Source organism: Octopus sinensis, linkage group LG28 (assembly GCF_006345805.1).
Source record: "Octopus sinensis linkage group LG28, ASM634580v1, whole genome shotgun sequence".
Classification (NCBI taxonomy): domain Eukaryota; kingdom Metazoa; phylum Mollusca; class Cephalopoda; order Octopoda; family Octopodidae; genus Octopus; species Octopus sinensis.
The window spans coordinates 9,051,812-9,123,900 of NC_043024.1; the positions used below are offsets into that span (position 1 = coordinate 9,051,812).

Consider the following 72,089-nt stretch of genomic DNA (forward strand, 5'->3'; position numbering starts at 1 on the left):
ACTGCATATGCTTTATACACACTTTCTGAGAAGTTGTAGTGCACCTGAGCACTATATACAATAACTTCATTATTATTATTAAAATAATTAAATTTTCTTTCAGAAACATTTTTTCACGCTAAGAGTTGCTGAAGTATGGAACAGACTGCCGGCATCAGTTGTTAGTTGTTGGAGCACTGCATCCTTCAAAACTTCCATGCTTCCTGACACTCGCCAACACTACGCCTGATTTTCTCCCCTCCATACACACGCAAGCATGTATCTGACTCATACACTGTTCACTTCCCAGACATTTGTACATTACTGCATATGCTTTATACACACTTTCTGAGAAGTTGTAGTGCACCTGAGCACTATATACAATAACTTCATTATTATTATTAAAATAATTAAATTTTCTTTCAGAAACATTTTTTCACGCTGAGAGTTGCTGAAGTATGGAACAGACTGCCGGCATCAGTTGTTAGTTGTGGAGCACTGCATCCTTCAAAACTTCCATGCTTCCTGACACTCGCCAACACTACGCCTGATTTTCTCCCCTCCAGACACACGCAAGCATGTATCTGACTCATACACTGTTCACTTCCCAGACATTTGTACATTACTGCATATGCTTTATACACACTTTCTGAGAAGTTGTAGTGCACCTGAGCACTATATACAATAACTTCATTATTATTATTAAAATAATTAAATTTTCTTTCAGAAACATTTTTTCACGCTAAGAGTTGCTGAAGTATGGAACAGACTGCCGGCATCAGTTGTTAGTTGTTGGAGCACTGCATCCTTCAAAACTTCCATGCTTCCTGACACTCGCCAACACTACGCCTGATTTTCTCCCCTCCATACACACGCAAGCATGTATCTGACTCATACACTGTTCACTTCCCAGACATTTGTACATTACTGCATATGCTTTATACACACTTTCTGAGAAGTTGTAGTGCACCTGAGCACTATATACAATAACTTCATTATTATTATTAAAATAATTAAATTTTCTTTCAGAAACATTTTTTCACGCTAAGAGTTGCTGAAGTATGGAACAGACTGCCGGCATCAGTTGTTAGTTGTTGGAGCACTGCATCCTTCAAAACTTCCATGCTTCCTGACACTCGCCAACACTACGCCTGATTTTCTCCCCTCCAGACACACGCAAGCATGTATCTGACTCATACACTGTTCACTTCCCAGACATTTGTACATTACTGCATATGCTTTATATGCACTTTCTGACAAGTTGTGGTGCACCTGAGCACTGTATACAATAATTTCATTATTATTATTATTATTAAAATAATTAAATTTTCTTTCGGAAACATTTTTTCACGCTAAGAGTTGCTGAAGTATGGAACAGACTGCCGGCATCAGTTGTTAGTTGTTGGAGCACTGCATCCTTCAAAACTTCCATGCTTCCTGAGATTCACCAACACTACACCTGATTTTCTCCCCACCATACACACATAAGCATGTATCTGACTCATACACTGTTCACTTCCCAGACATTTGTACATTACTGCATATGCTTTATACACACTTTCTGACAAGTTGTAGTGCACCTGAGCACTGTATACAATAATTTCATTATTATTATTATTATTATTATTATTATTATATGGCTATGGAAAACTTATTAAACAAAAGAGACATTGAAACTATTGAAAACCCAAGATTCCTGACAGGCAGGGCTGGATTTATGGGGTTTCGAAGGGGGCAAAATGCCTCAGGCCCCAATCGATATCAAGGGCACTGTTATGAAGGGTATGGAGCTCTCAATACAGGGAGGCCACACAACCCAACAATCTTTATGCAGATGCTCTCGTTTGATATACAAACACATCGTTAAAATGTCATGGATCCTCATTTTATTTAAATAACCAGTTTTAATTTCATTAGTGGCACCAATTTATTCAATTGAAAAACAGTTGCTACCCACTCCCAAAGCAGCAACATTTTCCTGTGGGAATTAATTTTTGCTACTTTTGGGAAAATGATAGAAAAATGGGAAGAAAAAAAACACTCCAAAACATGTATAAATGTTTGTATATTTGCATGTGTATGTGTGTACGAGCCTTTCCTTTATCTCCGTTTACATATACACGTCTTTTGTATACCAAACCCAGACTGTTAAATTTGTTTATCTGCATATTTACTTTTATGTACGTATGTATTAACATATGTATGTATCTATGTATCTACGTATGTACAGTCACAGCCAGGATGGACGGCTCAAAAGCATTGAGCTGGCAGAAACATGAGCATGCTCAGTTCAAATTCCACCGAGGTCGACTTTGCCTTTCATCCTTTCAGGGTCGATTAAATTAGTACCAGTTATGCACTGGGGTCGATATAATCGACTTATTCCGTTTGTCTGTCCTCTCTGTATTTAGCCCCTTGTGGGTAGTAAAGAAATAGGTATTTCGTCTGCCGTTACGTTCTGAGTTCAAATTCCACCGAGGTCAACTTTGCCTTTCATCCTTTCGGAGTCGATCAAATAAGTACCAGTTATGCACTGGGGTTGATATAATCGACTTAATCCGTTTGTCTGTCCTCTCTGTATTTAGCCCCTTGTGGGTAGTAAAGAAATAGGTATTTCGTCTGCCGTTAGGTTCTGAGTTCAAATTCCACCGAGGTCAACTTTGCCTTTCATCCTTTCGGAGTCGATTAAATTAGTACCAGTTATGCACTGGGGTCGATATAATCGACTTATTCCGTTTGTCTGTCCTCTCTGTGTTTAGCCCCTTGTGGGTAGTAAAGAAATAGGTATTTCGTCTGCCGTTACGTTCTGAGTTCAAATTCCGCCGAGGTCGACTTTGCCTTTCATCCTTTCGGGGGTCGATTAAATAAGTACCAGTTACGCACTGCAGTCGATGTAATCGACTTAATCCGTTTGTCTGTCCTTGCTTGTTCCCTCTGTGTTTAGCCCCTTGTGGGTAGTAAAGAAATAGGTATTTCGTCTGCCGTTACGTTCTGAGTTCAAATTCCGCCGAGGTCGACTTTGCCTTTCATCCTTTCGGAGTCGATCAAATAAGTACCAGTTATGCACTGGGGTTGATATAATCGACTTAATCCCTTTGTTTGTCCTCTCTGTGTTTAGCCCCTTGTGGGTAGTAAAGAAGTAGGTATTTCGTCTGCCGTTACGTTCTGAGTTCAAATTCCACCGAGGTCAACTTTGCCTTTCATCCTTTCGGAGTCGATCAAATAAGTACCAGTTATGCACTGGGGTTGATATAATCGACTTAATCCCTTTGTTTGTCCTCTCTGTGTTTAGTAAAGAAATAGGTATTTCGTCTGCCGTTACGTTCTGAGTTCAAATTCCGCCGAGGTCGACTTTGCCTTTCATCCTTTCGGGGGTCGATTAAATAAGTACCAGTTACGCACTGCAGTCGATGTAATCGACTTAATCCGTTTGTCTGTCCTTGCTTGTTCCCTCTGTGTTTAGCCCCTTGTGGGTAGTAAAGAAATAGGTATTTCGTCTGCCGTTACGTTCTGAGTTCAAATTCCACCGAGGTCAACTTTGCCTTTCATCCTTTCGGAGTCGATCAAATAAGTACCAGTTACGCACTGGGGTCGATATAACCGACTTAATCCCTTTGTTTGTCCCCTCTGTGTTTAGCCCCTTGTGGGTAGTAAAGAAATAGGTATTTCGTCTGCCGTTACGTTCTGAGTTCAAATTCCACCGAGGTCAACTTTGCCTTTCATCCTTTCGGAGTCGATCAAATAAGTACCAGTTATGCACTGGGGTTGATATAATCGACTTAATCCCTTTGTTTGTCCTCTCTGTGTTTAGCCCCTTGTGGGTAGTAAAGAAATAGGTATTTCGTCTGCCGTTACGTTCTGAGTTCAAATTCCGCCGAGGTCGACTTTGCCTTTCGGGGGTCGATTAAATAAGTACCAGTTACGCACTGCAGTCGATGTAATCGACTTAATCCGTTTGTCTGTCCTTGCTTGTTCCCTCTGTGTTTAGCCCCTTGTGGGTAGTAAAGAAATAGGTATTTCGTCTGCCGTTAGGTTCTGAGTTCAAATTCCACCGAGGTCAACTTTGCCTTTCATCCTTTCGGAGTCGATCAAATAAGTACCAGTTACGCACTGGGGTCGATATAACCGACTTAATCCCTTTGTTTGTCCTCTCTGTGTTTAGCCCCTTGTGGGTAGTAAAGAAATAGGTATTTCGTCTGCCGTTACGTTCTGAGTTCAAATTCCACCGAGGTCAACTTTGCCTTTCATCCTTTCGGAGTCGATCAAATAAGTACCAGTTATGCACTGGGGTTGATATAATCGACTTAATCCCTTTGTTTGTCCTCTCTGTGTTTAGCCCCTTGTGGGTAGTAAAGAAATAGGTATTTCGTCTGCCGTTACGTTCTGAGTTCAAATTCCGCCGAGGTCGACTTTGCCTTTCATCCTTTCGGAGTTGATCAAATAAGTACCAGTTACGCAATGGGGTCGATATAATCGACTTAATCCCTTTATCTGTCCTCTCTGTGTTTAGCCCCTTATGGGTAGTAAAGAAATAGGTATTTCGTCTGCCGTTAGGTTCTGAGTTCAAATTCCACCGAGGTCGACTTTGCCTTTCGTTCTTTCGGGGTCGATTAAATAAGTACCAGTTACCCACTGGGGTTGATATAATCGACTTAATCCCTTTATCTGTCCTCTCTGTGTTTAGCCCCTTGTGGGTAGTAAAGAAATAGGTATTTCGTCTGCCGTTACGTTCTGAGTTCAAATTCCGCGGAGATCGACTTTGCCTTTCATCCTTTTGGGGTCGATTAAATAAGTACCAGTTACGCACTGGGGTCGATATAAATGCATAAAATTGTGGCACCAGAGTTTCATCCAAAAACATAATTCGTTTCCACAAACCAATTTTTATATTTTTGGCAAAATTCCAAACGATTAGCAATGTTTTATAAGGTTAACCTTGGTTTCTTTGAAAGTTTGTGACTTAATGCCAGCATCAAATTATATTCTATGAATTGTTCTTTGGTTAGGAATTTTATCTTCTTGCGATAGACCAGCTTGAATATCTTCGGAAGACCTTCTGGCGGCTCGAATAGTGTCGTCCATTCATTTAGTAGTGGTTTTAGACAAACTGTAGTCTTGTCAAACCCATATTTTCCAGTAGACTTCAAGTCGTTTATTGACCTTAAAACAGTTCTCTGGGTTAATTTCAATCTTGTTACCACTTTTACCCCTCCGCAAAAAATCCAAAATTTTATTTAATTTGCTTTGCGGGAAGGACTGTTTCAATGAAGTCGCGTCTTGCCCTTACCTTCTTTCAAAACGTTGCTTGCTTTTTACTCAGCCTGATATACATACATGAGTGAGTGTACAAATGAAAGGGCACTCAACACATTTATTGGGAGTTCTCTTTTACTTGTTTCAGTCATTTGACTGCGGCCATGCTGGAGCACCGCCTTTAGTCGAGCAAATCGACCCCGGGACTTATTCTTTGTAAGCCCAGTACTTATTCTATCGGTCTCTTTTTGCCGAACCGCTAAGTTACGGGGACGTAAACACACCAGCATCGGTTGTCAAGCAATGCTAGGGGGACAAACATAGACACACAAACACACATACATATATACGACAGGCTTCTTTCAGTTTCCGTCTACCAAATCCACTCACAAGGCATTGGTCGACCCGGGGCTATAGCAGAAGACACTTGCCCAAGATGCCACGCAGTGGGACTGAACCCAGAACCATGAGGTTGGTTAGCAAGCTACTTACCACACAGCCACTCCTGCGCCTATATATATGGATCAAAACAGTTTGATATTCCTTGGTACTCCGAATTTCAAGAGCGGCTAACCGGCTTCCGTGCCAGTGGCACATAAAAGGGCACCATTCGAGTATGATCGTTACCAGCGTCACCTTACTGGCACTTGTGCATGTGCTAGTAGGGTGCTCATCCGAGCCTGATCATTGCCAGAGCAGCCAACTGGCTTCCGTACCCGTGGCACATAAAGGGAACCATTCAAGTGTGATCGTTACCAACGTCGCTTCACTGGCACGTGTAAGAAGATTCGAGTGAGGTCGTTGCCAGTACCGCCTGACTGGCGCCCATGCCAGTGGCACATAAAAAGCACCCACTACACTCTCGAAGTGGTTGGCATTAGGAAGGACATCCAGCTGTAGAAACTCAGATCAGATTGGAGCCTGGCGCAGCTATCTGGTTCGCCAGCCCTCAGTCAAAATCGTCCAACCCATGCTAGCATGGAAAGCAGACGTTAAATGATGATGATGATGGAAATTTGAAATTTTCAGTAGCTGAGGATTAGCATCACCAAGAAATTTGAACCAAGCTGTTTTGATCCATATATATATCTGTTGATTTATCAGCAATAAATTACAGGACACAATACAAAGTTAGAACATTTTTTAATACATTATAACAGAAAGATTCCAATTGTCAGTACTCTGAGTTATTCATTTCCGATCATCAGCTGATAAAACTATTAAAACCAAGCCTGGTTTCCTTTTGAAATTTTCACTGTTTGAATATTTTTTTTGAAATATGAAATGAAAGTTTGAAGAAAAGTTTCCTTAAAGGAAAGCTGAAAATGACACCTTCAACACTTGGGGCTCTGGGGTTCCAACAATCCAAGAAAAAGGAGTCTGCTATCATACTCTTAAGGATATTGGCAATGCTGAAGACACCAAAACCCAACTAGACAACCAGCGAATGGCAGTTGATAAAAGCCAGTTGTTTGGAAGGTTCAAAGTATGGTGTTTCCAGTATGACATCACACCTAGACTGCAGGGGCCGTTTTCATTCCATAACTTTTAAAAGACTTGGGACATAGGCAATGGAAAAGCTGTCTAGTAAGCTCATATGAAGATGGCTAGGCATTGCCCCAAATTTCAGCTCTGTTTGTTCAGTAAGACCTCTCTAAACTCCACAAATTAATTTCCTCAGTAGCAGAGGAATTCAAAACCGCAAAAACAAGAGCAATCACCATATTGCTTATGGCTGAGAATGAGAAAGTCAGACACACCCGCAAGACCATAAAGGTGTGAAAGCAAATGGAAATTTCAGGAGATTGCCGGAGTAGTCTGTCAAGGAAAAGCACCAATACCAGAGGTAAGAGAGGGGCCCATAGTGCAAAGGATCTATGATTAAACTGAGGATTGCCAGGTGAAGGCAGGTTCAATGGGTGCAAAAGGACCAGGTACTTGAACAGCTACTGTTCTGGAAGGAACTCTGGAGTACTGAACAGGGATTAGTTGGTTGTTTGGTATGTGTTTTGAGTTTTAGTTAAGTTCTTCTTGAGAGAGTTGAAGCTGGTCGCTAACAAAGCGACAAGACTTTTTCGAGTTAAGAAAGTTCCCGGTGTTTGTAAATATGTGGTTCAGTTAGTGTGTTGGTTGAGCTGTCAATGCACACACCAAAGCTAATCCTCCTGGAGGGCATTATTGCCTAAATTGATAACGATGGCTTTACACAGAAGGAAGTACTAGCAAAGAATGACACTGGATGGTAGAACCCTAATGGTCACCTCCTGGAAAATTGCAGAGAGTTAAAACTAACAATTACTAGTATAGTTTTCCAACAAGACAGGCAACTTGGAGGCACCACAGATCATCTGATAGACCAGGCGATTGTTTGGCAGCGAGACAAAAATGACATTTGGTTAGTCCACATTACTCTGTAAGGAACACAGGAGCAGTTTCCTGGTTTCTCTGGCATATGTACTCTTCCTCAGACAGGATGCTGGTCTGTTGGAGGATTATTCATTTTTACCAGCTGAGTGATCTGGAGCAACATGAAATGAAGTGTGTTGCTCAAGAATGCAAGGATCACTCAGTCCAGGAATTGAAACCGCAATATTACTATCATGAGTCCAACACCCTGACCGCTAAGCCATGACCCATAAAATGACGTTTACATTTCCGGAATGAAGCTTTATCGTTCGGGTTCTGGCTCTGAGGCGGTGTAGATTCAAAATGTTTCCATCTGTCCTAAACTGGATAAGCACACCTTTGTTTAACATCTCTGAATGCAGCAGGGCTGAGAAGTAAACTGCAAACAAGACAGAGGCCATTACACAACCCTGCTTGGTTCCAGTCTTCATAAGGAATGTATAAGAAGCTGAACCACCTTCCACCATGGAGGCCATCATACCATCTCATTACTCTGACCGTCTTTTTGGGGCACCACCCAGATTTGTTGAGGGCTTCCCAGAGAGTATCACAGTTTGCCATACCAAAGTACCTGCACCAGGATAATACACCTGTTCGCAATTTCATCCTGGTAACCAACTACTTTACAGAGATGGCCATCAAAAATATTCCTCACTCATCCTAAAATCCAGACCTTGCTCCCTGTGACTCTTGGTTGCTCCCCAAGTTGAAAGAATGTGACACGTGTCCTGGACACCTCCACTTTGGAGGGCTTTCATGGAAGCCTTCACAAAGTGGCTGGAGCACTACAGCAAATGCATTGAAGTCGGTGGAGCCTACTTTGAAAGAGATAAAGAGTTTTGGACGTTTTTGAAATCAACAAATGCCTTTCCTGTAAACATCTCAAAACTCACAGAATGCACCTTATATTTACTATTTGCTGCAGTGCTAAGTGAAATTATTAACGATCAAGTTTTGCAGAGTATATACAATACTCTCAACTCTTTACAGACGTTGCGTAACTTCGGTAATCAGCAAAATAACATGGAATTAATTTGTGAAATTATTAACGATCAAGTTTTGCAGAGTATATACAAAACTCTCAACTCATATAAGACATTGCGTAACTTCGGTAATCAGCAAAATAACATGGAATTAACTTGTAAAATTATTAACGATCAAGTTTTTCAGAGCATATACAATGTTCTCAACTCATAACAGACGTTGCGTAACTTCGGTAATCAGCAAAATAACATGGAATTAATTTGTGAAATTATTAACGATCAAGTTTTTCAGAGCATATACAATGCTATCAACTCATATAAGACGTTGCATAACTTGGGAAATCAGCAAAATAACATGGAATTAATTTGTGAAATTATTAACGATCAAGTTTTTCAGAGCATATACAATGCTATCAACTCATATAAGACGTTGCGTAACTTGGGAAATCAGCAAAATAACATGGAATTAATTTGTGAAATTATTAACGATCAAGTTTTTCAGAGCATATACAATACTCTCAACTCATAAGACATTGCGTAACTTAGGAAATCAGATGGAATTAACTTGTAAAATCAACAAGTGGAATTAACTGATGTAAGTAGTCAGTAAAATTTTCGATTATTTTGACAGTGTCACATCCTCTGACACCCTGGAAGAGATAAAGAGTTTTGGACATTTTTGAAAGCAACAAATGCCTTTCCTGTAAAAATCACAGAACTTACAGAATGCACCTTATATTTACTATTTGCTGCAGTCTAAATGAAATTATTAACGATCAAGTTTTTCAGAGCATATACAATACTCTCAACTCATAACAGACGTTGCGTAACTTGTGAATTCAGCAAAATAACATGGAATTAATTTGTGAAATTATTAATGATCAAGTTTTTCAGAGCATATACAATGCTCTCAACTCATATAAGACGTTGCGTAACTTAGGAATTCAGCAAAACAACATGAAATTAATTGATGGAAGCAGTCAGTAAAATTTTCAATTATTTTGACAATGTCACATTCTCCGTCACCCTGGAAGAGATAAAGAGTTTTGGACATTTTTGAAATCAACAAATGCCTTTCCTGTAAAAATCACAGAACTTACAGAACGCACCTTGAATTTACTATTTGCTGCAGTGCTAAGTGAAATTATTAACGATCAAGTTTTTCAGAGTATATACAGTACTCTCAACTCATATAAGACGTTGCGTAACTTGTGAATTCAGCAAAATAACATGGAATTAATTTGTGAAATTATTAATGATCAAGTTTTTCAGAGCATATACAATGCTCTCAACTCATATAAGACATTGCGTAACTTAGGAAATCCGCAAAGCAACTTGAAATTAACTGATGGAAGTAGTCAGTAAAATTTTCAATTATTTTGACAATGTCACATCCTCCGTCACCCTGGAAGAGATAAAGAGTTTTGGACATTTTTGAAATCAACAAATGCCTTTCCTGTAAAAATCACAGAACTTACAGAATGCACCTTGAATTTACTATTTGCTGCAGTCCTAAGTGAAATTATTAACGATCAAGTTTTGCAGAGCATATACAATACTATCAACTCATATAAGACATTGCGTAACTTGGGAAATCAACTAAGTAACATGGAATTAACTTGTAAAATCAACAAGTGGAATTAACTGATGGAAATAGCCAGTAAAATTTTCGATTATTTTGACAGTGTCACATTCTCTGTCAGCCTGGGACAAAACCTCCGTAAGCACTACTCTTTTCTTGAGATTCTATTTGCTGGAATTAAGCCTACTCCAACTGACTGCAGTCTCACTACAGCTTCTGTACCACCCATTTCTCTGTTTGGTTATTTCACAATTTTGGCGTTAGGAAGGGCATCCAGCTGTAGAAACTCTGCCAGATCAGACTGGAGCCTGGTGCAGCCATCTGGTTCGCCAGCCCTCAGTCAAAATCGTCCAACCCATGCTAGCATGGGAAGCAGGCGCTAAACGATGATGATGATGATGATGGCAACCCATAGCTTCAAAATCCAAACAATATTCTCTGGATGGCCAGAAATTTTAAAATTCTGAGGAGCTGTTAGTTAAAGGAGACTATTACCAAGCCAAGAGCAGTATGGTTTTTCTCCAGTCTGAATACATCTGTGAGCAGTTAAGTCACAATTTCGAGATAAGGATTTACTACATATATGATAGCAGTAAGGCTTTTCTCCTGTATGAATGAGTACATGAGAAGATAAAGTACCAATTCAAGAGAAGGATCTATCGTGCATATGACAGCAATAAGGCTTGGCTTACTAGCACTTGTGCTGGTGGCACGTGAAAAAAACATTCGAGCGAGGTCGTTGCCAGTGCCACTGGACTGGCTCCTGTGCAGGTGGCACATAAAAAGCACCATTTGAGCGTGGCCATTGCCAGTACCATCTAACTGGACCATGTGCCGGTGGCAAATAAAAGCACCCACTACACTCTCGGAGTGGTTGGTGTAAGGAAGGGCATCCAGCTGTAGAAACTCTGCCAGATCAAGATTGGAGCCTGGTGCAGCCATCTGGTTCGCCAGACCTCAGTCAAATCATCCAACCCATGCTGGCATGGAAAGCGGACGTTAAATGATGATGATGATCACCATAATATGGTCTCTCACCTGCATGAATAGATCAGTGTCTAAAGAGCTTATCTCTTTGAAAGAGAATGATTTACAACAGATATCACATAATATGGTTTCTCTCCTGTACAATGGTGGGCTGAATAGTTCATATGCTGACTATGAAGGAATGCTGCTAGAGCTGTGAAATCGTTTGTGCATTAATTTCAACTCCTCTAATCAATAATGGCAATGCTTCCTTCTAGATAAACTAACAACTCACTGTACAAAGAAGACTTCAAAAGTAACTAGTCGCGGCTTCTCTTAAAAACGGACAAAATTCGACGTCGTGGTATTATCAAGTACCTACTGACAAGAGCTCGGATTTGTGGGGTGTCACCCCTGATGGAGCCAAAGTGAATCAGGACATTATCTGCCGGGGTCTGGGTGGCAGAGGACCCATGCTATTAAATGTGAAGTTGTTGCTGACGGCTGATTAAGTTGGGTCAAAAACGGTTTTGACCCTGTGGACCCAATCACCCGCAAAAGATCTGGTGTTCCCAGATTTTTTAAGGATGGCCAGAAACAGGTATACGGTGATACTTGAGGAACGTCCCCCTCAAGTGTCACCTGTGCTTGGAATCGGGCCATATTAAAAAAAAACTGTCCCCAGTACCAGAGCAAGGTCCTGGAACAGTTGGTGACAAAGGAATCTACACCTCCACAGTCAGCGGGGGAGATATAAATGGTCGAGGAATTGGAGACCGCTTCAAAAAGAAAAAAAGGGCCATAAGAGGAAGGTGCACAACAATGGGGACCCACCAAAGGTTGTGGGAGGGAGGGAAGACCTTCTGGATAAAATGGAAGAACTCCACCCTCCCATAGCACAAGAAAAGAAAAAGAAAAAAAAAAACAATGGGACTTTGCTGGCAGTTAGGGGTACACTGCCATCATGTCTTGAAACCCCGTCGGAGGAAACTATGACCACCCCCATGGAGTTGGAGTATGTGGTCTTCTTTTACAAGGGAGGGGCTGTAAGAACTTCATTAAGAAGTTGGAAAGAAAATGCCGAAGGGGTTCTGGACTGCATGGAGGACCCCGGTTGGCCTACGCAGGTAACTGCGGAGGTCATATGGGAAAATGATCTATGCAGAATTTTCGACTCTTTCCCCAAGGACACAAATAGATTTGCCCTAAAGTGCAACATAACACCATTAAGGTGGGTGCTTCAAGGAGGCACATAGCCCAGTCGGGAGGAGGAGGAGTAGGCGCCTTAGTGCCTCGAGTTGGAACTTAATTGGACAAAAGGTAAGAGGCTTAGCGCCTCATTTTTGTGAGGATGTTGTGTCCATGGTTGAATAATTGTAAGAGGTTCAATATCTCATTTTGTGTCTATTTGTATAAAAATAAAAAAAGGGAACAATGTTTTCAGGAAGCTGCAATCGGCGGGTGCTGTCTGCCCTCCCCCAAAAATCATCTTTTCATTTTTTTTCAAGCCAATTTTTAGGAAATAAAGTACCTGCATCAAAAAGGGTTTAGCCCCCAAGGGCATTCGTGGTTAAGAAATGGTCGCTATATTAGGAGACGACACTCCAGCTTTATCAACAGTGCAAAAATGGGCAGCTGAATCTAGGAAGAGAAGGGAGAGTTTTGAAGATGACCCCCAAGGTCAGGACGTCCTGCAACTGCCACTATCAAGGAAAATACTGAACTAATTCACTACATGGTGATGGATAAGAGGTGAATGATTAAAAAATCAGATAGCCAGTGAAAATTTGCATATCCCAAAAGTTCTGTGAAAATGGAAGAACTCCACCCTCCCGTATCACAAAGGAAGAAAAAGAAAAAAAAGAATGGGACTTTGCCGGCGGTTAATGGTACACTACTGGCATGTCCTGAAACCCTGTCGGAAAAAACTATGACCACTCCCATGGAGTTGGAGTTGGAATATGTGGTCTTCTTAACACAAGGAGGAGCTGTAAGAATTTCATTAAGAAGTTGGAAAGAAAATGCCGATGGAAAGGGGTTCAGGACTGCGTTATGCAAAGTTCTGCAAAAATGAACTTGGCATAATGACAGTTTTGCACAGTGGGTGCCACATCTGGAACCTTATCGCATCATGGGAAAATCTGATATTTGTTTAAAGTAGATCCAGGTGGTTTTTTTCTTGAACATTTCTTAATCCAGGATGAGTGTTAGCTTCAGAGCCAAAAACAAAGGGACAGTCCATGCAGTGTAAATATCCTTCTTCATCTGCTCCAATGAAGGCCTTGGTCGTTTCATCTGCAGGGAAGGCGACAGCTGCAGTTTTTTGGGATGCAAAAAGCATTGTGTTTATTGACTGTCCTCAAAAGGGCCACACCGTCAATGGAGAGAACTATGCCAACTTGGTGAGGCAGTTATGGAAGGGTCTCAGGACCAAACACAAAAGAAAACTGATAGGTGTCTTGTTTCATCAGGACAATGCTTCAGTGCACAAGTCCTTGGTTTCAGTGGCTGCTGTGCCTGACTGTGGCTTTGAACTGGTTGATCCCACTCCGTATTCTCCCGGTTTCACTCCATCTGTTACCCAATATGGAAAAACACTTGGCTGGGAAGAAACATTGCAATAATGATGATGTCACATCTGCTGTCAATGAGTTTTTTTTTTACCAACAACTTCTCCACCAACGGGATCCAAACACAGCGACACTGATAGAAGAAATGTGTGACAAATAAGCCTCATTTGAAAATACTGAAAAATATAGTAACCCGGACATTACTATGGGATGACCTGATACATTATATTTTTAAATACTGCTGTATTTCCTTCAACTGTTTAGTTGATTGCTGAATGCACACTGCATCATACATTTGTCCAAGTTTTAGTTGAAGATAAAATATTGTAGATTTCTACTCTTACCAGAGGGTGCACACTCTCTTACCCTCATGTAATCTCCAGGGATACAGGCATCCAGCAACAGGACCTCTGTAATGCCATGATGGACAGTGAAGTCTGGCGTAGCATGGTAAATTCCATTGTCTCAACCACGGTTGAACAATGATGATGATCGTGTATATATATATATATATATATATATATATATATACATACACACACAGTCGAACCAATTCTACTATATGGCTCAGAAATCTGGACATTATCAAAGAAGCTTGAGAGGCGGTTGGATGGAACTTACACTCACCTCCTTATGAGAGCTCTAAATCTCTCGTGGAGGCGTCATCCAACCAAAGTACAAATATATGGGAAACTACCACCTGTGTCATCTCTTGTGAAATGTAGAAGTGTTCAGTTTGCTGGACATTGTTGTAGAGCTGAAAACGAGGTAATTTCTACTCTTCTCCTCTGGAAGCCATCTACTCGCAATACCAGAGGGCGCACACTCTCCTACCCTGATGTAATCTCCAGGGATACAGGCATCCAGCAACAGGACCTCTGTAATGCCATGATGGACCGTGAAGTCTGGCGTAGCATGGTAAATTCCATTGTCTTGACCACGGTTGAACAATGATGATGATGATGAGATGTTTCACTGAAGTGGTGAATTTTGCTATTAATTTTACAGTTCAGAGTAAATAGTTCACAGTAATTCTGCTGTAAGTTTATATCAGCAAAGTTACTTCTTAGGAAATGCATCTTGATGATTCGGTTGATGAGGAAAACTCCTTCACACGAATGTCATTTGAAGGTCTGAAACAATAGGAAAAAAAAAACAGTAAATAAAAAGTAGGCACTTCAGAAATAGATTCAATGGTAGACATGCAATATTTTTATATTGTTAAATTATACATTTAATCCTTTAGCATTTAAACTGGTCATATCAGGCCAAAAGTATTCGGCCTGTTCTATGTTCAAACTGGCCAGATCTGGTCTCTCACACCAACCCTACAATATCGTTTTAAAAATTAACAGTGACCTCATCAAAATCTCATAGCTACGAGATAATGCATGATTAGTTCAAGGCAACGTGGATAAAAAAGGATTAATTTTGGCAGAATAATGTGAACACTAAAGGGTTAAATATTTACCTAAACAATTGAATTTTACCTTTTAATTTATTAAAATTACATCATTTTACAAAATGTTTGTTCCTTCTCGAGCCATGCCTGGCTCATAAGGGCCAGTTTCCCCGGTTTCCTTGGCATATAGGTTCCCCACCTGGAAGGGACGCTGGTCCATCGCAGGTGAGCTGCAAGATGCAGGAGGAAAGAGTGAGAGAAAGTTGTGGCGAAAGAGTCAGCAGAAGTTCGCCATTATCTTCTGCCGGAGCCGCTTGGAGCTTAGGTGTTTCGCTCATAAACACACACATCACCCGGTCTGAGATTCGAACCCGCAATCCCTCGACCACGAGTTCGCTGCTCTAACCACTAGGCCATGTGCCTCCACATATATATATGTTTGTTCCTTCTTGAGCCATCCCTGGCTCATAAGGGCCAGTTTCCCGGTTTCCTTGGCGCATAGGTTCCCCACGGGACGGGATGCAGGTGAGCTGCAAGATCCAGGCAGTTTTTAAAATAACTTCTAGGTAACTAAAAAAATTAAACTTCGTATACTGGTAGAATGTGTTTATAAAACATCTTTTTCTCTTGGCTTTATTGAGAAACTTCTATAGTTTGTAAGATATTTTTTGTTTTTTTCCTTCAATTTCTGCAATTTCAACCAGTCTACTGAGGTAAAAAACATTCTGTGCCGTATGAATATGTCCCTCGTTTAAGAAACAGATTGGGTTTATTTACATTTGTGAAGAAAAAAAGATGCCCTTCCCCCTAACCCTTACCCGAAAACAGACTGAAATGCAATAGATCGATACTAGGGTCATAATTATGGGTGACAATTTCATATGACACCGCTAGAAAAAAACTGCCGTTCAAACCGAAAAGATCCGTATAATCTAATATGATAATGGGCGTTGTCTTTTTATATAGTTGTGTGTATATATACATATATATATAATATTAGGGAGTTCACAGGGAAAAATTAGATTTAGGATTAAATCTAATTTTATAGTATAAATATATATATATTACATTATATTAGAGATAAAACCACTATTAGGCAAATCAAACAGTGAAAATCATAAACCAATACATAGAAATAGAATTAATTAATAAAATATATAAAAAATATAAAATTCGAAATTAAATATTTAAATTAAAGTTAAGATTTAAAAAATTATTTAAGTTAATAATTTAAACTTATAAATTTTAAATATATGTATATATATATATATATTTTATTATTATTTTATTTATTTATTTTTTTAATTATATAACTATCAAAAAGTATTCAAAGTTTAATTAATATAAGATAAAAAGTAATATATATATATATATTAAAGGTGTAGCGTTTGTAATAGTCTGGATAAAACTGACATATCGGTTCCATTCTAGCAAAAATTGTCCGATGAACGGCAATGGGAAACTCGGAGTAACAGGTTTTGTTGAATTTTCTGCTGCTTTGAATAAAGTATATATATATATATTATATATAGAGATATATATATTGGTAAAAACGGTAAGATAACAAAAGAAAGAAAGAGACCTCAATATTATGTAAATAGAGAAATTTATCTGTAAATTAATATGTTACCATTATTCAATAGTCAAGATAAAACTCTGAGTTTACATGTTTACTATGAACTTTTAACCTTAATTTATATAAGTAGCAGAATTATAGCACAGTAATTTCCCTTTATATAACGGTATTTTTTCATAGCGTTTTTCAGATGGCCAGATAACTGAGGAGGATTTCCACCTCGGCATCCGAAACTCAGAGTTTTATCTTGACTATTGAATAATTGTAACATATTATTTTATATATATATATATATATCTTTATATATTAAAGTGAAGTTGTGTGTCTGTCTCCTACGATTTAGATTCCTAACTACTCCCACATTTTGCGGTGCAGTTTAACCAAAACCGGGTATCTTATAGTAGTGATTCATATCGAGCCCTTCTGGGTATTAGCGCGCATCTACGATGAGGCTACGATTTAAAAAAAAATTTACCATAATTTTTTTCCATTTTAATGCATTTTTTCGCTATTATATAAGGGAAGTAACCCTCTAAAAATGTCTACGATGAGTCAACGATTTAAAAAAAAAATTTACCATAATTTTTTTCCATTTTAATGCATTTTTTTCGCTATTATATAAGGGAAGTAACCCTCTAAAAATGTCTACGATGAGTCTACAATTTAAAAAAAAATTTACCATAATTTTTTTCCATTTTAATGCATTCTTTTCGCTATTATATAAGGGAAGTAACTCTCTAAAAATGTCTACGATTTAAAAAAAAAAATTACCATAATTTTTTTCCCATTTTTAATGCATTTTTTTGCAATTTTTTGGCTATAACTCTCTAAAAATGCTTATATAGTTATTTCCCTTACAAACCCGAGCAACGCCGGGCGATACTGCTAGTATTATAATAAAGGGTTAATTGCAACAAGTTGCTCAAAACCACTGGGATTTCGTTATTTTCTTTCTCTTTACTATATACAGCAGTGCTTTTCAAACTTTTTGCTGGAGCGGAACCCCAGGGAAACATTCCACTGGCTCGAGGAACCCCTGCGTAATAATTTAATAGTCTTATGCACACATATCTGCACAGGAGAATTAAAAATTACTGCTGATTTTAGCAGTTTTGTAACTTCTTGCGGAATCCCTGAACTGTACTGGCGGAACCCTAAGGTTCCGCGGAACCCTGGTTGAAAACCACTGATATACGGGTTGCAAATTCTGTTTGTTTGTGGAGACTATTTTACTAGTAGTAGAAATAGTGATCTATTTGGCTGCTATTTCTAATATTTTCGGTATGTGGTTTTGAGCAACTTGTTGCAATTAACCCTTAATTATAATTAATATAATTCTTACCAAATATGGTATTTTCCATACCGAAAAAACTACTAGGTGAAATTTATTAATTTTATTAAATTAATTATATTTCAGCCTTTTTGCATATATATATATATAGGTCGTAGGAGTGGTTGTGTGGTAAGTAGCTTGTTTACCAACCACATGGTTCCGGGTTCAGTCCCACTGCGTGGCATCTTGGGAAAGTGTCTTCTGCTATAGCCCCCCGGGCCGACCAAAGCCTTGTGAGTGGATTTGGTAGACGGAAACTGAAAGAAGCCCGTTGTATATATGTATGTGTGTGTATGTTTGTGTGTCTGTGTTTGTCCCCCTAGCATTGCATGACAACCGATGCTGGTGTGTTTATGTCCCCGTCACCTAGCGGTTTGGCAAAAGAGAACCGATAGAATAAGTACTGGGCTTACAAAAGAATAAGTCCCGGGGTCGAGTTGCTCGATTAAAGGCGGTGCTCCAGCATGGCCGCAGTCAAATGACTGAAACAAGTAAAAGAGTTTTGTATATATATATATATATATATATATTTCGGTGAGAATGGTTTTTTATACGGAGTCGTATTTTACAATCCTGTAAATAATAATAATGGTATTTGTATATAAGCTTAAGGCTTATGGAGATTGTCGTGCAAAGGACTAAGGGAAATAGTCTAATAGTCTAATAAAGAGGGCCTATAAGCCCTCGAGAGAAAATCGAAGGGTTTCCTATCCGGAGTGAGAGGTGAAGGTAGAGGAGTTAAATAGCAAAGAGTGCATCGTACGAATGAGGAAGGAAGGGGGTGATAGAAGAATAACGAAGGGAGGAGTTAAAAATCAGATAAGTGGCGTTTGGAGTGTGAGTGGTAGGTTAGCGGATAAGTGGCGGTTGGAGTGTGAGTGGTAGGTTAGTGGATAAGTGGCAATTGGAGTGTAGTGTATGAGTTTGAGTGAGCAATGGAAAATGGGATGGGACTGTTAAACGCTGAAAATGGGTGTGTAGGAATCGGAAACAGATCCGGCTTTTGGTTAATGTTTACATCTTGACCCAGAAATGAAAATCCAAAATGGAAAAAAAAAAAAACACTGGAATGGGTGTGAAACAATGTGTAGGAAACGAATATGGAAAAAGAATGGGATGGTGTGTGTGAGTGTATGTGTGTGTGTATATATATATATGTGTGTGTGTGTGTGTGCATATATATATATATATGTGTGTGTGTGTGTGTGTGCATATATATATATATGTGTGTGTGTGTGCATATATATGTGTATTTATATATATATATGTGTGTGTGCATATATATATATATATATATATATGTATATATGTGTGTGCATATAATATGTGTGTGTGTGTGTGCATATATATATATATATTGTGTGTGTGTGTGTGTGTGTGTGTTGCATATATATATGTGTGTATTTATATATATATGTGTGTGTGTGTGCATATATATGTGTGTGCATATATATTATATATGTGTGTGTGGTGTGCATATATATATATATATATGTATATATGTGTGTGCATATATATATGTGTGTGGTGTGTGTGTGCATATATATGTGTGTATTTATATATATGTGTGTGCATATATATATAATATATATATGTGTGTGTGTGCATATAATATGTGTGTGTGCATATATATATATATATGTGTGTGCATATATATATGTGTGTGGCATATATATATATATATATATATATGTATATATGTGTGTGCATATATATATGTGTGTGTGGTGTGCATATATATATATATATATGTGTGTGTGTGTGTGTGTGTGTGTGTGCATATATATATGTGTGTATTTATATATATGTGTGTGTGTGCATATATATGTGTATTTATATATATATATGTGTGTGTGCATATATATATATATATATATGTATATATGTGTGTGCATATATATATGTGTGTGTGTGTGTGTGTGCATATATATGTGTGTATTTATATATATATGTGTGTGCATATATATATATATATATGTGTGTGTGTGCATATATATATGTGTGTGTGCATATATATATATATATGTGTGTGCATATATATATGTGTGTGTGCATATATATATATATATGTGTGTGCATATATATATATGTGTGTGTGCATATATATATGTGTGTGCATATATATATATGTGTGTGCATAGATATATATATGTGTGTGCGTGTGTGTGTGTGTGTGCGCATATATATGGCTGTATGTATATAATTTATGGGTGATCTTTCGATATGATAACTCATATCGAAAGATCACCTGTCGGATATTACGAATATGCAAAATTTCTTTTTTTTTAATTCAACCCCACCACCAATTAAAACATTTTTTTCTTGCATATTCGTAATCTCCGACATCTAAAACGTATTCATTTTCTACACATTTTTTTTACACCCATTGCACTATTTTTTTCCCTGATTTTCGTTTGTTGGCAATCTTTCGTCTCTAGTAGATCTTTCCGTCGATTTCCGTAAAAATATTTTTTTTTTTTTCACATATGGGCTTGCGGGAACTTTTGAAGTAATGAGAGCGAAAGAGACTAAGAGAAAGCGATTGTATGACGAGGGAAGTTCTTTTGAAGTTACCGTGCATGGGCAATCTTTCGTCTCTAGTAGACCTTTCCGTCAATTTCCGTAAAAAACTTCTTTTTTTTTTTACATATGGGCTTGCGGGAACTTTTGAAGTAATGAGAGCGAAAGAGACTAAGAGAAAGCGATTGTATGACGAGGGAAGTTCTTTTGAAGTTACCGTCCAAGGGAAGCATTGATGTACATGTGTGTATGTGTGTGTGTGTGTTTGATGGGGTGTGGGAGACAGACAGTATGTTGTGTAAGTGAAGTGCTTCTGTTAGTGTGTGTGAAGAGACAGAGTAATGTGTGAAAGAGAGAGATAACTGAAATTTTTTACTCGGTGTATGTGTATATATATTACTTCAAAAGTTCCCGCAAGCCCATATGTAAAAAAAAAAAAATTTTTTTACGGAAATCGACGGAAAGGTCTACTAGAGACGAACGATCGCTTTTTTTGCATATTCGTAATCTCCGACATCTAAAACGTATTCATTTTCTACACATTTTTTTTTACACCCATTGCACTATTTTTTTTCCTGATTTTCGTTCGTCTCCCAGTCAAGTTGTAAAACATTAACTAAAAGTTAAAAAAAAAAAAATCCATTTTTGAATCAGAGGTGCGAAACTGCATTAGGTCCTTTTTTTCACTAATGTTGTTACGTGTCTTCATTTTGTTACAATTTACAACTGTATTCACTAAGTTAAATATCACTGTTTGCACACATCAGTCATAATATCTCCAAGACGATGAGAATATTCGGTCCCAAATGGAAAAGGAAGCAATCAAGACTGGAAAGGATTAAGAATTTAGTTAAGAGGCAAAACTTAGAGCGGATCTTTTCCGTTTGACCGGCAGTTTTTTCTAGCTGTGTCATATGAAATTGTCACCCATAATTATAACCTTAGAATCGATCTATTGCATTTCAGTCTGTTTTAGGGTTAGGTTAGGGGTGGGGGAAGGGTATCTTTTTTCTTCAGAAATGTAAATAAACCCAATCTGTTTCTTAAACGAGGGACATATTCATACGGCACAGAATGTTTTCACCTCAAATAGACGTCATTGATTGGTTGAAATTGCAGAAATTGGCAATCTTTCGTCTCTAGTAGACCTTTCCGTCGATTTCCGTAAAAAAATTGTTTTTTTTTACGTATGAGCTTGCGGGAACTTTTGAAGTAATGAGAGCGAAAGAGACTAAGAGAAAGCGATTGTATGACGAGGGAAGTTCTTTTGAAGTTACCGTGCATGGGACGCATTGATGTACATGTGTGTGTGTGTGTTTGATGGGGTGTGGGAGACAGACAGTATGTTGTGTAATCGACGGAAAGGTCTACTAGAGACGAAAGATCGCCCAGAAATTGAAGGAAAAAAAGCAACAAATATCTTACAAACTATAGAATTTTCTCAATAAAGCCAAGAGAAAAAGATGTTTTATAAACACATTCTACCAGTATACGAAGTTTAAAAGTGTTTAGTTGCGTGGAAATTATTTTTAAAAACTGCCGTTCAAACCGAAAAAATCCCAAATTTATCCACTAAGGTAAATATAACTATAACTATTTGCCCACATCGGTCATAATATCTCCAAAACGATGAGAAGAATATTCGGTCCCAAATGGAAAAGGATTAAGAATTTTTAGTTAAGAGGCAAAATTTAGAGCCATTCTTTATCAACTTAGCACTCTCGGGTATAAATCGTGAATTAGTGCGTTGATCTTCATTACGAAATGATGGGTGGGGGGAAGGGTATCTTTTTTTTCTTTACAAATGTAAATAAACCCAATCTGTTTCTTAAACGAGGGACATATTCATACGGCACAGAATATATATATTTTTTACCTCAATAGACGTCATTGATTGGTTGAAATTGCAGAGAAAAAACAACAAATATCTTACAAAGTATAGAATTTTCTTAATAAAGCCAAGAGAAAAAGATGTTTTATAAACACATTCTACCAGTATACGAAGTTTAAAAGTTTTTAGTTACCTAGAAATTATGTTAAAAATGCTTTTTTTTTACCTCAATAGACGTCAGTGATTGGTTGAAATTGCAGAAATTGAAGAGAAAAAACAACAAATATCTTACAAACTATAGAATCTTCTTAATAAATCCAAGAGAAAATGATGTTTTATAAACACATTCTACCAGTAAACGAATTTTAAAAGTGTTTAGTTACGTGGAAATTATTTTAAAAACTGGAAAGGACTAAGAATTCTTAGTTAAGAGGCAAAATTTAGAGCTGTTCTTTATCAACTTACCCCTCTCGGATATAAATCGGGAATTAGTGCGTTGATCTTCATTACGAAATGATGAAAGTAATCATCTCGTTGTAAGGTTTTCGGTTTGAGACGGATTTTGAAGCGATTCTAAGCCACGTCATGAATTCTGTGATTGCAATTAAGGAAGAGAGGAAACTGATTTTCTGTGTTCAGCCGCTGTTTCGATACGGAATCTCTTTACTATTTGACCAATAAAGTCTAAATAAGAGAAATATATATATATATATAGGATCTTTTCCTTTTGAACGGCACTTTGTAATAAAATTTTAGGTAACTAAAAAAAGGCAAACTTAACATCGCCCAAAAAAATTTTTTTAAACCGTAACATCGCCCTAAAAAGTTTTAAACTTCGTAGAAGTTACATAGAAATTATGTTACAAAGTGCTGTTCAAAAGGAAAAGATCCTATATAAACTTAGTTACAAGAGAAATATATATAGGATCTTTTCCTTTTGAACGGCACTTTGTAACTTTCTAACATAATTTCTAGGTAACTAAAAAGGGGCAAATTTAACATCCCCCCCCCTAAAAAAAACTCGTAACATCGCCCTAAAAAGTTTTAAACTTAGTAGTTTAGTTACCTAGAAATTATGTTACAAAGTGATGTTCAAAAGGAAAAGATCCTATATAAACTTAGTTACAAGAGAAATATATATATATATAGGATCTTTTCCTTTTGAACGCACTTTGTAACATAATTTCTACTTAAATAAAAAGGGCAAACTTAACATCGCCCTAAAAAGTTTTAAACTTCGCAGAAGTTACCTAGAAATTATGTTACAAAGTGCCGTTCAAAAGGAAAAGGTCCTATATAAACTTAGTTACAAGATTGTAAAAACGGCGCCGTATAAAAAAATTTTTTTCAACAAAAATAGGCTTTCTTAAGATTTTCTCAATTTTAGATTTAAAAAACCGTTGAAGAAGGAATACGAAACAATCAGCGCTCGATTCAAATTTGAAACTTTTCCGAGTCGATGTATTTGTGTGTATAAAATATTGGGCGTAACTTCGGTATAGGTACCAGAAAGTACAGGATACATTTCAAGAAAGGCTTTTTTTTTATATATATATATATATATGGGGGATTAGGGTTTGTGTTAGGGTTATGGGTGGGAGAAAAGGGTTTCTGTTATCGGTACTACTAGCGAACAGTGGTCCCGGTGCGCGCACTCGCGCTAGCTAGTCGTAAGTAGTCGATCCTACAACGACTTGCGCCTATGTTTGTATTTCAAGGCTGAATACATATCAAAGAAAATTAAATAATAATATTTTTCGAACAAAGTAAATAAAACGCAAAGTAAATAATTTTTTAAACTAAGTAAATAAATTATTTGGCAATCTTTCGTCTCTAGTAGACCTTTCCGTCGATTTCCGTAAAAAAATTAATTTCTTTTTACATATGGGCTTGCGGGAACTTTTGAAGTAATGAGAGCGAAAGAGACTAAGAGAAAGCGATTGTATGACGAGGGAAGTTCTTTTGAAGTTACCGTCCAAGGGAAGCATTGATGTACATGTGTGTATGTGTGTGTGTGTGTTTGATGGGGTGTGGGAGACAGACAGTATGTTGTGTAAGTGAAGTGCTTCTGTTAGTGTGTGTGAAGAGACAGAGTAATGTGTGAAAGAGAGAGATAACTGAAATTTTTTACTCGGTGTATGTGTATATGTATGTATATTACTTCAAAAGTTCCCGCAAGCCCATATGTAAAAAATAAAAAAAATTTTTTACGGAAATCGACGGAAAGGTCTACTAGAGACGAAAGATCGCCAAAGTGCCGTTCAAAAGGAAAAGATCCTTTATATATTTCTCTTGTAACTAAGTTTATATAGGATCTTTTATATAGGAACAGATCCTATATAAACTTAGTTACAAGAGAAATATATATATAAAGGATCTTTTTCTTTTGAACGGCACTTTGAAACATAATTTCACCATAATTTCTAGGTAACTAGTTCGCTAGTTGTACCCTGTTATCTTCAGAAATGTAAACAAAGCCACTTACGGTACCTATACCGAAGGATCGCCGGATCGCCATACTAGGTATGTTCCTGGGGGAAGCGATGACGCAAAGATGATATAATCAAGCGTGTTCGTTGACGGCATTAAATTCTGCGAGGAACTTCTAACGGGTTTCACCGGTAGGATGCAGACAGACAAGGGGAGAAAACTTGTGGATGACACGGGCACTTGTTATGTTTCTAATTAATTGAGTTAAACTAATTGAATCATTTATTTAGAACCTGATGATATTTAAGGCAATGGACTGAACCATAGTATATTTCATTTACGGAGATTTGGTCGCAGTAATGATGCTGTCTGTTGTAGATTTTGGGTGATTGAATGATTTATTAATATATGATATGGATTTATTAGGCTTACGAAGTCTGGAACCCCTATCTTGCCCAGGATATCAATCGTCCGGAAGCCGTTCAGCGACATGCAACCAAAAGAATACCCTCCATCAGGCATTTGCCATATTCTGAGCGCCTTACTTCCCTGGGCATGGACACATTGAAACTCCGACATCTGGCAGCTGACTTGGCAGACACCCATAAAATTATTAACCATCTTACAAACAATAACTCTGAGCACCTTTTCAAACTCCACCCGTCTAACACCTGTGGACATGTTTACAAAGTCAGAAAACAACACAGCTCCCATGACTTTAGGAAACATTTTTTCATGCTGAGAGTTGCTGAAGCATGGAACAAACTGCCGGCATCAGTTGTTAGTTGTCGGAGCACTGCATCCTTCAAAACTTCCATGCTTCCTGAGATTCGCCAACACTACACCTGATTTTTTCCCCTCCATACACACACAAGCATGTATCTGACTCATACATTGTTCACTTTCCAGGCATTTGTACATTACTGCATATACTTTATACACACTTTTTGACAAGTTGTGGTTCACCTGAGCACTGTATGCAATAATTTCATTATTATTATTATTATTTAAATAATTAAATTTTCTTTCGGAAACATTTTTTCACGCTAAGAGTTGCTGAAGCATGGAACAAACTGCCGGCATCAGTTGTTAGTTGTCGGAGCACTGCATCCTTCAAAACTTCCATGCTTCCTGAGATTCGCCAACACTACACCTGATTTTTTCCCCTCCATACACACACAAGCATGTATCTGACTCATACATTGTTCACTTTCCAGGCATTTGTACATTACTGCATATACTTTATACACACTTTTTGACAAGTTGTGGTTCACCTGAGCACTGTATGCAATAATTTCATTATTATTATTATTATTTAAATAATTAAATTTTCTTTCGGAAACATTTTTTCACGCTAAGAGTTGCTGAAGCATGGAACAAACTGCCGGCATCAGTTGTTAGTTGTCGGAGCACTGCATCCTTCAAAACTTCCATGCTTCCTGAGATTCGCCAACACTACACCTGATTTTTTCCCCTCCATACACACACAAGCATGTATCTGACTCATACATTGTTCACTTTCCAGGCATTTGTACATTACTGCATATACTTTATACACACTTTTTGACAAGTTGTGGTTCACCTGAGCACTGTATGCAATAATTTCATTATTATTATTATTATTTAAATAATTAAATTTTCTTTCGGAAACATTTTTTCACGCTAAGAGTTGCTGAAGCATGGAACAAACTGCCGGCATCAGTTGTTAGTTGTCGGAGCACTGCATCCTTCAAAACTTCCATGCTTCCTGAGATTCGCCAACACTACACCTGATTTTTTCCCCTCCATACACACACAAGCATGTATCTGACTCATGCACTGTTCGCTTTCCAGACATTTGTACATTACTGCATATACTTTATATGCACTTTCTGACAAGTTGTGGTGCACCTGAGCACTGTATACAATAATTTCATTATTATTATTATTATAATTCTTTGTGAGTTGGTATGGAGGATGTCAATGCCTTCGACTCTTGTGACCCAGCTGTTATCAATAGAGATCCAGTCAGAGAAGAAAATGATGGTGAGAAGCAACTTTTATCCAGTGAAGCATTTACTAAACAAATATCTTTACATAGAGATATTACTGATTACCGTTGTGAGATTTGTGCGAAAAGATTTTCTTCGGAACACGAAGTCTTCACTCACAGACAAATACACAACAGAGAAAAATCGTTTCACTGTGAGATATTGATTGATTGATTGATTGACTCTAGTTTCAGCTTATGAGCTGTGGCCATGCTGGGGCACCGCCATTTGGTGTTGCTACTTGGTTTCACTTCATGGAGGCTTTCTAGCAACTGCTATTTGGTGCATGAGAGAGTTCGATGCAGCTGCCCTCATCTGCCCCTCCTGCCGTGAAGTTGTTCATCTGGGACACCTGACAGGAAGAGATCCAGCTTCATTTTAAAGACATCTGTATCCACCCCATGCAGGTCTCTCAGGTTCTTCGGGAGGATATTGAAGAGCTGTGGGCCTCAGAAGCCCAGGCTATCACAGAATCTTGTCCTACATCTTGATGGCAGGTTTGGAGTCCTAGGCACCACGCAGTGGCGCCCAGTTCTGGCATTTGCGTAACTCTCGATGCCAAAGTTCAGGACACTTCCCTCCAGGATCTTCCAGATGTATATTATGGCATATCTTTCCCGCCTACGCTCCAGGGAATATAATTTTAATCTCTTGAGTCTTTCCCAGTAGCTTACATTCTGCATAGAGGCTATCTTCTTCGTGTAGCTTCGTTGGATCGCCTCAAGTTCTGTGATCAACTTGACACTGGATGGTGACCATAGCTGAGAGCAATAGTCAAAGTGGCTTAGGACAAGTGTCTTCCAGAGGACCATCATGGTTTCTTGTTCTCTTGTTCTAAAGGTTCTAAGAATCCATCCAGCCAGCCGTCTACATTTCATTGTCAGTTTAGCAACATGTACATGAAAGGTCGCGTCATCACTCATGTGAATACCCAGGTCACGCACTGATTGTGCCTCTGGGATTGCAATCCCTCCGGGTCCAGTGTATTCATTGGGTATTGCATTCAGTTTTGCATGCTGATAGTATAAAGCTTGAAACTTTCCAGCATTGAACTGCATGCTATTCTTTTCAGCCCACTTGTATATTTCATCCAGCTCACATTGCAGGTGTTTAGTGTCCTCAGGGTTCTGTATTGCCTGTGAAACTTTTGTATCATCTGCATAACTTGTGATCGTGGCTGAGGGCATGTCTGAGAGGGCCATTATGAACAGTAGTGGTCCCAGAACAGTGCCCTGCGGAACACCGCTCACTATTTGTGTGTTAATGGAGGTGGCCCCATTGGCTACTACCACCTGACTTCTATCCTTCAGAAAGTCATGAAGCCATTCTCCCAGTTTTCCAACTATGTTGAGATCATGCAGTTTGTGACATATCATTCCATGATCGACTTTATCAAAGGCCTTTGCAAAGTCGAGATATATCACTTCCACATTTGAGTGGTTGAGCAGCCGTTTCAGCACCCAGTCATAGTGTTGTAGGAGCTGAGTTAAACAGCTTCTCCCTGGTCGAAACCATGTTGGGTGTCGGGCAGCAAGTCATTCTCTTCAAGGAAGGTGATCAGCTTCCTTCTGACTATTCGTTCCATGACCTTGCTGATGTGTGAGGTCAGAGAGATAGGTCTATAGTTCTTGGCTTCCGCTCTGCTACCTCCTTTATGAATGGGGCATATTTTACCTTCCTTCAGTTTTCCTGGAAGTTTGCCAGCTGCAAGGAAGCTCTGAAAGAGGAACTGCAGTGGTCTTGCTAGGACTCTCTTACATGCTTTTAGGAGGATTGCCGGGAATCCATCGGGGCCAGTAGCTGAGTCTGTTTTCATTTCATCTATAGCCTTGGTTACATCGTCTTCCTTTATATCGATGTAATCTATCGTCGCCGCCTCTGATTTTATATCTGCAGTGGTAAAAAAGTCAGTTGGATTGGTGATTTGGAGATGCCCAAGGGGTGGAGTGAAAACACTCTTGAATTGCTCATTCAGTATTTCACTTACCCTCATTGGTTTTCATGTAAGTGTGCCATCCTTTTCGAGGAGTGGCCCTATTCTACAGTGCACTGTAGCTGTTTCTTTGGCATACCTGTAGAAAGCTCTGGGGTTAGATTTTATGTTTTCTATAGCCCAGGCTTCTTTGTCTGCTCTTTCTTTTTCATGGGAGAGTTGCAGACATTTTTCGATTTCCAACAGTTTTATTTTTAGGCGGGACTTTTCACTGCTTTCAATCTGTTTGTTTAGGCGATTTGAAAATTTCGTACGCCAAATAATAATTCTCATCTTGTCAATCATATACGAAGCCATACAGGAGAGAAACCGTTTCACTGTGAAATTTGTGGAAAATATTTTGTTAATAATAGTAATTTAAACCGACATAAACGGATACACAACGGAGGAAACTCCCATCATTGCGAATTTTGTGGGAAATCTTTTGAAAATAATAGTAATTTAAACAGGCACAGAAGAGTCCACTCTGGAGAGAAACCGTTCCATTGTGAAATATGTGGTAAGAGTTTCTCTCAGAATTCGAACCTGGTTATCCACGTTCGTAGTCACACGGGAGAAAACCCATTTCACTGCGAAATTTGTGGGAAATCTTTCGTTGAAAAGTCAAAGCTTACAATCCACATACGTGGCCACACGGGTGAAAAACCGTTCCACTGTGAATTATGCGAGAAATCCTTCTCCGATCATTCCAGTCTTGTTTACCATAAAAAGGGTTCACACGGGAGAGAAGCCCTATCGTTGTGATATTTGTGGGCAGACTTTTATGATGAACAGTAATTTAACGACACACAAGAGGGTTCATACAGCGGAACAGCCTTATCGCTGTGAAATCTGCGGGAAATCTTTTATTAATAACTCTCATCTTGTAGTTCATTTACGTAGCCACAGCGGAGAGAGACCTTATCACTGTGATGCTTGTGGTAAATCGTTCAGTAACAATTCTCATCTTGTAGTTCACAGACGGATACATTCTGGAGAAAGGCCGTACCATTGTGCCATGTGTGGAATAGTCGCTTAAAAAAGCACGAGCGCACACATAGATTCTAAAGAGAAATATTTTAATTATGGGACGTGAGGAATCTGTATTTTGTACATTTGAATTCAAAGTCCATCAAGAAGTGAACACAGGGTGGCGAGCTGGCAGGAACGTTAGCATGCCAGGCAAAATGCTTAGCGGTATTTCGTCTGCCACTACGTTTTGAGTTCAAATTCTGCCGAAGTTGACTTTGTCTTTCATCCTTTCGGGGTCAATACAACCATCGCACAAACAATAACTCTGAGCACCTTTTCAAACTCCACCCATCTAACACCCGTGGACATATTTACAAAGTCAGAAAACAGCACAGCTCCCATGACTTCAGGAAACATTTTTTCACGCTGAGAGTTGCTGAAGCATGGAACAAACTGCCGGCATCGGTTGTTAGTTGTCGGAGCACTGCATCCTTCAAAACTTCCATGCTTCCTGAGATTCGCCAACACTACACTTGATTTTCTCCCCTCCATACACACACAAGCATGTATCTGACTCATACATTGTTCGCTTTCCAGACATTTGTACATTACTGCATATGCTTTATACGTACGTTTTGACAAGTTGTGGTGCACCTGAGCACTGTATACAATAATTTCATTATATTATATTATATTATATAAATAAAGTACCAGTTTCGCACTGGGTCGATGTAATCGACTTAATCCCTTTGTCTGTCCTTGTTAGTCCCCTCTGTGTTTAGCCCCTTGTGGGTAGTAAAGAAATAGGTATTTCGTCTGCCGCTACATTCTGATTTCAAATTCCGTCGAGGTCGACTTTGCATTTCATCCTTTTGGGGTCGATTAAATAAGTACCAGTTACGCACTGGAGTCGATATAATCGATTTAATCCATTTGTCTGTCCTTGTTTGTTCCCTCTGTGTTTAGCCCCTTGTGGGTAATAAAGAAATAAGAAGCAATAAATAACAATGTTTGGAAGCAATGTTTTTCACTCGTGGCAGAATTAAAATATTCAACCCTGTCATATTGTACCCCTACGAATGAGTTACTTATTCTTGTCTTGTCTTGAGACAGCATTCACCCGGGGTGGGTTGCGCTGGCTTCATTCATCCTCAATGCTGCATCTCTCACAAATGCTGACCAGGCCTGGCGATTTGAGGCTAACGACCACGTGATCTCCAACCACTCTTTATTCCAGCGGTGAACGCTGTAGGCATGAGGGCCTGGGTTCGGTTCCAGATCAGCCTTGACTGTCATCAGCCAGGTTTTTCGTTGTCCACCACATCGCTTTCGCCAACCCTGAAGGGGAGCTGGGGCAATTGCTTCGTAGGTTGGGTTCCTGATCAGCCTTGACTGTCATCAGCCAGATTTTTCGTTGTCCACCACATCGTTTTCGCCAACCCTGAAGGGGAGCTGGGGCAATTGCTTCGTAGGTTGGGTTCCAGATCAGCCTTGACTGTCATCAGCCAGGTTTTTCGTTGTCCACCACATCGCTTTCGCCAACCCTGAAGGGGAGCTGGGGCAATTGCTTCGTAGGTGGGGTTCCAGATCAGCCTTGACTGTCATCAGCCAGGTTTTTCGTTGTCAACCACATCGTTTTCGCCAACCCTGCAGGGGAGCTGGGGCAATTGCTTCGTAGGTTGGGTTCCAGATCGGCCTTGACTGTCATCAGCCAGGTTTTTCGTTGTCCACCACATCGCTTTCGCCAACCCTGAGGGGAGCTGGGGCAATTGCTTCGTAGGTGGGGTTCCAGATCAGCCTTGACTGTCATCAGCCAGGTTTTTCGTTGTCAACCACATCGTTTTCGCCAACCCTGCAGGGGAGCTGGGGCAATTGCTTCGTAGGTTGGGTTCCAGATCGGCCTTGACTGTCATCAGCCAGGTTTTTCGTTGTCCACCACATCGCTTACTCCAACCCTGAAGGGGAGCTGGGGCAATTGCTTCATAGATGAATTCTCCTGGTTACTTCTCATCACTTGACTTAAACACTTACTGTAAGACCATTCCATTGCTGACAGTCTCCCTGATTTATATTCCTTCAAATCCTATATACCATGTGTTTTGCTAAACCTTTTCAGACAATGTTTTAGTCTGTGTAGCCAAAACGACCATGAGATACATCTACTGAAAGGCGATCTCTGATTGGTTGTTACACTTCAAAACCAACCATTCACATTTGTCCCATTGGGGCTGATGGATCAGCCTCAAAGTCCTTTCAGCTTGTATCACCTGGGCTATCAGTCGGCTTTGTTGTCCCAAGAGGGTTAACTCCCACATACATTTCTTTGTGTGCCTAAACATTATTTAGTATTTCCCTCCTGTGGAAATGATAACCCTTCACATTCTTCTATAACATTTCCTACACAAGCATCTATATTTAATATAGACACCTCATAGCAAAACACTACTTTTTAGGAGCAGAAATACGGTAACAGACTTATAATTGTGGCATGATAACTTAGTCACATTTAACATCCCCTTGATAGACTCACAGCATCTCTCAATGAAACATACCTACATCACTAAGTCTACTTTACATAATTTCTTAAATTTTTCAAATGCTAAGATTTGCTTTCTTTTTGATGACTTTTCATGCCAGCAAGATATAAATAACATCCACCTGATTATATAACAAAGATTAAACTTCTTCTTCAAGGCTTGAAAACACTTTGCCCCTTGTAGAGCATAGGGCCTCAACAGTTGTTTTCTACTTTTTGCAGTCATTGGCGTGTTTCTTGGCTGCTTCCCCTGTTAGGCCGGTGGTCCTGAGCTCATCCAAAATGCTCCGCTTCCTTTCCTACTATAGTTTTGGGCTGACCAAAGCCTTGTGAGTGGATTTGGTAGACAGAAACTGAAAGAAGCCCGTTGTATATATGTATGTGTGTGTATATGTTTATGTGTGTGTGTGTTTGTTCCCCCAACATCGTTTGATAACTGATGCTGGTGTGTTTATGTCCCTGTAACCTAGCGGTTTGGCAAAAGAGACCGATAGAATAGTAGGCTCACAAAGAATAAGTCCCGGGGTCGATTTGCTCGACTAATGGCGGTGCTCCAGCATGGCCACAGTCACATGACTGAGACAAGTAAAAGAGTATATATATCGTTTGTGCCTCCTCCATTATTATTATTATTATTATATATATATATATATATCTCCATATATATATGTATTCTTTTTCTTAATCCTTTTTGCCCCTTGTGGAACATGGGGCCTCAACAGTTGTTTTCCACTTTTTGCAGTCATTGGCGAGTTTCTTGCCCGCTTCCCATGTCAGGCCGGTGGTCCTCAGCTCATCCAAAATGCTCCCCTTCCATGTCTGCTTTGGGTGCTCTCACTTCCTTTTCCCCTGCGGGTTCCAGTCAAGTACTTGTTGTGTCACATTTCAGGGTTCTTTCCGCAGTGTGTGTCCCCGATCCATCTCCATATCCTTCGTCTAACCTGAACATGTATGGGCTCCTGGTTGACCCTTTTCCCACAGGTCAGTGTTTGGCACTCTGTCAAACTACTTCAGATGGAGGATCTGCCGGAGACATTTGTTGATGAAGGTCTGGATCTTCTTGTAGTTGCTGCAGTTGGCTCTCCATGTTTCAGAGCCATACAAAAGCACAGATTTTATGTTTGAACTAAATGAACTAGATAAATGGCGGTGCCCCAGCATGGCCACAGCTCATGAGTTGAAACTAGATGAAAATAAAAAAATTAAAAATAAAACGGAGTTTAGTTCGAGTTGAGATGGCAGTGGACTTCCATACCAGCCGAAGAATATATATATATATTGTATAAGGTATCGTGGGTAAGGCCAGAGCAATGCGAAGTAATTGCAAGGCAAATCACAAAACACTGATCAGTTACTAACCTGCAATACACAAATGTTAGACTCATCCTCACATATCTGGGACAGAATAACTACAAATGATAATTAAGGAATATTACTCTTCTTTATTGCCTTTTGCAGATATCACACCTCAAACATTATTCATTGACACTAGTTAGAAATCTCAAAATGGTCATCAATGTCTGTGGATGTGAGGAATTTTTCAATGATGCAAAATTAAGCAAAAGAAAACCATCTCTTAGAACTCGAGAAGAACTGGGTAGTGTGAAGGAACCAATCAAACAACTTAGAAATCTATTAAATTTAAAACCATGGAATCTAGCTGGAGAAATATTCTTTAAGGGGTATTTTGCTCAATTTCATTTTAGCTTTTAACAGGATGAAAGGTCTGTAATACTGGATGGGAGCAGCTCTCATCCTTTACATAAAATTATTAATCGAAGGAAAGAGTCAAGACTTCTGATTAACTTCAACAGCATAAATATTTTTATTTCTGGACTAGCAGTATCGCCTGGCGTTGCTCGGGTTTGTAAGGGAAATAACTATAAAGCATTTTTAGAGAGTTATAGACAAAAAATGGGAAAAAAATGATGGTAAATTTTTTTGAGAGTTAAAAAGGTCGAGTTGCGTCCCCTAGACAGTCTGTGGTTTGTGTTTCTGATTCTCGACCCCATGTCGAATTTATCGATTTTTTTTCAGAACTGCGAGAACTTTTCAAAATTTTCGCTGTGTTAGTTTTGAATTATGACATTGGGCTATGTGTGTGTCAAGTTTCATCAGAATCGGTTGAAAGCCGTGGTCAGGGTGAGGGTACAACCTAACAGACACGCAGACAGACAAACTGCCGTTTATATAGAGAGAGATTTGCAATATATACATTCTTCTTCAGGGCGAATCGGTAGCCTAGGAGCTACTCGCAGTAGTCAAGTGGAGTGAGCCAAATCCTGTCCATTCAAGCATAGTGTAGCAACGCCACGAGGTGCAGCTTGAGAGAGCTGCTAAAACACGTCCGTCCTGTTCGGCTGTCAGCATTCAAGAGACCGAATGAGGCAAATTTCGATGCTGCTAGTTTTCTGCACATGTGCATGAGGGAACTTCCAGCAGGCCTCCCGGAAGAATCCAACTCTACGCATGCATGCTGAAGATGTCCAAAATGGTGTCACTACAAGCTCTCAACTTGTGTCATTAAGAATATTTTTCTCTCAATCAAAAGCCGAGAGTGGTGAATGTCAACAGAACTCCTATTGTATTGTCTTGTCTAAATATATTCTCTTAACATTATACGGTATCCAATAAAACTACATTTAATACATCAAACACAAGTAATTGTAATAGGATTTAAAAGCCTTAGAATCTCTCTATATATAAACGGCAAAATGTCTGTGTGTGTGTCCTTTATACAAATCCACAATTTTTCAGTTAGAGGGCTCGCACTGTCTATGGTCATTCAAAACCGTCCAAGGGTGGTCATGCACATCTTTACATTTCCCCAGTCACCCCGCAAAGCCATTAAAAAATCAATAGAAGTGACCTTTTTGTGAATTTTCTATCCAAAACCCAATCAAAATGCCCGAAACTTGATACGCCAATTGAATGCCAGCTAGCTGTATGTGATTGGTCGGAGATTTGGACAGTACTCGCGTGTATGTGCACACACACGCAGCTGTATATGCATGCACTAGCATTATGACCCGGCGTTGCCAGGTCATAGTGCTAGTATAATATATATATATATGTATATAAAAATCCGTTCTGTCTGTGTGTCTTCTAGGATCTCGGGCATCCTCCATCCGATTTTGCTCAAATTTGATATGTAGATACGCCAATTGAATGCCAGCTAGCTGTATGCAATTGGCCGGAGATTTGGACAGCACTCGCGTGTATGTGTGCACGCACACAGCTGTATATGCATGCACTAGCATTATGATCCGGGTCATAGTGCTAGTTCTATAATATTTCATCAATTTTGAAACCTATTTTTATATGCTGAAGTTAGATGTATAATTTAACGAAGCAGTGGGGAAAGAAAATATTTACATGACAGAATATGATCACTGTTACACAAGACGCAACACTCTCAATCAATGGCTCACATTGAACTGCTTACCCAATCCGAACTGCCAATTGCTGACAGTTCTTTTGTTTTATGATAATGAATCTGTTCACCTTTAGTCACTTGGGGTTACTCTTTACTCTTTTACTTGTTTCAGTCATTTGACTGCGGTCATGCTGGAGCACCGCCTTTAGTCGAGCAAATTGACCCAAGACTTATTCTTTGTAGGCCTAGTACTTATTCTATCGGTCTCTTTTGCCGAACCGCTAAGTTACGGGGACGTAAACACACCAGCATCGGTTGTCAAGCGATGTTGGGGGGACAAACACAGACACGCAAGCATACACAAACACACATATATATATACATATACACGACAGGCTTCTTTCAGTTTCCGTCTACCAAATCCACTCACAAGGCTTTGGTCAGCCCGAGGCTATAGTAGAAGACACTTGTCCAAGGTGCCGCGCAGTGGGACTGAACCCGGAACCATGTGGTTCGTAAGCAAGCTACTTACCACACAGCCACTCCTGCGCCTACAAATGGTTGGTCAAAATCCTTCCACAACACTTATATACTAGAATATTTTGCGAGTGGTTTCCATGTTTTAAGAATGGTCACTTGTTACTTGAAGAGCAACTTTGTTCAGGAAAACTGCCAACCTTTAGAACGAATGAAAACATTATGAAAATTCATGAACTGATCATGAAGGACCATCACTGAACAATTGATGAACTTGTTGATTCAACTGGTGTCCTGGAGTGTAGGAGTGGCTGTGTGGTAAGTAGCTTGCTTACAAACCACATGGTTCCAGGTTCAGTCCCACTGAGTGGCACCTTAGGCAAGTGTCTTCTACTATAGCCTTGGGCCGACCAAAGCCTTGTGAGTGGATTTGGTAGATGGAAACTGAAAGAAGCCCGTCGTATATATGTATATATATATGTGTGTGTCTGTGTTTGTCCCCCACCATCGCTTGACAACCGATGCTGGTGTGTTTATGTCCCCGTATCTTAGCGGTTCGGCAAAAGAGACTGATAGAATAAGTACTAGGCTTACAAAGAATAAGTCCTGGGGTCGATTTGCTCGACTAAAGGCGGTGCTCCAGCATTTTTATTCGAGTGGTTTCTAAAAAATCTACGCACTGTTTTCCACCCATCTAAACGGAGCAATTTGATATCCGAGATAATAAACAGAACAATAATAGCATCGATCTATTGCATTTCAATCTGTTTTAGGGTTAGGGGGGGGGGGGGATATATTTTTTCTTCAGAAATGTAAAAAAAAACAATCTGTTTCTTAAACGAGGGATATATTCATACGGCACAGAATGTTTTTACCTCAATAGACGTCATTGATTTGTTGAAATTGCAGAAATTGAAGAAAAAAAAAACAACAAATATCTCACAAACTATAGAATTTTCTCAATAAAGCCAAGAGAAAAAGATGTTTTATAAACACATTCTACCAGTATACGAAGTTTAAAAGTGTTTAGTTACGTGGAAATTATTAAAAAAAACTGCCGTTCAAACCGAAAAAATCCGGTTTCTGTTATCTTCAGAAATGTAAACAAAGCCACTTCCGGTACTTACGGTACGTATACCGAAGGATCGCCAATAGTTGTTTCGCTGGATGAAACATTTTAATTTATCGGATACAATTCAGTATTATTTCCGACTGCATTATATTATGTAAGGGATTTTTCATTGGTGTCACCGGTATGATTCAGACTCGATGTCACCGTCAGCTTGTTATGTTTCTAATTAAAGGATTTAATTAGAACCGCATGAAATCCCAAGACGAGGAACCGAACCATAATAGATTGTATTTACGGAGATCTGCCAGTTTTTGAAGAATCCTTCGCGAGTTGATATGGAAGACGTTAATGACTTCGACCCTTGTGACCCAGCTGTTAACAATGGAAATTCTGTCAGTGAAGAAGAAAATGGTAAGGAAGAAGGTTTGTCCGGGGAATCGTTTATGTCATTACACAGAAATATTTCTGATTGTCGTTGTGAGATTTGTGGGAAAAAATTCCCTTCTGAGCACGAAGTTTCCGCCCACAAACAAATACACAGCAGAGAAAAATCGTTTCGTTGTGGGACCTGTGGGAAAGCATTCGCCCAGAATTCCAAACTTATTATCCACGTACGAAGCCATACGGGCGTGAAACCGTATCACTGTGAGATTTGTGGGAAAAAATTTCCTTCTGAGCTCGAAGTTTCCGCCCACAAACAAATACACAGCAGAGAAAAATCGTTTGACTGTGGGACTTGTGGGAAATCATTCGCCCAGAACTCAAAGCTTATTATCCATGTACGAAGCCACACGGGAGTGAAACCGTATCACTGTGATATCTGTGGGAAATCTTTCGTCATTAAAAGTTATTTAACAGCACATAGACTTATACACACAGGGAAAAAACCTTTCCGTTGTGAAATCTGTGGGAAATGTTTTATCTCCAGCAGTTGTTTGACAAGGCATAAACGAGTCCACACGGGAGAAAAGCCGTTTCGTTGTGAAGTTTGTGGGAAATGTTTCACTCAGAATTCTCATCTTGTTGTTCACAAAACAACGCATACAGAAGAAAAACCTTATCCTTGTGAAATGTGTGGGAAATGTTTTGTGAACAATAGTAATTTAAGAACACACATGAAGATACACAACAGAGGAAACCCGTTTGAGTGTGATGTATGTGGTAAGTCCTTTCACGATAAGAGTAATTTAACGACACATAAACGAATCCACAGCGGGGAGAAACCGTTCCACTGTGAGATTTGTGGTAAAGCTTTTACTCAGAATTCCCATCTTGCGATCCACAAACGGAGCCATACGGGAGAAAAGCCCTTCTACTGTGAATTATGTTCGAAGTCTTTTATTTCCAACAGTGATCTGACGAAACACCAAAGGGTCCATGCGGGAGTGAAACCTTATCGATGTGAATTGTGCGGAAAATCTTTTCGTGATAATAGTAATTTAACAACTCATAAACGAATACACTCTGGAAAAAACTTACATGGCTGTGAATTATGTGGAAAAACTTTTATTAATAATTCAAAACTTGTCGTCCACATACGAAGTCATACGGGAGAGAAACCTTATCACTGTGATATCTGCGGCAAGTCCTTTTTGGCCAGTAGTTATATAACAGCACACAAAATTATACACACTGGAGGAAAACCTTTCTACTGTCAAGTATGTGGTAAATCTTTTGCGTATAATAGTAATTTAACAAGGCACAAACAGATACATGCTGGAGGAGATCTAATTTTCAACTGTGAAACATGAAAACTGTTTCTCTCACTAATCTGTTGTGAGACCCATTTTTGTTCCAACATTTTAACTGTGAATTATGTGGGAAAACCGTGGAGGCACAATGGCCCAGTGGTTAGGGCAGGGGATCTAATTTTCGACTGTGAAACATGAGGACTGTTTCTTTCACAAATCTGTTGTGAGACCCATTTTTGTTCCGACATTTTAACTGTGAATTATGAAGGCGCGTGGCTCAGTGGTTAGAGCGTCGAGCTTACGATCGTGAGGTTGTGAGCTCGAATCCCGGACCGGGCTGCATGTTATGTTCTTGAGCAAGACACTTTATTTCACGTTGCTCCAGTTCACTCAGCTGTAGAAATGAGTTGCGACGTCACAGGTGCCAAGCTGTATCGACCCCTTTGCCTTTCCCTTGGATAACACTGGTGGCGTGGTGAAGGGGAGCCGGTATGCATGGGCGACTGTTGGTCTTCCATAAAAAAAAAAACAACCTTGCCTGGACTTGTGCGTCAGAGGGTGACTCTCTAGGTGCAAGCCTATGGTCAGTGTCTGACCGAAGGGGGTCACAATCACAATGTTGGAAAACCTTTATTAATAATTCAAAGCTTGTTGTCCATATACGAAGTCATACGGGAGAGAAACCTTATCACTGATATCTGCGGCAAGTCCTTTTTGGCCAGTAGTTATATAACAGCACACAAAATTATACACACTGGAGGAAAACCCTTCTACTGTCAAGTATGTGGCAAGTCTTTTGCGTATAATAGTAATTTAACAAGGCACAAACAGATACATGCTGGAGGGGATCTAATTTTCAACTGTGAAACATGAGAACTGTTTCTTTCACAAATCTGTTGCGAGACCCATTTTTGTTCTGACATTTTAACTGTGAATTATGTGGGAAAACCGTGGAGGCACAATGGCCCAGTGGTTAGGGCAGTGGACTCGCGGTCGTAGCATGGGATCTAATTTTCGACTGAAACATGAGAATTGTTTCTTTCACAAATCTGTTGTGAGACCCATTTTTGTTCTGACATTTTAACTGTGAATTATGAAGGCGCGTGGCTCAGTGGTTAGAGCGTGGAGCTTACGATCGTGAGGTTGTGAGCTTGAATCCCGGACCGGGCTGCGTGTTGTGTTCTTGAGCAAGACACTTTATTTCACATTGTTCCAGTTCACTCAGCTGTAGAAATGAGTTGCGACATCATAGGTGCCAAGCTGTATCGGCCCCTTTGCCTTTCCCTTGGATAACATCAGTGGCGTGGAGAGGGGTGGCCCGTATGCATGGGCAACTGCTGGTCTTCCATAAAAAAAAAACAACCTTGCCCAGACTTGTGCCTCAGAGGGTAACTCTCTAGATGCAAGCCCATGGTCAGTGTCTGACCGAAGGGGGTCACAATCACAACGTGTGAAAACCTTTATTAATAATTCAAAACTTGTTGTCCACATACGAAGTCATACGGGAGAGAAACCTTATCACTGATATCTGCGGCAAGTCCTTTTTGGCCAGTAGTTATATAACAGCACACAAAATTATACGCACTGGAGGAAAACCCTTCTACTGTCAAGTATGTGGCAAGTCTTTTGCGTATAATAGTAATTTAACAAGGCACAAACAGATACATGCTGGAGGGGATCTAATTTTCAACTGTGAAACATGAGGACTGTTTCTCGCACAAATCTGTTGCGAGACCCATTTTTGTTCCGACATTTTAACTGAATTATGTGGGAAAACCGTGGAGGCACAATGGCCCAGTGGTTAGGGCAGCGGACTCGCGGTTGTAGCAGGGGATCTAATTTTCGACTGAAACATGAGAATTGTTTCTCTCACAAATCTGTTGTGAGACCCATTTTTGTTCTGACATTTTAACTGTGAATTATGAAGGCACGTGGCTCAGTGGTTAGAGCGTCGAGCTTACAATCGTGAGGTTGTGAACTCAAATCCCGGACCGGGCTGCGCGTTGTGTTCTTGAGCAAGACACTTTATTTCACGTTGTTCCAGTTCACTCAGCTGTAGAAATGAGTTGCGACGTCACAGGAGCCAAGCTGTATCGGCCCCTTTTGATTTTCCCTTGGATAACATTGGTGAAGTGAAGAGGGGAGGCCAGTATGCATGGGTGACTGCTGGTCTTCCATAAAAAACAACCTTGCCCAGACATGTGACGAGGAGGGTAGCTTTCTAGGTGCAAGCCCATAGTCAGTGTCTGACCGAAGGGGATCACAATCACAACGTGGGAAAATCTTTATTAATAATTCAAAACTTGGCACGTAAAAAGCACCAATCCAATCGTGGCCGTTGCCAGCTTCGCCTGGCATGTAAAAAGCACCCACTACACTCAATGAGTGGTTGGCATTAGGAAGGGCAACCAGCTGTAGAAACACCGCCAGATCAGACTGGAGCCTGGTGCAGCCTCCTGGCTTCCCAGATCCCGGTCGAACCGTCCAACCCATGCTAGCATGGAAAACGGATGTTAAACGATGATGTTGTCCTTATACGAAGTCATACTGGGGAGAAACCTTATCACTGTGATATCTGCGGCAAGTCCTTTTTGGCCAGTAGTTATATAACAGCACACAAAATTATACACACTGGAGGAAAACCCTTCTACTGTCAAGTATGTGGTAAATCTTTTGCGTATAATAGTAATTTAACAAGGCACAAACAGATACATGCTGGAGGGGATCTAATTTTCAACTGTGAAACATGAGAATTGTTTCTCTCATAAATCTGTTGCGAGACCCATTTTTGTTCCGACATTTTAACTGTGAATTATGTGGGAAAACCGTGGAGGCACAATGGCCCAGTGGTTAGGGCAGTGGACTCGCGGTCGTAGGATTGCGGTTTCGATTCCCAGACCGGGCATTGTGAGTGTTTATTGAGCGAAAACACCTAAAGCTCCATGAGGCTCCGGCAGGGGATGGTGGTGAACCCTGCTGTACTCTTTCACCACAACTTTCTCTCACTCTTTCTTGGCAAATCTTTTGCATTATGCTGGAGGGGATCTATTTTTCAACTGTAAAACATGAGAACTGTTTATCTCACAAAGAAAATTTGGTAAATACTTGTAATGAACTTGTTCAAGTGAAAACACAATAGACAAAAGACAATATCAGTGTGAAATATGTAGGGAATCTTTCAGTTTGAAACAAATCAAAATCTGTGAATCACAAGATTATACAGTCTGCAGCAAAATTTATCTGAGTGAAATAGACTGGAAAATCATTCTGTGGATTATGTTCGTGTAATCCACAGATGTATACACAAGTGGAAGATCTATTCATTGTTGTTTGACATTAAGGTTTTTTCCAGAGACATGATCTCATTATTGATCAGGACTGGAAAAATGTTGGAGGTGAAATCTGTAGAAACTTATTCTTATTGAAAAGCCATTTTGCTACACATTGAATCTCTTTCTCTTTTCTCTTTTACTTGTTTCACTCTTTTGACTGTGGTAATGCTGGAGCACTGCCTTTAGTCAAGCAAATCGACCCCAGCTCTGGCCCCTGTGCCAGAGGCACGTGAAAAACACCCACTGCACTCACAGAGTGGTTGGCGTTAGGAAGGGCATCTAGCTGTAGAAACACTGCCGAATCAGACTAGAGCCTGGTGCAGCCTTCGGGCTTCCCAGACCCCAGTCAAACCGTCCAACCCATGCTAGCATGGAAAACGGACGTTAAATGATGATGATGATTTTGCCTTGAACACACACCCTGACGATCATGACCCCCAACATGTGAACCACTAAACCGTGCTTCTTCACGCACACACAGATATTTGATGCGTGTCACACATAAAACTCCAACCTCTTTGAGTCAAGTACATCAAAATCAAATCAAATGGAAATTGTAGTTGTGGCCCCTGTACCATATCAGCCTTAACTTACGATGCCAAACATTGTCACTTGTTACACATGGACGTAGCGGGGAACCTACAAACATTTCTAAGACCAGTCACGTGTCTATCCTCTACCAATCAAATCCCATTCAAAACATATACTAATCAGGGCCATGAACTCCCTATAAAAATAGGGCAAACTTCAAACGCTAGTCAGAAGCAAGACTGCTGTGACATAAGCCATGTCTTTCTATTTGAACTTTCAGAAAATCAGTTTAAACTGTGAAACCATTTAAAGCTTTAAATATTTTAATAAAAAATATTTTAACTATTCTCAGTGCATTTTCAACTTTTATTTTTCCTATATCTCTACACATGTAGAATAAAATAACTTTGTTTTCTGTGCCCATATATGTATATGTATGTACATATATAAGTATGTACTTATATGTATTTGAAAGAACTTTTTTTCACCCATTTCCTTCCGGTCATTCAAAATGTGACCGGGTGTGTACCGTTGGCGATTTTTTTTTCCTCTGTCTTCCCTTCTCTGGATCTTTCCTTCTGCTATGTTTCCGACGAAGAGCTCTGCTTGAAACGTTAAACCCTCCTTCTTTCCTGAGCGTCCAATAATATTATATTTGTTCCACGTCCTCACGTTGTGTTTTTTTGTGCTTTCTTGTTTGGATTAACTTTATATATATATATATATATATATATATATGTATTTATGTTTATACATATGGATATGTCTAACCCTTGCCAGCATGGACAACAGACATCAAATGATGATAATATGCATATATATATATATATAACATAAATAATATATAAACATATGCATATATAGATACATATATGTACATACCTACATCTATATGTATAGGTCTTGTGTAAATCGGTCAATGGATTCCCAAGATACAGGGTTTTTTGGGATTACCTTCATAAATCCCCAAAACAGTGCATAATGGAAAAATACACCAAAAGTAACATAACCCTGAAAGGGAAGAAACTCTAACCTTTTGATTAATGAGAGACATTATGATCAATGTCTTCTGTATTTTGAAGACAATCTTAATGACCTGGACAAACTTAGTGACAGTAATTTGCCGATGAAAAAATACAAGTTGTTTTTGAAGTAAATTTTATATTTTTGCTTTTGTTAACCCTTTAGTGTTCAGATTACTCTGTTAAATGTAATACTTTTTCACTCAAATTGTTTTGAATTAATCATGCATTATGTTATATCTTTGAGGTTTCAATGATGTGAGTGTCTATTTTTAGAATGTCAATGTAGGTTAGGTGTAAGAGGCTGGATATGGCCAGTTTGAATATAAAACATGTAGAATATCTGGGCCAGATATGGCCGGTTTAAACACTAAAGAGTTAAACACAATATTTCAATCATTTAGAAATATTTCTAAATGAACATGATTTCAAAAATACAAGTTATTTATATTTTACCTTTCTTTAAACAGACAATATTTTAAAAAATTATTATTGCAAAATTATTAGGGGTCAAAAAATGACTGATGAAGTTTAAAATGGCCTACATCAAAATCAGTCATGTACACTGGGGACTTACCTCCCTTTGTCTGTCATTAAGACAGTGATTTTGTGGCTTTTGAGTTATTTAGTGTTTAAACCGGCCATATCCGGTTTAATCTACCTGTTTTCTGTTAAAACTGCCCAGTGACCTCTATTAATATATATCTTTATATACAAAAGTGAAGTTGTGTGGTGTCTGTCTCCTCCGATTTAGATTCCTAACTACTCCCACATTTTGCGGTGCAGTTTAATCTTATAGTCGTGATTCATATCGAGCCCTTCTGGGTATTAGCGCGCATCTACGATGAGTCTACAATTTAAAAAAAAATTTACCATCAATTTTTCCCATTTTTAGCGCGCATCTACGATGAGTCTACAATTTAAAAAAAAATTTACCATCAATTTTTCCCATTTTTAATGCATTTTTGGCATATATAAGGGAAGTAACTCTCTAAAAATTTATTATTAAATCTCAGAATGTAAAAAGCTACAGTAACACCACCCCCCTTTGTGGTTAGCCATATTGAGATGGCTATTATACTTTACATCTCTAAAAATGCTTATATAGTTAATTCCCTTACAAACCCGAGCAACGCCGGGCGATACTGCTAGTATTTATATATATATATATATATATACACACACATATACTCTTTTACTCTTTTACTTGTTTCAGTCATTTGACTGCAGCCATGCTGGAGCACCGCCTTTAATCGAGCAACTCGACCCCGGGACTTATTCTTTTGTAAGCCCAGTACTTATTCTATCGGTCATCTTTTGCCGAACCGCTAAGTAACGGGGACATAAACACACCAGCATTGGTTGTCAAGCAATGCTGGGTGGGGACAAACACAGACACACAAACACACACACGTATATATATATATATATATATATATACATATATACGACGGGCTTCTTTCAGTTTCCGTCTACCAAATCTACTCACAAGGCTTTGGTCGGCCCGAGGCTATAGTAGAAGACACTATCCCAAGGTGCCACGCAGTGGGACTGAACCCAGAACCATGTGGTTGGTAAACAAGCTACTTACCACACAGCCACTCCTACTAGTATATATATATATAGAGAGAGGGTAAAGGGTAAAGACCCCCTTCTGTCATGAATGATCATGGGTTTGCACCTAGAAAGTTACCCTCCGAGGCACAAGTCCGAGCAAGGTTGTTTGTGGAAGGCCAGCAGTCGCCCATGTATGCCATGTTTCCCCTCTCCATGCTACTGATGTTATCCAAGGGAAAGGCAAAGGGGCCGATACAGCTTGGCACCAGTGACATGCACACACATACACAAACACGTGTGCATATAAATATACACATCTTAGAACAGAATGGAGCAAGAGCACACACGAAAACAAAAAGTGTGACTGAAGAGGTCACAGATGTGTGATGAAGGATTTCCGGACAATGGACAGGAGTTAGAATAATAAAATAAGAACAGTAAAAAAACAAGTCAAGAACAAAAAGAAATGACCGTCCCAAAATACAACAATATACTCTTTTACTTGTTTCAGTCATTTGACTGCGGCCATGCTGGAGCACCGCCTTTAGTCGAGCAAATCGACCCTGAGACTTTTATTCTTTGTAAGCCCACTACTTATTCTATCGGTCACTTTTGCCGAACTGCTAAGTGACGGGGACGTAAACACACCAGCATCGGTTGTCAAGCAATGCTAGGGGGACAAACACAGACACGCATACATACATATATATATATATATATATACATAATATTAATTCGAGACAAAACCACTATTTTGCAAAACAAACAAGGAAAGACTTAATCAATACATAAAATTTTTAATATAAAGAAATAAACCGCCACTACAATCGTTTCATGTCTTCAATGACATTCGTCAGGTGGATTTTCGATCTCCTAATCTGTTTTAATTAATTTTAATTAAATTTGGATTTATTCCCTAATATTTATTATTATATATATATACATATATATATGACAGGCTTCTTTCAGTTTCCGTCTACCAAATCCACTCACAAGGCATTGGTCAGCCCGGGGCTATAGTAGAAGACACTTGCCCAAGGTACCACGCAGTGGGACTGAACCCGGAACCATGTGGTTGGTAAGCAAGCTACTTACCACACAGCCACTCCTACGCCTATATATATATATGTATGGTGCTACTTAAGAAGAGTGGTCCCGGTGCGCACACTCGTGTACTCACACTTGCTAATCGTGACTAGTCGATCCTACGACTACCTAGCAAAGTAAATAAAACACAAAGTAAATAATTTTTTTACACAAAGGATCGACTAGTCACGACTAGCTAGCGCGGATGCGCGAGTGCGCACACCGGGACCACTCTTCTTAAGTAGTACCTATATGTATGTATGTATATATATCATCATCATCATCATCGTTTAACGTCCGTTCTCCATGCTAGCATGGGTTGGACGGATCGACCAGGGATCTGGGAAGCCAGAAGGCTGCACCAGGCTCCGGTCTTATCTGGCAAAATTTCTACAGCTGGATGCCCTTCCTAATATATATGTGTGTATACACACACACACATATATATGCCGGAATTCTGTTTTAAGCATGCTATTTTAACCTCTCATAACTTTTTTATCTTTTGAAATTTTCTAAATTTTTTTTTGGGTGGGTGGGGTTGCCTAATCGTGTGAATTCCTGTGAGTAGAAAATTTTCTGAAAATACCCCGAGATAAAAAAAACGTTACGAGGGGTTACAAGGCGTGCGAAAAGCGGAATCGTGCCAAATGTGCGTGTGTTTGTCCACCGCCACCGCTTAGCAACCGGTGTTGGTATGTTTACGTCCACGTAAATTTGCGGTCCCGCCAAAAAGAAAACGATAGAATAAAAACATAAGTACTGGGGGTTCAATTCGTTTGAATGAAGTTTCGGTGATCTTTCGTTTTGACTCGAAATAATGTAAACCTTGAATTTGGTTTCATTTCCGTGACCACATGTCGGTCAATTGTCAGTCGGGAAGAGAAAGAGGGTTGTGTGTGTGTGTGTGTATGTATGTGTGTGCGTGCTTGTTCTTCTGTGTATGTGTGTGTCTCTCTACTCTTTTACTTGTTTCAGTCATTTGACTGCGGCCATGCTGGAGCACCGCCTTTAATCGAGCAACTCGACCCCGGGACTTATTCTTTTTGTAAGCCCAGTACTTATTCTATCGGTCATCTTTTGCCGAACCACTAAGTAACGGGGATGTAAACACACCAGCATCGGTTGTCAAGCAATGCTAGGGGGACAAACACAGACACACAAACACATACATATATATATATACATATATACGACGGGCTTCTTTCAGTTTCCACACAGCCACTCACATATATACGACAGGCTTCTTTCAGTTTCCGTCTACCAAATCCACTCACAAAGCTTTGGTCGGCCCGAGGCTCTAGTAGAAGACACTTGCCCAAGGTGCCATGCAGTGGGATTGAACCCGGAACCATGTGGTTGGTAAACAAACTACTTACCACACAGCCACTCCTGCGCCTGTTTTTTTTTTGTGGAATGTGATAAGTAGCTTGTTTACCAACTACATGGTTCCAGGTTCACTCCCACTGCGTGGCACCTAACACAGAGGAACAAACATGCACACACACACATACACACAGAGGAACAAGCACACACACATACACAGAGGAACAAACATGCACACACACACGCACGCATACATACACACAGAGGAACAAGCACACACGCATGCACACACACATACGCACGCACACACACACACATACAGAGGAACAAACATGCACACACACACACACACACACAAAGGAACAAGCACGCACACACACAGAGGAACAAGCCCGCACACACACACATACAGAGGAACACACACGCACACATACAGAGGAACACACATGCACACACACATACACATACAGAGGAACACACACGCACACATACAGAGGAACACACACATACGCACGCACACACACACATACAGAGGAACACACATGCACACACACATACGCACGCACACATACACACACACAGAGGAACAAGCACGCACACACACACATACAGAGGAACACACATACGCACGCACACACACACATACAGAGGAACACACACGCACACATACAGAGGAACACACATGCACACACACATACGCACGCACACATACACACACACACACACAGAGGAACAAGCGCGCACACATACAGAGGAACACACATGCACACACACATACGCACGCACACATACACACACACACACACACAGAGGAACAAGCGCGCACACATACAGAGGAACACACATGCACACACACATACGCACGCACACATACACACACACACACACAACCCATTAGCTTTTTTCTTCTTCCCAACTTGACAATTAACAAGCCAACATGTTGGTCACGGAAACGACCGAATTCAATATTAAAAATTTTTCCGAGCCAAAACGAAAGATCTCCAAAGCCTTTCCAAAACCAGACAGTGCCCCAGCATGGCCACAAGCCACTGAAAAAAAAAAAAAAACAAAAAAAAAACAAGCTAAAACATACAAAGAGAAAAAAATACAACTACCCACAATTCCATTCGATCGGCCTCACATCCGCTTCCGGACCTTTAATTCTTGTTTCTGTTTTGTCAGAGCAACAACATCTCTTCCTCTCGAATGAGCAGAAAATCCGTCTCTCTCCTCTCTCTGGCCCACGCCTCAACGTCCCACCCGCGGCAAGGTGTGTATACCACAAACGTCCCTTTTAATTATATAATATAAATGTATGTCTATATATATATATATATATATAATTATACACACATATGTATAATAAAACAAGACATACTGGAAATTGCAATTATATATATATACACTCTTATCAAAGTGTGTATACTACAAAGTTCCTTTTAATAATATATATATATATCTATGTGTGTGTGTCTCTCTCTCTCTCTCTCTCTCTCTATATATATATATATATATATATATATATATAATTATATATATATATATATATATATATATATATAATTATATATATATATTATATATATATATATATTTATTTACATATATATAATTATACATATATATATATAATTATACACATATATGTATAATAAAACTAGGCAGAAATAATGGTCATTACAATTATATATACACTTTTAGCAAGGTGTGTATAATACAATAAATGTATATCTATGTGTGCCTGTGTATATATATATTATACACATATATGTATAATAAAACTAGGCAAAATAATGGTCATTACAATTATATATACACTTTTAGCAAGGTGTGTATAATACAATAAATGTATATCTATGTGTGCCTGTGTATATATATAATTATACACATGTATGTATGTCGCACCTCAAGTCCCACTCTTAGCAAGGTGTGTATACTACAAAGTTCCTTTTAATAATATAATATTAATGTATATCTATGTGTTCATGTATATATATATATAGACAGAAATAATGGTCATTACAATTATATATATACACTTTTAGCAAGGTGTGTATAATACAAACGTCCTTTTAATACTATATATATATATATATGTATGTCCGCACCTCAACGTCCCACTCTTAGCAAGGTGTGTGTATATATATATGTATACTACAAAATTAGAAAATGGAGATATATATATAAATTATATACACATGTATGTCTGCACCTCAACGTCCCACTCTTAGCAAAGTGTATATACTACAAACGTCCTTTTAATAATATATAAATGTATATCTATGTGTGTGTGTGTGTGTGTATATATATATATATATATATATATAATTATACACATATGTATAATAAAACAAGACAGAAATAATGGTCGTTACAATTATATATATACACTTTTAGCAAAGAAACAAACCCGAGCAACCCTGGGCTATACTGCTAGTATATATAAAAATTGTATCCACACATATACACAATACATGTAAGTTGTCAAATGTGTACATAAACACACAACAGACATACTTCAATGCTTCCTTCACCCTGTTTAAAAGTACGTTTGGATTTTATAGTAGTGACTATTGTTAATAGTCACTAATATAATAATATTAGCATAGTTGTTGAAGTTGAGGGAGCCCGAAACAGTCAGGTGACAGGTACTCCTTTCTCCAAGAAAATTTCCCTTAAATTTGGACCTGATATAATTATGGTGATGTATATACACAAAATAAATAATTTGTATCTTTTCGGTTTGAACGACAGTTTTTAAAAATAATTTCCACGTAACTAAACACTTTTAAACTTCGTATACTGGTAGAATGTGTTTATAAAACATCATTTTCTCTTGGATTTCTTGAGAAAATTCTATAGTTTGTAAGATATTTGTTGTTTTTTCTTCAATTTCTGCAATTTCAACCAATCAATGACCGTCTATTGAGTTAAAAAACATTCTGTGCCGTATGAATATGTCCCTCGTTTAAGAAACAGATTGGGTTTATTTACATTTGTGAAGAAAAAAGATACCCTTCCCCCCCACTCCTAACCCTAAAACATATTGAAATGCAATAGATCGATACTAGGGTCATAATTATGGGTGACAATTTCATGAGACCGCTAGAAAAAACTGCCGTTCAAACCGAAAAGATCCAATAACACGCCAAAACACAAAGTAAGGATCAACTAGTCATGACTAGCTGGTGCGGATGCGCGACTGTTCGCTAGTAGTACCATATAATTATGGTTGCTAATAAAATATCTGGGTATTTTGGGTGCTTAACAATCAATATTCTTCTCTCTGTTTCCCACACTAATGTCTAATTTAATAATTTTGACGATGCTTCGATATAGGTACACACGTGACTTTGTTTACATTTCTGAAGATAACAAACCCTTTTCTCCCACCCCTAACACAAACCCTAACACTTTCTTGAAATGTATCCGGTACTTCCACCGGTGCATATATCGAAGTTACGCCATAATTTTCAGTTTTCAAAAAAAATTACGTCTACAGCGGGGCAAAATGAGTAACGACTGATTTCAGTAATTTCTTGAGAGTCACAACAACATTTTGCGTTGAGTTTTTCGATGGAGTCGAGTTTCGTTTAATTTTTAATTTCATATGATCCACTTTCATTTGACCTAAATATTTAAAATTTTTGTTACATGATCGAAGCACACGATGAGGTGTTTTTACTGGATTTCTGACTTTGAGGAGAAATATACTTTTTTACTTTTCGTTTTTGGATTTGGTTCGCAAGATTCTTTATAGGAGTTCGTGTGTTGTAGCATATTCTGTTGTGTCTGGGGAGAGTCATTCTCTTTTAGTGCCAGACACAACAGAATACTTTTTTACGATTTCTCACAACCTTACAAAAACTATATCAGTGTTGCTGTGTGATAAGTAGCTTGTTTACCAACATCATGGTTCCAGGTTCAGTCCCACTGCGTGGCACCTTGCACAAGTGTTTTCTAGCCTCGGGCCGACCAAAGCCATGTGAGTGGATTTGGTAGACATAAGCTTGGGAAATAATTGACTTGGAATCCAAAAGAGAAAAGAACACTGATTGTTAAGCGCCAAAAATTATCCAGATATTTTATTAGTAGCTCACCTGCAATGGACCAGTGTCCAATGAAACCAGGAAACTGGCCCTTATGAGCCAAACATGGTTCAAGAAGGAACAAACAACAACAGCAAAACCCTTGTTACTAATTTGCTCTCCCTCCCCATTTTCAGAAAGTTTGTGTTCTGCCCACTATCTTGTATAATTATGCAAAAGTTATTTTTCATTCTTCCATAAATTCTAAAATTTTGGCCCCTTTTCAAACTTTTCCTAATATATTTTCACCATTCAGGTGTGATCGTTGCTAGCGTCACCAGACTGGCTCCTGTGTCAGTGGCATGTAAAAAAACACTATTCGAGCGTGGTTGTTGCCAGTGCTGTCGGACTGGTTCCCGTGCCAGGTAGCACGTAAAAAACACCATTCGAGCATGGTTGATGCCAGTACCACCTGACTGGCCCTCATGCCAGTGGTACGTAAAAGCACCCACTACACTCTCGGAGTGGTTGGCGTTAGGAAGGGCATCCAACTGTAGAAACTTTGCCAGATCAGATACGAGCCTGGTGCAGCCTTCTGGCTTACCAGCCCTCAGTCAAACCGTCCAACCCATGCTAGCATGGAAAGTGGACGTTAAACGATGATGATGAACCAGATCTGCTATTTGTTTCTGTCTATAATTTCATTACAAAAAAAATGCGAAAGTCATGATAGTTTACATGGTATGCTTTGATTAAAACTAGTTTTTTTTTCAAGCATAGAGCGGTCATTAAATGAAATGATGAAATCTGAAGAAATGAAACAACAGATTTATCATTTTGTCTCACCCATTTTGCCCCACCTAAATCTATCTTCTGCATGCTCAAAGAGAACAAAGAATTTTCTAAAATAGTGATTTGAATATGTTATAGTGTTTTTAATCAAAAATGGAGCAAATATTACTCGTTCTGCCCCACCTCCCTAAATAATAATTTATGACCCAACAGAGGGGACTTGTGATTATTAAGAATTATTAATTTGTTAATTAAGCTGGCTTGCTTATTGTTTTGTTGTTTATTCTACAGACATAAACCAACACACCTTAGAATTTTTGTAGAAATTCAGGGTTCATTTCCATGTAGGATAAATAATAATAATGGTTTCAAATTTAGGGGAGAGGGCTAGTCAATTATATCGACTCTAGTTGCCCGGTCTAGGAATCGAAACCACAATCTTATGATCATGATGCTGACACCCTAACCACTAAGCCACGTGCCTCCACTGACCAATTTTTACTCCCAGAGATGATGCAATACTTGCAATGTCTCAAACAAATAGGGAGAAAATTACAAGAAACCAGAAATTACTCATTTCGCACACACACACACACACACACAGCGGGGAGTGCAAAACGAGGTGTTTTTTCTGCATTTCTAACTTTAAGACAAAATATATTTTTAACAAATGTTCACTACGTACCAAAAACTATATCAGCATACACCATTGAAACCGGGCCCATGAGCCTGGCTAGGCTTTAAAAGGGTGCATTTTTATTATAGTTGTTATTGTTGAAGTTGAGAGAGCTTGACAGGTACTTTTTTTTTTAGTTAAAAATTTTTTTCTACAACTCTGAGCTGATTATAATTGAGATTGCTATGTCTAATTTGATAATTCGCAATTTTCAAAAAAAAAGAAAGAAAAAAAAAAATGTCTAAAGTGGGGCAAAATGAATAACGACTAATTTCAGCAATTTCTTCTCTTTAACAGAATGGTGCGTAAATATATCAGGAAGAGACCCATTCCAGCAGATCGGGAAGAAGCTATAAAGAAAGCTCGTGCCATGGTGGCTAAAGGCAAACCAGTCTCACATGCTGCGGCAGCGACTAATGTTCCGTATGAGACACTTCGAAGACGAATCAACGGTCTCAATCAAACTGAACGAATTGGCAGTGGACGGTTTGTTAGTGTGCTTTCGATGACGGAGGAAAAAGATATCATTGATGCTCTCCTGCTGTCGTCATCGCTTTTTGGCTGGACTTGTGGGACGAAGGAAATTCAGACAATGGTTAAGAAGTATCTAGATACAGCCGGCAGGAAAACCGTTTTTAAGAATAACATGCCGGGGAAAGACTGGATGATAACGTTCAAACGACGTTGGTCGCAGAAACTCGCATCTGGCAAACCAGATATCTTGATCAAGGCTGCCCAGAAGGACCTTTCTGCAGTTGCTCCTAATTCAACTGAGGAAAACAAAAAAGCCTCACAGAATTCAAAGAGGAAACGAAAATGTGCTCAACCTTTGCGAAGTGATGTCCTTACTATAGAAGATGAACCCGTGTGTTTACAGATGGAAGCTGAGGAGAGGGAAGTAAATAAAGACGAGAACATTAAAATACAAAAGAAGATACATAGGAAATGTCAAAAACGGGAATCTGTTTCCAGAGAAAACACATCTGGTGACAAAGGGAAAGTATCTGGAAACAAAGAAAAAATATCTAGTGACAAAGCAAAATCATCTGGAGTGAAAGAAAAAATATCTGGTGACAAAGAAAAGGCATCTGGTGACAAAACAAAAACATCTGGTAACAAAGCAAAAACATCTGGTAACAAAGCAAAAGCATCTGGTGTCAAAGCAAAAACATCTGGTGTCAAAGCAAAAACATCTGGTGTCAAAGCAAAAACATCTGGTGTCAAAGCAAAAACATCTGGTGTCAAAGCAAAAACATCTGGTGTCAAAGCAAAAACATCTGGTGGCAAAGATAAAGCATCTGGTGACAAAGAAAAAGCATCTGGTGACAAGGAAAAAGCATCTGGTGACAAGGAAACAGCATCTGGTGACAAGGAAACAGCATCTGGTGACAAAGAAAACGCATCTGGTGACAAGGAAAACGCATCTGGTGACAAGGAAAACACATCTGGTGACAAGGAAAAAGCATCTGGTGACAAAGAAAAAACATCTGGTGACAAGACAAAAGCATCTGGTGATGATAAAGATGAGAACAAAGCCAAGTGATCGATTATGAATGATTGTGGTAACTTAACAAAGGAAAGAAGGGTGATCCCAAGGACACATGTGACCTTTGTGATGAATACTGGTGCCCAAAATGCCAGCCTAAAATTATTGACCTTATGACTTCTTTTGTCTGAGTTGCTCCAAATAAATATTGAATGTTGAACTTTTAGATGTAGTTGAGTTTCATTAATATTGTGTCGTGCGCCATTTTTCCAAGAACTTTCATTTGGCTAAGATATTTAATTTTTGCTACATTTCTAATCTTTCCGACGTCTAAGGATGGATATTGATGTTGTGTAGTAGTTTTTTTCCAAATGTAATTCTAAAACACATCAAAGCAAATTTACTTTTCGTTATACCTATTTTGCCCCACCTAAATTTGTCCTTTGCATACTAAAGGACATGTTCAGAATATGTTGTAATTGTTTTTAATGCATTTAGAGAAAGTTATTTGACAAGCTGATAGTTTTTGTAATGCCATGAACATTTGTGAAAAAATTATATTTCTTTTCTCAAAATCAAAAATACTTTTAAATATTTTTACATTTTGCTCAGTTTACCTGGATTTACCTGTAATTAGAGTCACTTTGAGACAAAAATTATGCAATAGAATTAAGAACCCTTTCTTCATTTATGTTCCAAATATCAAATTTATATGTCGATAAGTAAGAAAGTTACAGTTGTTTAATGAAACTAGTCTAAATTCACGATTATTTTAGAATTTAATTGAAAATCATGAGGGGTATATTTTGGTCAGAAATATAGTAATGAAAAGTTTTCATGTAGTTCTCAGGAAGATTTAACACAACCACCAGGAATTGAACTTGTGACCTTATGTTTGTGAGCTAAGTACCCTAACCATTTAGCCATGCACCTTTATATATATATATATATATATATACATATATCATCATCATCATCGTCGTTTAACGTCCGTTCTCCATGCTAGCATGGGTTGGACGGTTCGACCGGGGTTCTGGGAAGCCAGAAGGCTGCACCAGGCTCCAGTCTAATTTGGCAATGTTTCTACAGCTGGATGCCCTTCCTAACGCCAACCACTCCGTGAGTGTAGTGGGTGCTTTTTACGTGCCACCTGCACAGGTGCCAGGCGGGGCTGGCAACGGCCACGGTCAGATTGATATAATTATTATTATTTGAGGGAATAAAATCCAAACTTACAAGGAAAAAAAAATCCAATTTACAAATTTTATACAAATTATATACGTTTTTATTATTTTTTTGGCAATTTATTTAATCATTGACATTTTATTATTTTAATTTTAATATTTCTATATGTAATTTTCTAGATGGTGTAATTTAATTCATTTTGAATTGATAAAAGGTGTTTTTTTTCTAATTTTATATATATATATGTATATATAAAGGGGTGTGTATGATTGTGTATAGAGGGATATATATTATTCAAAGAAATTCCAACTCTGTTTTTTTATGTTTTAATGTAGAATATAGAATATATAGTATAAATAATATATATATAGTAAAACGAAATGAAGTATTGATTGTCTTATTGAATAGATGAAATATTGAATATCAAATATTAAGGGACTAGTATACTTTCTTGCATTAAAGCAGTCTTCAAGGTCCCAGGTTGTGATCACCTTGACCGACCAGTCCGTCTGGCGTCCATTTGACATCGCTGGTCACAGCATGCTGTCCACTCTTCTCTGGATTGCGCCTTTCTCATCCACGTGATCCCAATCGTCCTCCTGAAATCGTAACTCCACCGTTGTGGAGGTCTTCCGGGTGGTCTTTTCCGCTCGCGCGGGTACCACTCGACAACTGCGTGGGTCCAACTATTAACCGTGAGCCGGGCGACGTGTCCAGCCCATCTATACTTGCTGCGTGTTTATATATATATAAAACTGGGACTCTGTTGGTTATGATGATGAGGGTTCCAGTTGATCCAGCCAAGTGAACAGCCTGCTGGAGAAATTAGCATTGAAATGGCTAAGCACTCCACTGAATTCCTTGCCTTTGCATAGGGTTAGGGAAAGAAGATAAAGAAAATGGCAAACAGAAAGGGCAAGGGTTTGGGGAAAATACTCAGAAGAAAGGATAGGAAAATGAGCTTATTTTAGATGACTAAGAAAATGAGAAGAAAATTGTTGAAGCATTTTTATATGAATTGATATAGAGGAGGGTTGCTGTTAAACTGTCGATAAAAGAAAGCATAAATTTATTTCATCTCCTCCTTTTTTTAAAAAATTATTAGGAAAGGAACACCCTCCTATTTTGAAGTGCAAATCAGTTGGAAGTTAAAAAAACAAAACAAACCCTTGCATGGAAGAAAAATAAAATGAGACGTTAAAATCTGTAAGTCACAACCCTTATATCATCACACTCCAGTTCTGTACTAATCTCTTGTCTATTAACGAGTTCTGTATCTTCAGTTGACGATGTTTGATAAAAAAAAAAAATGTCAGTTCAGTTACATTTAACAGTTTCTTTTTATATTTGAACTAAAATTTTCAAAATTCCATACATTTAACTTTGTATCTTTTTAACTGAAGTATACTTATATATATATATACTAGCAGTATCGCCCAGCGTTGCTCGGGTTTGTAAGGGATATAACTATATAAGCATTGTTAGAGAGTTACCTCCCTTATATAATAGCAAAAAAAGTGCATTCAAAATGGAAAAAAATGATGGTAAATTATTTTTAAAATCGTAGACTCATCGTAGACGCGTGCTAATACCCAGAAGGGCTCGATATGAATCACAACTATAAGATACCCGCTTTTGGTTAAACTGCACCGCAAAATGTGGGAGTAGTTAGGAATCTAAATCGTAGGAGACAGACACACAACCTCACTTTTATATATAAAGATATAAATTAAATTAGAGATAAAACCACTATTAGGCAACTCCCTAATATTATTATTATATATATATATAGTCAGAACCCTCATTGAAACTTTTGTAGCGATTAAAAAGCTGCCTAACCATACTTACTCTTCCTTTTGACTCTCTTACTTTTTACTTTATATATATATAAGATTTTTTTTGCGTAATAAAATTAAAAAAACCAAGGCTGTATAGATATTAGAGCATTTATAGATAGAAAGTCTTTACAGCTGTTTCTAGGATATTAATTAATAATGATATCCCTTCATCGGAGACGTGTGAGAGGAAAAATTAAGTCATAGTTAGTTTCGATGTGATACAAAATAGAGAGTGAGGTGGGGGAAAGAAAATAGATGTAAGATATGTATGGGTATTGAATTTGTAAATCTGTTTTTACAATATATATATATGCATACATACTTTATTTGTGGGTTAACAAAGCTACCATTGGTTTTATGCCAAGGGAACTTTCAGCACTAATACTTGTCTCCTTGGATAGGAGTTTGAAGATTGCTGAGAATTCTCTTGACATGAAACTAATGTTATCTCACAAATAAAGAATATTTATCAACCATTGTGATATTCTGCATTCATTCTCACAGTTTGTTATTAGTGTGTGTGTGTGTATATATATATATATATATATATATATATATGTATGTACAATATGTCTTCTAGGAAAATTTATACAGAAACTACCTCATTTGTTTGTGATTGTCAATTTTTTAAAAAGATTTTCAAATTTTACTTCCTATTGATTTGCACTTTAAAATAGGCAATTGTTGTGAAATATACTAGAAATAGCTTTCTGTACTGAAAACCCTAATTAAAATGTTTTAATACATGGTAGTTAAAAAGGAAATTATTTTAATTTATTGTGGAGTTATTTAGCTTAATTCAACAGCACATCTTAATTGTGAGCCAAAATCTCTATATATATAAATGGCAAAATGTCTGTGTGTGTGTCCTTTATACAAATCCACAATTTTTTAGTTAGAGGGCTCGCACTTTCTATGGTCATTCAAAACCGTCCAAGGGTGGTCGTGCACATCTTTACATTTCCCCAGTCATCCCGCAAAGCCATTAAAAAAATCAATAGAAGTGACTTTTTTGTGAATTTTCTATCCAAAACCCAATCAAAATGCCTGAAACTTGATACACCAATTGAATGCCAGCTAGCTGTATGTGATTGGTCAGAGATTTGAACAGTACTCACGTGTATGTGCGCACGGACGCAGCTGTATATGCATGCACTGGCACTATGACCTGGCGTTGCCGGGTCATAGTGCTAGTATAATATATATATATATTTATAAAAAAATCCATTCTGTCTGTCTGTGTGTGTGTGTGTCTTCTAGGATCTCGGGCATCTTCCTCCATCCAATTGCGCTCAAATTTGATATGTAGATACCGATGGTATCAGGGCGTGTATAAGTCTTGAAAAATTACAAAAATCGATTCCAGCTGAGAATGCGAGCGATAAAGCCGTGGGAACGTGCATTTGTATGCGCAAGTACATCAGCTGTTGCGCTCGATACTACGCGTATGCTAGAAAAGTGCACATGCAGTTTGCACAAAAAAGGCCGGTCTGTTTGGTGTCTCAAATTTAGGTTAAATCAGTGTTTCTCAAACGGGAAGCCTATGGGATGGTCGGACAAGTTATGAGAAAATTTGGTTTAAATGTTTGACAACTCAGCGCCATCCATTGGACAGGGGGGGCATTTTGCTCGTATATATATCATCATCATCATCATCATTTAACGTCCGTTTTCCATGCTAGCGTGGGTTGGACGGTTCGACCAGGGTCTGGTAAGCCATGGAGGCTGCACCAGGCTCCAGTCTGGTTTGGCAGTGTTTCTACAGCTGGATGCCCTTCCTAACGCCAGCCACTCTGTGAGTGTAGTGGGTGCCTTTTACGTGCCACTGGCACAGGGGCCAGACAAGGCTGGCAAACGGCCACGATTGGCTGGTGTTTTTACGCGTCACCAGCACTACAATTTCCATTTATCTTTTACTATTTTACTGGTTTCAGTCATTGGTCTGTGGCCATGCTGGTGTACCACTTTGAAGGATAAACAAATTATCCTTCTTACGTGCCGTCGGCACAGGGGCCAGACAAGGCTGGCAAACGGCCACGATTGGATGGTGTTTTTACGTGTCACCGGCACTACAATTATATATATATAATTGTGAGCTCTCAAAATGAATCTCACTTCTGATTGACAAAGTGAAAATGGTATACTAAACTTGGGACTACCATTACTTTTAGTCTTTTGTTCAATTCCTGGCCTAGGCTGCGTGTTGTGTTCTTGAGCAAGACACTTTATTTCACTTTGCTCCAGTTCACTCAGCTGTAGAAATGAGTTGCGACATCATGGGTGCCAAGCTGTATCGGCCTCTTTTGCCTTTCCCTTGGATAACATCAGTGGCGTGGAGAGGGGAGGCTGGTATGCATGGGCAACTGCTGGTCTTGCTCAGTGGTTAGAGCGTTGAGCTTACGATCATGAGGTTGTGAGCTCGAATCCTGGACTGGGCTGCGTGTTGTGTTCTTGAGCAAGACACTTTATTTCACGTTGCTCCAGTTCACTCAGCTGTAGAAATGAGTTGCGACGTCACTGGTGCCAAGATGTATCGACCCCTTTGCCTTTCCCTTGGATAACATCAGTGGCATAGAAAGAGGACGCTGGTATGCATGGGCGACAGCTGCTCTTTCATAAACAACCTTGCCTGGGACTTGTGCCTCGGAGGGTAACTTTCTAGGTGCAAACCCATGGTCATTCGTGACCGAAGGGGGTCTTTACCTGTTACCAGATTTTTCCACTTTTGAGTTGACTTGCAGTGTATCAAGATTTGTATTATCAGGTTTCATCGTACAATTCTAAGCTGGTTTTACACTGTACTTATGCTGCTGGGAAATACATGAAAGCCTCAGCATCATTCCTTTGTAACATTTGCCAACCTTCAAGTTGGTTCATTGATTCAGTTGTTGTTTTTAGCTCCAATGTCAATCAACCATATGGCAGGTCTGTTGTTGTGTAATACAGTTTAACCGTTCCGTTACCATATTTCTGTTGAGATGTTCTGTGTTTCTTTCAATTACTTCAAATATAACAAAGAATTTAGTAAAATAACTTAGTTATCATTAAGCTAGTGTTAGTAACATAAATTGTGTCTAAGGTTTGGTGGAAGATTTTAATCCAAAACTTATGAAAACAAGACATTTGTACTACAGAGCCAGAGACGGTTTCAGCCAGGTTGGTAATGAAAGGGTTAAATTAATCATTTGTTAACCCTTTTGTTACCATATTTCTGTTGAGATGCTCTGTGTTTCTTTCAATTACTTCAAATATTACAAAGAATTTAGTAAAATAACTTAGTTATCATTAAGCTAGTGTTAGGAACATAAATTGTGTCTAAGGTTTGGTGGAAGATTTTAATTCAGAACTTTTGAAAACAAGACATTTGTACTACAGAGCCAGAGACCGTTTCAGCCAGGTTGGTAATGAAAGGGTTAAATTAATCATTTGTTAACCCTTTTGTTACCATATTTCTGTTGAGATGCTCTGTGTTTCTTTCAATTACTTTAAATATAACAAAGAATCATCATCATCGTCATTTAACGTCCGCTTTCCATGCTAGCATGGGTTGGACGGTTCGACCAGGGTCTAGGGAGCCAGGAGGCTGCGCCAGGCTCCAGTCTGATCTGGCAGTGTTTCTACGGCTGGATGCCCTTCCTAACGCCAACCACTCCGTGAGTGTAGTGGGTTCTTTTTATGTGCCACCGGCACAGGGGCCAAAGGGGGCTGGCAAACGGCCACGATTGGTTGGTGCTTTTTACGTGTCACCGGCATGCACATGTCGATAAAATAACTTAGTTATCATTAAGCTAGTGTTAGTAACCTAAATTGTGACTAAGGTTTGGTAGAAGATTTTAATTCAGAACTTTTGAAAACAAGACATTTGTACTACAGAGCCAGAGACGGTTTCAGTCGGGTTGGTATCAAAAGGGTTAAATATAACAAAGAATTTAGTAAAATAACTTAGTTATCATTCAGCTAGTGTTAGGAACATAAATTGTGACTAAAATTTGGTAGAAGATTTTAATTCAGAACTTTGGAAAACCAGACATTTGTACTATAGAACCAGAGGCGGTTTCAGCCGGGTTAGTATCAAAAGGGTTAACTTTACTCAAGCAGTCAAATAGTTCATAATTAACTTTGTTGAACAGTAATCCATCTTCCCAGTTATCCCCTGCATACGTGTGTCTAGTTGACCACCACACTGGACATTCATATGCAGTGTGAATTGTCTCTCTGACTTTCCAGCTCTGGTCAAACCATCCAACCCATGCAGCATGGAACACAGCCATTTAATGAGGATGATTTACTGGCGTAATAGTTACAGCAAATAAACAAATCAGGGGTCACTCTTGCCCACCTCTCTCCCATAAAAAAAAAAAAAACACTAATCAAAGTTTTTCTAGTATAGATTGTTCCAGGGACCAATATTTGGTCAGGTAGGTGGACAACATGTCAAAACTTGAATGATATCTGGTATGACTAGTGTTGTAAGCTGCTCTATTAATTTTGATTAATAATTGAAATTTAATAATTGAGAATTGTAGACTCAAGCAAAGAAAACAAAAAGACAAGGTAATGCAGGGTCCAAGGTACCATGTGGTCAAGGTGACCTAATCAAGTGTTTTGAGGCCTGTTTTCCGAGTCAGGCCACTACAGAAGTTCATACTTTGTCATTTTAGTCTGTGTCTGGAAATTTTGCCGAATAGAAAAATTTGCCATAAAATGAAGCGTGTTGCATCAGCATTTATTATTATTATTATTATTATTATCATCATCATCATCATCATCATTATTATTATTATTATTATTATTAAAAAGCAAGACTTTATTCAATGTCAAAACCTCAAAGAAACATGATGGGGGTCATTTAAAATGAAATTTCTTATGACAAATTTTCCTTTTGCAAAAATATTTATGGTCAAATTTCCCATAACCATGTTAGATGTTTTACTCACACATGATGGAAGAAGTATGTTTTTTTCACTTTTGTGTGATTTTTGGTTGTTGATTTTCAAGGAAACTCTGGTGGTGTTGCAGTCTTGGTACAGACACTCAAACATATACACATGCTTACATACATACATACATACATATATATATATATATATATATATATATATATAATATATATATATATATATATATATATATATATATACATACACTCTTTTACTCGTTTCAGTCATTTGACTGTGGCCATGGTGGAGCACCGCCTTTAGTCGAGCAAATCAATCCCAGGACTTATTCTTTGTAAGCCCAGTACTTATTCTATCAGTCTCTTTTGCTGAACCGCTAAGTTATGGAGAAGTAAACACACCAGCATCGGTTGTCAAGCAATGTTAGGGGGACAAACATATACACACACACACATATATATACATATATACAACGGGCTTCTTTCAGTTTCTGTCTACCAAATCCACTCACAAGGCATTGGTCGACCCGAGGCTATAGAAGAAGACACTTGCCCAAGGTGCCACGCAGTGGGACTGAATGAAGGGAGTAAATACGTAGTTATTGTTTAGTCCCAGTTCATCCCTGATTGAGCAAACCATATTATCAAAAGTATCCCAATTATTTTATGTATCTAGGAGTACATTATCCATGGTGTCCTTCCTTTCTAAAATTGATCTGCGTCTTTTTGTACTGCGAAGGAGATATGTCAAAAGTTTGTGTGTTGTCTATATGGGTAGAGGAAGGCTTATTTGTTGATTTTGAATAAGGCCCCATTTAGTTTTGATGCGCTTGGATAGTGTTTTGTGTTGAGGCCTGGGAAGACAACGTTTAGTATTTTGAGGGCTCTTTGTGAGTTGTGTTTGTTGGTGTCTTTGAGTGCAGTAGGGAGATTTGGGTTGCGATAAAATAGGTGTTTACTTCTGTTGGTTCCTTACCTCTAGTAATGCCCCTATTATTTCAGTTGAATCCAACCATACAGCAAATTGGTAGAATCATTAGGGCATCATGTAGAATATTTCCTGATGTTCGTTTCAGTGGATTTGGTAGATGGAAACTGAAAGAAGCCCATTGTATATATGTATATATATATATATGTGTTTGTGTGTCTGTGTTTGTCCCTCCCAACATCGCTTGACAACCGATGCTGGTGTGTTTACGTCCCCATAACTTAGCAGTTCAGCAAAAGAAACCCTAATAGAATAAGTACTAGGCTTACAAAGAATAAGTCCTGGGGTTGATTTGCTCGACTAAAGGCGCTGCTCCAGCATGGCCACAATCAAATGACTGAAACAAGTGTAAAAGAGTAGTAATTTAGTCTTAATCTGAGTTCAAATCCTGACAAAGCCCACTTCGTCTTTCATCCTTTTAGGGGTTGATAAACTACCAGTCATCTACTGGGGTTATTTTATTCCTTTTCTTTCCTTCTGTCAGAGCTAGAATTCACTTTTCTCTTCCACCCAATCCTTTTATCCCTTTTCTGTGGATTATTCAGCCGGAATAAAAATCTGTCCTTCATTATTTGGTAATTACATTCATCAGGCACTGAACTGGCAGAATTATGAGAAAACTGTTGGTTAGAGTATTTAATAACATTTCTTCAAGCTCTTTACAATCTGAGTTCAAATCCTGCCGAGGTAACTATGCCTTTATCCCTTCGGGATCATCATCATCATTTAACCTCCATTTTCCATGCTGGCATGGGTTGGATGGCTTGACAGGAAGTGGCAAGACCAGGGGCTGCACCAGATTCAATGATAAATTAAGTACCAAGTTACACACTGGGGTCGATATAATCCACTTTATCCATGTGTCTGTCCTTGTTTGTCCTCTCTGTGTTTAGCCCCTTGTGGGTAGTAAAGAAATAGATATTTCATCTGCCGTTATGTTCTGAGTTCAAATTCTGCCGAGGTCGATTTTGCCTTTCGTCTTTTCAGGGTCGATAAATTAAGTACCAGTTACACACTGGGGTCGGTATAATCAACTTAATCCCTTTGTCTGTCCTTGTTTGTCCACTCTGTGTTTAGCCCCCTGTGGGCCGTAAAGAAATAAGAAACCCTACTACGTTGTGTCCTTAATTTAGCCCTGTTGAGGGTCAGCAATATTTGTGCGTTTGGGGTGCTTACTGAAGTATTTCATGTCTCACCTCTGCATACATATTTCCTGTTTGTCTTCTCAATGTCCCTGGCCAAGACCCCCCCCCCCCTCAACCACTCCCTCATGTACCACCATTGCAATGTGCTTTATCATTTGTCTTTATATATTTCAGGGTATCTGATCATATTGATATGATATAGCGAAGACTAAGAAATGGTATTACCAAGAGTACCGAGGATCTTATTTGTGTAACTTCAGTTCTGTTGCTGTGACATATTTCTTGGGAGTTGCAATTAATTCTTCACATTGACTGTTCCTATACAACCCTCTTTGTGATTTCACTGATGGTATAACAATCAGATTTGCAGAAACATCTTAAAAATGTTTCCTTACAGCTGAAACATCTGATCTTTACTAAAAAAAGGCATAAACATCTCTCATAACCAATTGTAGTGTGTATGTGTGTATATATATATAGGGAGAGTTTATGAAAAAAACAAAAGACGAAGGCAGGTGGTGTACAAAACAAACAGGTGTATTTGTATAACGCTCAGGAATAGAAAAGGTCTTTTATGTTTCGAGCCTACGCTCTTCTGCAGAAAGGGACACAGAAAAAACAAGGAGAGAAAAAAAAAAAAAATATATATATATATATATATATATATAGAGGGAGAGTTTATGAAAAAAGCAAAAGACGAAGGCAGGTGGTGTACAAAACAACAGGTGTATTAGTATAACGCTCAGGAATAGAAAAAGTCTTTTACGTTTCGAGCCTACGCTCTTCTACAGAAAGGGACACAGAAAAAACAGCGAGAGAAAAAAAAAATATATATATATATATATATATATATATAGAGGGAGAGTTTATGAAAAAAACAAAAGACGAAGGCAGGTGGTGTACAAAACAAACAGGTGTATTTGTATAACGCTCAGGAATAGAAAAGGTCTTTTATGTTTCGAGCCTACGCTCTTCTGCAGAAAGGGACACAGAAAAAACAAGGAGAGAAAAAAAAATATATATATATATATATATATATATAGAGGGAGAGTTTATGAAAAAAGCAAAAGACGAAGGCAGGTGGTGTACAAAACAAACAGGTGTATTAGTATAACGCTCAGGAATAGAAAAAGTCTTTTACGTTTCGAGCCTACGCTCTTCTACAGAAAGGGACACAGAAAAAACAAGGAGAGAAAAAATATATATATATATATATCTCGTTGCTATTATGTGCAGTTTTTCCCTGGTCCCCTTTCATTTGACCTAGTTATTTAAAATTTTTGTCGCATTTCTGATTATTTGCATACATTTCTTAAGAATTGAAGTAGGAACTTTACCAGATCTTGACTTACTCATTTTGCCCCACCCAAAATTTCTGATTTGAAGAAAACGTAGTGTTGAAAATTACACAAAAAAAAAAAAAAAAAAAAAAAAAAGTAGTTTTTTTGTTTCGAAGAAGATTTGAGATTATGGAAGAGACACAGATTAAGAATCAGATGCACGCGAAAAGTATTCTTGGTAAGAATGATGTTTGCCATGAAAGTGAGGATGATACAAAGAAGGCGTCATTTGCGTGCGACATCTGTGCAAAGTCTTTCCAAATAAGGTCGTCTTTAATTAGACATAAAAAATCTCTTCACACCGATTCCGAACCCTATCTTTGTGATACATGTGATAAAACATTCTCCACAAATCAATGCTTATTGAACCACAAACGTGTTCATGCGAGGGCGAAACTACATCACTGTGACACTTGTGGCAAAACCTTCTCCCAGAACAGCCATTTATTGATCCATGTACGTTTCCACACGGGAGAGAAACCATATCGCTGTGATATCTGTGGTAAAGCATTTTCCATAAGCGGTCACTTAACCAAGCATATTCGTGTTCACACAGGAGAGAAGCCATACCACTGTGATATCTGTGAAAAGACTTTCTCCGACAGCAGCTCTTACACCAAACACAAACGTATTCACTCTGGAGAGAAACCGTACCGTTGTGATGTTTGCGGTAAGGCCTTCTCGGCCAACGATTATTTATCCAAACACATTCGTATTCACACAGGAGAGAAGCCATACCGTTGCGATATTTGCGGTAGTGCTTTCTCTGTTCGAAGTTCTCTATCCAAACATAAACGTATTCACACAGGCGAAAGGCCATACCGCTGTGATATCTGTGACAGCATCTTCTCCACCAGTTTGTCTCTGTCTAGACACCAGCGTATCCACAGAGGGGAAAAGCCATACCAGTGTGATATCTGTGGTAAAGCCTTCTCGCAAAATAGTAATTTATCCAGCCATAAACGCATTCACTCAGGAAAGAAACCTTATCGTTGTAATTTCTGTGGCAAGGCGTTCACGCGAAATGCATATTTGTTGAACCATAAACGAACTCATACAGGTGAAAAACCATATCACTGTGATATTTGCGATAAGGTATTCTCTCAACAAGGTAATTTATTTGCTCACAAACGTTTACATGAGAGAGATGCTGTAACTGTCTGATGTTTGTGATAAATATTGTCATATTATTACATCATTGTCATCATCATCATTGTTTAGTATCCGCTTTCCATGCTGGCATGGGTTGGACGGTTCAGCTGGTGTCTGGGAAGCCAGAAGGCTGCACCAGGCCCAATCTGATCTGGCAATGTTTCTACGGCTGGATGCCCTTCCTAACGCCAACCACTCTGTGAGTGTAGTGGGTATATATATATATATATATATATATATATATCATCATCATCATCGTTTAACGTTCGCTTTCCATGCTAGCATGGGTTGGACGGTTCAACTGGGGTCTGGGAAGCCAGGAGGCTGCACCAGGCTCCAGTCTGATCTGGCAGTGTTTCTACAGCTGGATGCCCTTCCTAATGTCAACCACTCCGTGAGTGTAGTGGGTGCTTTTTACGTGCCTCCGGCACAGGTGCCAGACGAGGCTGGCAAACGGCCACGATCAGATGGTGCTTTTTACGTGCCAGGTGAGGCTAGCAACGGCCATGATCGGATAGTGCTTTTTACGTGCCACCGGCACAGGGGCCAGGCGAGGCTGGCAACGGCCACGATCGGATGGTGCTTTTTATGTGCCACCGGCACGAGGCCAGTCGGGACTGTGCTGGCCACGGTCGGATGGTTCTCTTACGTACCACCGGCACTGGTATCACAGCTGCAATTTCCATTGATGTTGATCGATTTTTTATTTTTTTAACGTTTATATATTTGTTTTGCAAGATTCTTGATGTGAAGTCGTGTGTTGAAACATTGTTGTATTTAGGAATGCTCATGTTGCCAATTTAGCCAACAAAAACATATACATATTAATCCATTATTAAATCTTGTAAACAGGACAAACTATTACTTGTAATTCTTACAAAAAAAAAAATAAATGTCTGCCTAGGGTTACACACATTCTGAACTGCATACTCTCAACCCCCCCAAAATCCCATCCAACTGATTGACATGAAGTTACCAATACCCAGCCAACAAATTTGCTATCTCTCATTTTTTTTCTATTTAAACTAGCAATCTCTGTTCTTTGGAGTCGGATTGTATTGTCATTTTCACAGGAGTCCTTTTCACTCCCTTATCTCTGATCACTTGTGTCCTTTTCTTTAACCCTTTTGATACCAACACCTCCTGAGACCACCCCTGGTGTTACGATACAAACTCTGGATCTTTTCGGTTTGAACGCCAGTTTTTTCTAGCGATGTCATATGAAATTGTCACCCATAATTATGACCCTAGTATCGATCTATTGCATTTCAATCTGTTTTAGGGTTAGAGGTGGGGGGAAGGGTATCTTTTTTCTTCACAAATGTAAATAAACCCAATCTGTTTCTTAAACGAGGGACATATTCATACGTCACAGAATGTTTTTTTTACCTCAATGGACGTCATTGATTGGTTGAAATTGCGGATCTTTTCAGTTAGAATGGCAGTTTTTTCTAGCGGTGTCATATGAAATTTCACCCATAATTATGACTCTAGTATCGATCTATTGCATTTCAATCTGTTTTAGGGTTAGGGGTGGGGGAAGGGTATCTTTCTTTCTTCATGAATGTAAATAAACTCAATCTGTTTCTTAAACGAGGGACATATTCATACGGCACAGAATGTTTTCACCTCAAATAGACGTCATTGATTGGTTGAAATTGCAGAAATTGAAGGAAAAAAACAACAAATATCTTACAAACTATAGAATTTTCTCAATAAAGCCAAGAGAAAAAGATGTTTTATAAACACATTCTACCAGTATATGAAGTTTAAAAGTGTTTAGTTACCTAGAAATTATGTTAAAAACTGCCGTTCAAACTGAAAAGATCCCAAACTTCTTGTTTTAAAATGAGCTAAATTTGAATCTTTCATCAAAATTTTTTGTTAATTTTTTTTATTAAACACCAGCTAAATTCTTCATTATTTTCAAAAATAATTGAAATAATTTATTTCCATAGAAATCATCATTGTCATTTAATATGTTAACAAAAGTGTTAAGCTTCACATTAACCCTTTCGTTACTGTATTTATTTTGAGATGCTCAAAGACATTTGTACTACAGAGCCAGAGCCGGTTTCAGCCAGGTTGGTATGAAAAGGGTTAAATTAATCGTTTTTTAACCCTTTTGTTGCCATATTTCTGTTGAGATGCTCTGTGTTTCTTTTAATTAATTTTAAATATAATAAAGAATTTAGTAAAATAACTTAGTTATCATTAAACTAGTGTTAGGAACATAAATTCTGACTAAGGTTTTGTGGAAGATTTTAATTCAGAACTAATGAAAACAAGGCATTTTTACTACAGAGCCAGAGGCTGTTTCAGCCGGGTTGGTATCAAAAGGGTTAAATTAATCATTTGTTAACCCTTTTGTTACCATATTTCTGTTGAGATGCTCTGTGTTTCTTTCAATTAATTTTAAATATAACTAAGAATTTAGTAAAATAACTTAGTTATCATTCAGCTAGTGTTAGGAATATAAATTGTGACTAAGGTTTGGTGGAAGATTTTAATTCAAAACTTATGAAAACAAGACATTTGCACTCAGAGCCAGAGTCGGTTTCAGTCAGGTTGGTAACGAAAGGGTTAAATATAACAAAGAATTTAGTAAAATAACTTAGTTATCATTCAGCTAGTGTTAGGAATATAAATTGTGACTAAGGTTTGGTGGAAGATTTTAATTCAAAACTTATGAAAACAAGACATTTGCACTCAGAGCCAGAGTCGGTTTCAGTCAGGTTGGTAACGAAAGGGTTAAATATAACAAAGAATTTAGTAAAATAACTTAGTCATCATTAAACTAGTGTTAGGAGCATAAATTGTGACTAAGGTTTGGTGGAAGATTTTAATTCAAAACTTATGAAAACAAGACATTTGCACTCAGAGCCAGGGCTGGTTTCGGCCGGGTTGGTATCAAAAGGGTTAAACACTTTTCTCAGTCCTTCCTCAATAGAATAGAGATTTCACTAAAATTTATTGTGAAATATCTTTAGAAAAAGGACTGAAACAATGATTTTTGTGTCTTTGTTGGTTAATATTTTGTAATTTGTTTTGAATTTTTTTTTTTCCATTTTGATGTAAAATTAAGATAATAAAAGAACCTGTTATGATTGTTAGCATACTTGGCATTCTAAAGTTGTCGTGTAGCCTTGTGGCAATTATGATACCATAATCTTGTGGTTTACAGGTAAACAACTGAATATGTTTCTTTACTACCCACAAGGGGCTAAACACAGAGGGGACAAACAAGGACAGACAAACGGATTAAGTCGATTACATCGACACCAGTGCGTAACTGGTACTTATTTAATCGACCCCGAAAGGATGAAAGGCAAAGGTCAACCTCGGCGGAATTTGAACTCAGAACGTAACGGCAGACGTTGGTAAGCAAGCTACTTACCACGCAGCCACTCCTGCTCCTATTAGTTATTTTATTTGTAATTGTAGATTAACAATGCAAAATCTGTGACATTGACTGCAGAATATATGAACAGAAAGATGGAGAGTCATCATTGTGTAATGTTAATCTGTTTGAAATTTGAATACAAATGAAGATGAGAATGCGATGGTATTAAAAATAATACAAATTTCTGTATGGACAGAGACAGCTGTGTTGGTGTGGACTGAGAGCAGTATCCTGTTAGTGGTCAGGATGTGTCCAAGGAAGACCTGGAATAAAGGGGTGAGACACATTACCATCATCATTTAATGTCTGCTTTCCATGCTAGCATGGGTTGGATGATTTGACTGAGGACTGGCGAACCAGATGGCTGCACCAGGCTTCAATCTTGATCTGGCAGAGTTTCTACAGCTGGATGCTCTTCCTAACGCCAACTATGAGATAATTATCAAAGTATTAACAATTAACCACTATGCAAAATTGGCTTCTGTTTAATTAGAATAATTCATTTTTTTCTCCCCCTTTCAAAACGTATGAAGGAAGCATTTGTAAAATGCCATTTGATGAAGGGTGGTGGCCATGTGGAGTTAGAAAAAGTCTGAGAGCCATTTACCTAATCCAGAAAAAAAAAAGCAGACATTAAAACAATGATATCGATGAATTTCTTCAGAGAAAAACATTTGTTGGGCAAAAGATGATGGTACATTTGATCACAGTCGACGACCGCTCGGTTCAAAGTCTCCTTTGACCACAAGTGGCCTGAACTCTTTACATGAACACCACCCTGTACGTAACTCCATGTCCCCCTACATGGCCTTGCTTTTTGCTTTTTGAGCCAAAAAATTAAACTAACTAAAAACAAGATGGTTCAAGAAATTTCGCCAGAACTATCAATAACAGCCAACATTTGTAATCTCAGGGTTATCTCCCTTCGAATGCTGATTGCTATTCTCAACAGATAAATAGAGAATACCAAACTCATTCCGTATGGATACCGTATTTATTACAACGAGTGGCTTGTAAACGTATCTAACGAGCGAAAGCGACTTAGATACGTTTACAAGCCACGAGTTGTAATATATACGGTATCCATAGGGAATGAGTTTGGTATTTTATTTATTACACACGAATAAACGACCATATTTTATTAACCCAATAACTAAATTCTTCACGTTTAGTTGTAACTTATGAATGACAAAAGTAGTGCCGTCACCGTGACCTCAGGTTATCACCATGGATTGACCAATCAGAAGCAGCGCTGTCACCATGACCTTGGGTCATCACCATGGATTGACCAATCAGAAGCAGCGCTCGCAGTATCTGACATATGTTAGATACCCAAAATATCTCTCAGTGT

At 38.6% G+C, this 72,089-nt stretch overlaps 4 protein-coding genes and 1 long non-coding RNA gene across 8 annotated transcripts; 4 read left to right on the forward strand and 1 right to left on the reverse strand.

Moving 5' to 3' along the window:
* Window positions 1–14,592: 14,592 nt before the first annotated feature.
* LOC115225889 lies at window positions 14,593–25,009 on the reverse strand. The gene is made up of 3 exons (XR_003882963.2): window positions 24,887–25,009; window positions 22,867–23,085; window positions 14,593–14,872 (listed from the first exon to the last, which is right to left on the reverse strand). It is a non-coding gene; the product is annotated as an uncharacterized LOC115225889 (long non-coding RNA).
* A 1,771-nt stretch (window positions 25,010–26,780) lies between these two features.
* On the forward strand, window positions 26,781–29,872 carry LOC115225655 (zinc finger protein 239-like). The gene is made up of 2 exons (XM_029796571.1): window positions 26,781–27,015; window positions 29,400–29,872. The coding sequence occupies exons 1-2, from the start codon at window positions 26,781–26,783 to the stop codon at window positions 29,870–29,872; spliced, it is 708 nt and encodes a 235-aa protein (XP_029652431.1).
* A 7,814-nt stretch (window positions 29,873–37,686) lies between these two features.
* LOC115225890 (zinc finger protein 239-like) lies at window positions 37,687–40,967 on the forward strand. Of its 4 annotated transcripts, XR_005004171.1 has the most exons (3): window positions 37,704–37,748; window positions 37,917–39,100; window positions 40,742–40,967. XR_005004171.1 is itself a non-coding variant. In XM_036514632.1 (2 exons), the coding sequence occupies exons 1-2, from the start codon at window positions 37,710–37,712 to the stop codon at window positions 39,650–39,652; spliced, it is 1,128 nt and encodes a 375-aa protein (XP_036370525.1). In that variant the 5' UTR covers window positions 37,687–37,709; the 3' UTR covers window positions 39,653–40,155. The 4 variants fall into 4 exon arrangements, 2 of the variants coding, with proteins under 2 accessions (XP_036370525.1, XP_036370524.1); XR_005004170.1 differs by having other exon boundaries at window positions 37,687–39,100; XM_036514632.1 differs by lacking the exon at window positions 40,742–40,967 and adding an exon at window positions 39,579–40,155 and having other exon boundaries at window positions 37,687–38,763.
* Window positions 40,968–48,936: 7,969 nt separating this feature from the next.
* Window positions 48,937–55,016, forward strand: LOC115225891 (axoneme-associated protein mst101(2)). Its single transcript, XM_029796892.2, has 2 exons — window positions 48,937–49,078; window positions 53,602–55,016. The coding sequence occupies exon 2, from the start codon at window positions 53,603–53,605 to the stop codon at window positions 54,845–54,847; it is 1,245 nt and encodes a 414-aa protein (XP_029652752.1). The 5' UTR covers window positions 48,937–49,078; window position 53,602; the 3' UTR covers window positions 54,848–55,016.
* An 11,296-nt stretch (window positions 55,017–66,312) lies between these two features.
* On the forward strand, window positions 66,313–67,347 carry LOC115225892 (zinc finger protein 239-like). The gene has a single exon (XM_029796893.2). It carries the CDS (start codon window positions 66,313–66,315, stop codon window positions 67,345–67,347), a length of 1,035 nt encoding a protein of 344 aa, XP_029652753.1.
* Window positions 67,348–72,089: the final 4,742 nt, after the last annotated feature.

Bases quoted from the DNA above. Each gene is read 5' to 3' on its own strand.
- LOC115225891 (XM_029796892.2), top strand. From the start codon at position 53,603: ATGGTGCGTAAATATATCAGGAAGAGACCCATTCCAGCAGATCGGGAA.
- LOC115225892 (XM_029796893.2), top strand. From the start codon at position 66,313: ATGGAAGAGACACAGATTAAGAATCAGATGCACGCGAAAAGTATTCTT.
- LOC115225655 (XM_029796571.1), top strand. From the start codon at position 26,781: ATGGAGGATGTCAATGCCTTCGACTCTTGTGACCCAGCTGTTATCAAT. The intron at 27,016-29,399 runs GTGAGATATTGA...CCACGTTCGTAG, and splicing joins CAGAGAAAAATCGTTTCACT to TCACACGGGAGAAAACCCAT.
- LOC115225890 (XM_036514631.1), top strand. From the start codon at position 37,710: ATGTCATTACACAGAAATATTTCTGATTGTCGTTGTGAGATTTGTGGG.